Here is a 63,944-nt window from a genome sequence, read left to right as displayed (position 1 = left end):
TAACCACAAACAACATAAATTAAGATTAGTTTAATTAGAATTTTATATCAAATTTATATAAAATTCTTGACCTTATCATCACCTACAACTGTACTTCCAAATCCCTTCTGACCTATTTTTTTTTTTTTTTTAGAAATCCCTAAAACCAAAGTTACAACTTGTTTTCATACATCTTCACTTTAGGAATTGTAAATGATTGCTTTAATTAAAATGTTATAATTCTCTTAGAAGAAAAGAGAAAGTTGTAAAACTTAAAGGAAATTTAGCAAAACACAAACAACAAAAATTGAGAAAACAGTGAGTTTATTAAGCCTCCCTCTATCAGCCAGTAGATGGCAGCAGTCTGTACAAAGATAAACACTAACCAGCACTATCTCACTGTCTGTCCCTTGATAGCGGAGCCAAGAACCAGCATGGGAATATCTGTCATGTCCAATTAGTTTCTTACTGCCTTCCAGCTCTCTGTTTGTGGTCTGGTTGTGTGTGTGCATGTGTGTGTACTTGAGTTTTACTGTACCCCTGGTGTTTTAACACTTGGCTACAGGCTTGATATTTATGGACATATTTGACTTTAATATCTCACCTAAAGATCCGGTGAACTGTGTGTTTCTCTGTGATGTTTGCTCGTGTTTGCAGTGCCCCCTCACATCCCTTTTTGTGTGTATTTAAAGCATCCTCTTCATCCTCAGGTAAAGACAGAGTTGGGTGGAGAGGGAGGGAGAAGGGTGGTGGAGGCGGGTTGAAAACGACAAGCAGACGGACAGCGTCTTTGAACCCCATCCCTTCCTCCTCGCCTTCGCCTCCTCCACGCCCCCCTCTTCGCTCTCGTCGCAAATCCAAGTCGCCGTCATCCCGCTACAATCACACAGGCCCGAAACAAGCCTTGGACGTGGACAGAATTGGAGGCGGCTCAAAGTCGGAAGACCTCAGGAATACTCGTAACGGGTCCCGAGACTTGCGGGGCCTGCACTTTTCAGAGCTGGACAGGAAGTGGGAGGGTGTTGCCCTGGAGCTGCAGGGTCGTGGCAGCAGGATGAGGTCAGCGGTGTACCAGACCTCAAATCTTCCCTCCATGGTGAAAGCCAAGAAACAGCTGGACCAGGGTTATAGCAGAGGGCAGATAGACCGCAGCAAACTGAAAGCCACTTTTGTCTAAAGACCCTGATGTTGGTCTGACTCACAGACTGTGACTCTGACGACACTGATGGGCTGACTCACTGACAGCTGATGTATTGCCTTGATTTAAAGCTGGAGCAAAGAGCTCAGCAATAACAACTGTGCAGCTGGTTGCAGACTCCCCACTGAAAGCTGCTATTAGCGGGCAACAGGAAGAGATTAATCAAAACCTTTGCTCCACTTTCGGATATGGTCAAACTTATTGCTCGAAGGTGGAAATGAATTTGAACTAAAACACAATTTTTTTTTACAAAACTTTTCTACCTTGTAACACTTTCCTCTGCAGAACTATAAAGAAACATACTTAATCAGACAAGTACAGAATTAGCATGCAGTCATCCTTTTAGAAGATGCTTGGCTTCAACTTGATGTTATGAAGAGTTTATTTGGCGACTTGGTCTGAAAAATGAAACAAATTGTTTCTAAGAAAAACAACAACTTTGACTTAAATGTGATTTAAGCAACGAAGCATCATTATTTTTAATCAAGTACCATTATAGAAGCTGGTTTTCCTCATGAGGATTCACAGTTGATCTATAGCTTATAACATGTATGTATATTGTATAAGCTATGTCTACTATGTTGCTTACAGTATCAGTGTAGTTTGTGGTATTTGCACAGAGAAAACATCTTGTTTATCATTAGTTAGTCTACCATTAAAAGAGTTGGCCTTCTAAAGTAACTCTTTAAGAAATTATATGTTAGTCTGGTAATTGGTTAAAATCTTTTTGGTAATATTGTACCAAATATATGGTATGTTTTCATATTTTTTTAGAGCCAGATGGCAAAAAGAAAATAAATGAGAAATTAGACCAGCCACCAAGAACCAGTTGTAAGCTAGCTGACGTTTCTTTAGCTGTTATGCTAATTGAAGTTAGCTTTTGCTGCATACCAAGGTGATGTCTTTTTAAATAATAAAAAAAACAACAACATGGTTTAATATTATGGTGATATTAATTAAGCCATTAAAGTGAGTTTTAGCATCAGCTATCTCATTCCTTTATATTACTGATAAGGTAAGATATTTATTGGTTTTTAAAATAAATTAAAAAATATGCATCATTTTTGAACAAACTTATTGAGAAAAAGGGTAAAAATGATCATGGGATTTTTAATCAAGTCACCAAGAGCTCGTATAAGTAAACAAGGGCACTGCACTTTCTGGTTGTGTTACTTCCTAAATTACTTGTAAATCTTCTCACTTAAAATGACTTAAAACAGAAAATCGCCCAACTTGTCTAAAACTGTCAAAATTTCAACATATTTTTCAAGGTTGAATTAAAACCAACTAGTGGGTAACCTTAAACAGCAGTGAAAAGAGATGTCTGTACAAGTCTTGGGACACTTTGTCTAAAACATTACTTTCAAAAATATCTTTAGTTCTACATTGTTTTTTTCCCCCACACCTATCAACAAACATAGAAATGTAGAATTCTGTCTTAATAAAAATATTTTTTAGAAAATATTTTGCTGAGGGACCCAAAAACATATCTGAGACGGGACATTTTCAGTGCTCTTATTCACTACACGTATTCTCGTTTCTTTTCTCATTTAGGGCTTGGCCAAGAGCTGTGAAAGGAACAATGATTTGCAGCGAGGCCATGTTGTTTTTATTTTTGTCACTTGAGGAATAAATACGAAATGCAGAAGCAGATGGTCAAATGAATGGTTATTTTAATAAAACATTTCACTAAATGTTCTAATGATTTACCTGGTTATCTCTGTATCTTCTTCCAGCTTTTCACAAGTTAACCTTCATTCTCACAGACAGAGCTGAGGCTAAGAAGATCAGCACTGAGCCGACACGAATCCCCATCTAACACCCGGCTGAGAAAATGTTGCAGGACTTAAGTGAATGGTGCGCAAGTTATGCGCTTTTAATCAAATTAGCTACATTGCAGACAATAAGCACTTGAAGCGGGTTGACAACTGTACTAAGTTGGCAGTGGGCTGGTGGCTCCCCCCGCCCCAGGGTCTTACTGACGGGGAGGGAAAGTGTCTGCTGTCTGGATCCTGGGCTCTAAAGGCTATTTTGAAAAGTTACCCCTTCTCTTTCTCACTCTCTCTTGCACACACACACACACATGCCCACACACACAGCTGCTAGAAACCATGACAGAAGATGACGGATACAGTTGTCACAGAGGGACAAGTCAAGTTTAGAGATGGAAAAAAGGTTAATTCTACAGCTTTTCTTATCTTTTTTGTTTTGAAATATGCTCTCCTTCCTCCCTGCCCAACAGAGGACAATGTTGTGTGATTTATTGTGTCTTACCAAACTTCTCCACAGTGGAAGACTCGTTGGGTTGTTCTCCAGAAGCCCTCCCCGGTCGCAGGTAGGAGTTAACACTTTCTATTTATGCATCACAAGCACAGATCTTCTCATTTGCTTCACCCAGCACCGATCTCAAAACTTTTCTGTTGTTAAATTAAGCACAACTTGCCAGTTGTCTGTTGGCTGCATGCCGCAGGGTTTAACACATGAGGACGTTGTTTAAGCTAAGCCTGAACAAGAAAATAAACAGAATTCATTTTTGGTTGTGGTCCTTCCAGTTTCATATAAAATGTGTTCCTCAGTGATGGATTCAGATATTAAATGGCAGCTGGCTTTGAAGTGTTGCTAAAAGACTTGTGCTGAAAGCTGGGTAGTACTCTACTGTAAATTGCATTCTTTTCAGTTGAGAATAATTTGAGATGCTATGACAGGCAGCAAATGTTTCAGCACAGATACCCGCTGCCCTGCCTGCGTCCTTGAAGAAACTGGCAAGAGTAGTGGGAATAATCTGAGCTCCTCTGCTATGCTCTAAGTGTGCATTGCACCATGTGAGCTTACTTGTAGCTCAACTTTTATTTTCGGCAGTGCAAGTGGATCAATTCGTTATTTTGGGGGTTTCTTATGACAGATGTGCTGTGGGTAGACATGGGGACATTGGGTATCTCTCAACAAGCCCAATTATCACACAGTAAATGCAAAAAAATCTGTGTTTCCCTTAGATGGCTTGACTTTGCTTGTGTGCAAAGAGAAGAAGAAGAAAGGGAAAAGCAGCGGACACAAGGAGAGGCTGAATGTAACACTGGAGGTATGTTCAGCAGCGGATCAAAGCCTTGCTCCATCTGATCCCTGGTCCAACATTTCCTTCAGCTCTTTTTTAGTATTTCATACACAGCATGTTTGCTGCCTCAAAAAACATGAGTTCAGTATTCAGATTGAAGAAATATGAAGCTATACCTCACAGATGGTTTATAGCACGGTGCAAGGAAGCAGGGTTAGGGATAGGGTTACATTAACCCTAACTGAGCAGAAACATGAGGGAGGAGTAAAGTGAACCCACATAAGTATTTCAAATATAGTTCTACCTAATGACAGCAGAAAGTATATAATGAAACACCACAAGATTTGTGGAACAGATCATAAGCAGCATCGGTTTTAATTCTAAGCTTACAGACAAATATCTGTACATTTATTGAACCTGGGTGTCACAGATGAGCTCTGTTTCCTTCACACTGAGTTCTTACTCATTTACACACCCTTGGAAAAGTATTCACACCCTCAAATCTAAAAACAAAACAAAAAACTCATGTCACATAGACCGACCAGCACAATGCGATATTTTCTTTTTTTTTTCTTTTGCAAATAAAGTGTTAGAAGGACGATTTGAATTAGGATTGGGAACCCTCACAGGTAGTGGGTCAGTGTAGTTCAATTTCTTAGCGACCAGAGGAACTCTGAGCATATTGCGAGCAAACACTTGATCGATTTCATGGAATCTGTAAAAGATATAAAAAAGTTGAAATGAACAGAAGTAGTTTAAAGACATGATTACATTTTAATGTTTGAATTGTGTTGCTAGCTGAAAGTAAGTTAACGCTCTTTCACAGTTACCGTAAATTTATTTTAACTGTTTTTTCTGAACTGATTGGGTGTTCCATTCATTTCAATGGGGCCCAAGGTGATCACAAAATGCTGAATATTTCATAAAATGTAGAATGAGTCAATACCAAAAGCTTTAGCTGGAATGTCCTAAATGTGCAGAATGTGGAAAAAGTTGAATGGTTCAAAGAGCAGAAAATATGCAAGAGTAATTAAGTGGGAAAAAAGTGGAGAAACTGGCAGAGTTCACACTAATTTATTGTGACTTCAATAGATTCATTAGCCAACCAAAACAAATACAGATCAGGGGACGTTGTGTGTTGTCTGGTCTGAAGGTTTAGTATCATTTTCTCCTTCTTTCAGGGGATTTGTGGTGTGGAGCCAGGAACCGGGTATGACGGCGTGCCCTACACTCTGTCCATCCTCTGCCTGGCAAGAACCCTTATCCTGGGTTTTAAGAACAGAGACGCCCTGCTGAGCTGGGATGCTCGGATCCGCCACAGCCTGGGTGAAGGTCAGTGGCTTGGCCTCATGCCGAAAGCACAGTCTTGCCTTGTTACTCTAGGAAATTAAGAATATGTTGCTTTTAGGTTGAGAATTTGTAAAATTTTCAATTTTACAAATTGAAAATTGATAAAGAAAACCATATAGTGTTGCAAGTATACCATATTTTGTTTCTTGTGGCACACAGGAAAAAAATCACTCTCAGATGCTATGTTAAAATGTTTTTGTTTTTTTTAAACTAATAAAAGGGGATTGAATAGTCATTATTTACTGACGTAAGCATACAAAAATGGAAGAACACCGAGTCAATAATTTACTGACGGTAAAGCAGATATGTTTCAGGGAGAAAATGTGCCGGATCCATGTTCAGTTTTCTTTCACTGCTGTTTACTGTCAGGAAAGCCTCTCATGTCTTTTCCAACACCCCAGCAGTTTGATTTTTGAAGCAAAAATAAACTCCTAGTGGACCAAGAGAAGCACATTTGCTATCCATCGCTTTTGTTTGCAGATGCTGCTTGTGTGTCAGATTTATGGACATACCAGAAATGCATCAATACAAAGATTCCAGATGGGACTCTTCAGTGTAAAAAAAAAAATAAAATATGTGATTAATTGCATTAAAATGTTTAATGTGTTGAAATTTCTGTAATTAATTAATCAAAATTAACACGTTAAAGTCCTGACCCTTGTCGAATAATCTCAAAGTGGCTTTTTGAACATTACATCAAGTTCTATACTCTAATGTCCTCCACAATCACCAGATCACCAGATAAAATCAGAGACTATGACTTTGGACCAAGATCTCCAGACACCTTGTTCAATCTACGTCTAGGGTGGAAGCTCATCCTAGCAAGGTGCACCTAATAAAGAGCCTTTGAGAGTATGGATGCATTTGAGTGGTGGTGTGTTTGTGTGTGTTAAATGTAGTGTAACGTCTGCATAAACAGGACTGTGACAAATTAAGGCCAGTGGAGCCCAGAGACCTGCTGAATCATCACCATCACTTCTTTACATTCAAACTTTAGGATCTGTTTTTAGCTCCACCACGGTTATTATGTGGTTCCTGTTCTTTGTGATTAATGACTTCAGTTACCCAGCAGCCATTATGACTTAATGAGAATAAAAACAACTCAGGGTTGGGCTTTTCAAAATATAAATGTTCTTCTGTCTCTTCAGCTCACAGGTTCTTTGTCAGCGTGGAACCAGGCACCAAACTGGAAAGTGGGCCTGCCTCCCTTCATCTGTGCAACAACTTGTTGGTCCTCAGCAGAGGCCTGCCTCCGGTGGTGATTGGTCACTGGAAACTGTCGGCGCTGCGTCGATATGGTGCCGTGCCTCATGGCTTTGTGTTTGAGGGAGGGACTCGCTGTGGATTCTGTAAGTAAATACTAACTCTAAGGATGAGAGAGGCAAGTCAAATCAGCTAGCAAAGTAGGTTTAAAACCTGGTTACTGAGAGGAATTTGTTTGATTTAAACATGCAAAACCACTGAGTGTTTCTCAAAACAACATAAGTTCTTTTTATGCTTGGATGAACTAAAACTAATTTAAAAACGCTGGTAAAATTTGTTAAAGAAGACAGAGAAAAGAAAGCATGGTGAGCAAAAGAAGGAATTGAAATCTCTTCCCTTAAGGTCCACTGATTAAGACTTAGCTCTACGGTTTTCAGATGCAGTCTGATGACAATATTGTAGTAGTTAGAGCTCCGGTGATGGGTCCAGTAAGGATGCAGGGAGGTCAAACACGTCGCAACATTTACAGATCTCAAAGCACTTGTCGTTGTCCAGTAGCTGTCTATCTGTTACCGTGTTTGTACATTTTTCTTGGGAAAAAAAAGGCCATAGATCTTACATTTTGGGCCATTTAGGACTCAAAATTTTTTTTGAAAGAATGATCATGTATTTTTTTTTATATCAACATTAACATTTTAACTATTTTGTTGTCTCTTGTAAAAGAGATCATTGAATGAAAAATAGCTGAATACTACTGGAACTTGAAGTAAATCCTACTCATGTTGTCTGTTGTGTGTTTAGGCGATGGGCCACTTTGGTCCTTGAGGGGATGTTTTAGATGTGTAAGTGATGCACTCATGTAAATAAGGTGTGTTCAAGCAGGGAGACATCCCTGGTGGGAAACTGGCCCTATCGGGGTGAAGTTGAACAAAAATGATACTGTTTTTGTGGACTTCAAGCCTCAGCTGAAGCAGTGAAGTGACCTCTGTCGCCTTTATTTGATGAGGTTGAAAATCACTTTGTTGCTTTTCTGGTGACCCAATCCATCTTTGTTGGCATTTATTGTTCCACTTTTCAAAGTTGTGCAGCATTTGCTGATAAACATGCTGCGTCTGCTGAGTTTTAGAGGTATTTTAATTGACTAGTTTCTTCATTGTACTGAGCAAAAAGAAAACATATTTGTGTCTTTATCATTAGTAGATTGTCTAACCCACTGCTGGGATTTTATCTTTGTGAAGCTACGGCTGCACTATGTCAACGATCTGCAGACTTTTCTCATAGCTTCAATCCTTCTTAAAAATTGTTCTGTAGACTTTGCCATTGTACTTCATTTAAATCAGCTCCTTCTGTATACAAAACTTACCTAGTTGGCATTAAAGTGCAATGGTTCACATTTAATTTCAATTTGAAACGGCTGATTTGAAACATTTGCGCAGTACCAGTGAGCCTTTTTAGCAGCTGATGAGTCTTTTGCTTTTATTAACATGACACTTAAGCTCCGTGGAAAAGAAAATGTGAAAAGCAGCTGTTCACTTCGTTTTCTAGAAATTATGAGTGCTACACATTTTCTGACTTCAGTTCAAAATGACAATTGTATTCACAATCCTGAGAAAGAAATATGACAACCAATTAATGTTCTGTTCTTTTTGTGTCTTTTTTCATGCATCTCAACATAAGAAAGTGATTTATTAAGATATAAACACCAAAAAAAAGATGTTCACTCATTAAAGAAAAGATATCAACTTAAATATGTATTCTAAAGGAAAGTTTGACCATCGTCTCCCCTAAAACTGGATGTTTACTTGAATAATCGTCAGCAAGACGCTTCTTGTAGCATCCTCCAGTCTCTGACATCATCTGAGGAAAGTTTGCCCAACTCGTCACTTTCAGCTGTGAAATGTTTGACGGGTTCCTTCGCATATACGGTCTGCTTTAAATAATCAGTCCACAACATCACCAAAATCCAAGCTTTGGCTCAGCCCAGGACTTTCCATTCCTTAATTCTCAGCCACTCACTGGTGGATGCACTGGTATGTTTTGGGTCACTACGCAGAGTCACTACGCATTTTCCTCAAACACCCTCTGATACTTCATAGAACTGTGGGTGGTTTCCATGATGGTGAGCAAAACATCCCCAAGCCACTCGTTATTTTTTACGTCAACCTTGTTTAGAGTAAAACTCTAATACCAGAATTTTTAGACTTACACACGTCTTTTTGTTTTTATGATGTAGAAATTACTGAAGTACAACTATCAGAATAAAAGCTCTATCATGGGTAAACAGATTGACATTCGGATATCTGAATAGCTCTCAGACCTGTGACACCAGTGCCAATAGATTGTAAAACCAGTAATTTACTGCAGTCATATTCATAGCTACACGTTGCATGTCAGAAATGTATTTCCGAGTCCACCAAAGCCTGCTGCGGATGTTGTTTTTGTCAGGGTTCGAGAATCTTCTGAATGTCAAACTGATGGTGGTCATGAATGTGAAGAATGTCAACCGGCTTACCGCATTTTAAATGACTGTACTGTACTATGGTTGAAGTTTCAAATTATTGAGTTTTACTTTTCATGGTTTCTTGATGAAATAGGAATGTTTCTCCTCGCTGTCGGATTTTTCTAGAGATTTAGAAAGCGTTTGCATTTTTGCAATGCCCATCTTTTCCAGTGAGGGAGTTTAAGTGTGAGTGAATACGAGAATAACCATGAGGTTTTCAGTCTCTGGTTACAATGTTCTCATGAGAGACATCTATAAATACCAGTGCTGGACTCTCAGCCAATCACAAACAGCTTTGTGGTCGCATGTGCACCCGCAGAGTCCTTCTTCTTTTCATCAGAATATTACCCAGCAGACACGGGGGCTGAGGTCCTCTTGCCATGGTGGCAGAAGTGGAGAGGGACAGATGAAGAAATGTGTCAGTTGAGTCTAAAAGTGACATTCCTTGCATGATAGCTTGCAAGGAAGGTGTGGTGTTAGCTGACATTTTGCTTTGCATATCTTCAATAACGGCATCACGTTTTGAAAGTAATAAGGTGCTAGGGTGCAAAATGACTTTCTGTAAAAGCCAAATAGCAAATTTGCATAGCAAGACGCAAGTCCTTGTTTTGCGCTTTGCAAGTCATAAAAAATTAACAGAGTGTATGCTGTGGTTCTGTACAACCAATTCATCATATTTAGCCTGGGAGGTCGAGCAGAAAATCATTTTTCTCAACTTTGCCTTGATGTTCATGTAAATTATTTGATAAATCAGTGTATTCTGGTCCAGTTTCACCTTGTTTATTTACACACCAATTGATCCAAAAAGTGAGAACTAAACTAACTTAAAGTTCTTTATTATTGAGCATTTTATTTCACAGCTGTTTAATTTCCCTTGAGGCCTCATTTGCTCCAACAAAGTAAGCAAGTCTCTGTGTCGTTGCTGTACTTTGTGTTGCAGCTGGTCTTTATAAAAAAAATAGCTGCCCCTCTGTTCCTTCATCAGAGATGAAGACGATGCCAACGTAACATCACTATCACTTTTGTTGCTGTGGAGACATGCAAACACATACAAAAACTTCCTGACAGCGATTCAGCCGGCCCTGTGGGACAGAAGGCTGCTATGTTGTAAAATAAACAAACACAGGAGTTCAGGGTCATAATGTAAGTTTGCCCTTCTGGTAGTGCAATCATGTCCAAACACTCTTCATCAGTAGAGTGCAGTCAGAAGTATCCACACACCCTGAGGTGGACTGGCCAGCCGATGTGCTGGGCAATGCCAGGCAGGTCAGCCAGGGGCTAATTTAACCAAGAAAAGTAAAATTAATTTTTGGCGGACATTTGGTTAATCCGGTGAAATCTCTGATTTCATGTGTAATTAACAATGAAGGTGTTTTTGGGATGTGCGTCATAATAACGCATAAAAGTTTCATTTCAGTTTATGTAGCCACAGTTTACAACAGGTGTCATCTCAAGGTACTTCACAGTTTACCTGAGAATGGGTCGACACAGTAAAACGATGGACGGCTCCAAATGACACTTTCCTGCATCCAAAGCCAACAAAGCCATTACCTCGTCAGAAGAAATACGGCTTTTTGACAAATTAGCTAGAGACCAGCACTAAATTTCGAATAAAATCTAACAAATATTGCCACATTTTTAAAAAATTATAATCACATTATATTACACATATTTATTAATTGAATTCTATAGATTATATTGTAAATCAGATTAATGGTAGGGTTTTCTATTAAAGTTTGTATTCTCAACATCACCTAAACCCCAGTAGGTGCAGATTGTGATCAGCTCCTCTTTAGAAGTTTTCAGGTTCTACTGTAACGACCCGATGAAGGTTTTCCGGGTTATGGGGTCCACATGTGCTCGTTTCAACCCCCTAACGCATAAACGCTTTTAGCGCACACATGCTGACCCAGTAATAAACAATCATCCACAGAATCTGGACAGCCATCCAGCTCCTTGCCCCAGATAAAAGCCATTCAAAGCTTCCATGCAAAGTTGGCAGCCTTTGTGTGTCCCTCAGCAGGTGTAAACACACATGCCTCCTCTGGTCGTACGTTGTTGCACGTGTGAGATAGTTCCTCCTGTGTGTTGTATATTTAGCGTCATTTAGATGGTATCTGCAAGTTAAGTCCAACTAAGCCCGGCTCTTGCCAGGTTATATTAAAGTGTGAGTGACCCACAAAGATTGTAATGTCTGACTGTCCACCTGGCGCTAGCTTGAGTGGGGAAGCATGCTGAACACAAACCTGACTTTAACAGATCCTAAATGCTAATTAATTCAAACTAAATTGCAGGAGATGGATGTTATAGCATCTGTGGGTGAAAAGAAATGCAACTTGAATGCATTTTGGAAAAAAGAAAAAATGGAAGTAATCTTTTTTAAGTGCTTGGCAAGGATTTTAGTTTTAGGCAATTTATGCTTGCATTCCAACACTTTTCAGAGAGAAATGTTTTATTTTTACTCCACTGTGCTGCTGTGAAGTTGTGCTAACTGCAAAAAGCAGAAGATGCAAAAAAACTTAAAGCTTCTGAGGATTCTTGAAAAGTATTTTATGCCGTCTTTAAAATGTCTGAGTTCTCAGTGGCTCCACAAGCTGTAGCTTTCTTGTGTCATCCATTTCTAATAAAGGTTTAAATTATTCAGGATCACAGCAAATATGAAATATTCTTGGTTTAAAACTGCATTTAAATCCTTCTTTTACTTTCAAAGTGCACAAGTATTTTGTTGTTCCTGATAAATCCTGATTTTCAGCAAAGCAACACATTATTTCTAAATTAAAGACACCATGCTGCCATTCTGGTTATTGTTTCTATCTCCCTCTGCAGCTGAAGCGACCTCCTTCCATCTGCACACAGTAATTTACTGTTTGTAGTTTCCATGGTTTTAATGGTTGTATCATGACCATGATATTGTTTTTATTGTTTCTTTACATTTTAAAGCGACAAGGAGAGACAAACAAAGCAACAACTGGTTCCAATAAAGTTCACTCAAAATGTGAAGCACAACACACATAAAAGGAAATCACAAGAGTATCCTAAATATTTTATGTTTGCAGCAGCCGATCACTGTTGGAGATGATGTTTGCTCTCATGTAAAACATTTTATAAAACGGCTCAAGAAACTTTTCCGCACTACTAAAGTGTGGTTTACTGAATGTTGGTCTGGTGCTTGAGACACAAGTGGCCCGTGCTTGAACTGTGTGGTATCTGTGTCTCTCAGTTTCATGTTGTTCTTCCCCTTGAAGCCGAGGCTGCAACTTGTTACATGGTCTCCCAGCAGGAAGTGTTTGGAACCAATAAAGCTATTTGTGGGGGGTGAGGAGAAGTCTCTTCTTCTCAGTTTCATGAATCTCACTAAACAGCACAACTGGGACAGATGAAAGGGTGAATGCTCACTCCATCCATTAATATGGCAACACAAAATGCAGCTTTACATCAATTAGGCTTATTCAAAATAGAAGATACTGTTTATTTGATTTAGAAAACAGACTGTGTCTGAACAGCATTGATGATGACTCCAGATGAAATGTCATCATCCATATTTGGTGCTCGCTATTTTTTTAAAGAGAAAATTAGCTATTAAAATTATGTTTATTGTCAAGAAACAGTTGTTAAAATTACTCGTATTCTTTCAAAAAACAATACAACAGCTAATTATGATTTGCTAGTGTTTATATATTTAACGACTCCAAAATATATTTCCTTCTTCAACCAGTTCCCACGTCAAGGAGTCAGATAAATATATTAGTTCTGTTAAGACTTACTGTTATGTCTTGAATGTTGTATTAATTAACTGTTTTAAAAATATTCTAATAAGGTCAAGTAAATAATTCAAGAATAATTCCCAGTAAATCAATTTTTTTGGTTGGTTTTTGGAGTGGAATGGGCAAAACGCTAAATCCTCCCACTCAATGTGCTTCTTACTTGTAGCTTTTCCTCTATTGTAGGCTGCTTGGCTTTAAAAAAGGAAATCTGCTGGGTGCCAAAAATATTACGCACAGTGCCCTCCACATTTATTGGAACCCTCGGTAAAGATGAAAAGCCATGAAGTAGATTCATCTTTTGTTGCAGAGGCAAAACCTCAGAATAAAAGCTCCACAGAGGGAGGAAACTATACAGTCTTATAAAATATTTGAGCCTACAAACTTGGCTCTGTCCTGAATTGTGGCACATCCAAAGATTTCTGTAGTCTGGAAAAAATTAAGAGATCACTTAAAACGATCAGTTTCTCTGATTTTACTTTTGTAGGAATTTGTTTGAGTAAAATGAACATTGTTCTTATGAACTACTGATATATCTCTGAAATTCCAAGCAAAGATTTAGTATTTATTTGCAGAAAATAAGAAATGGTCAGAATGATATAAAATATGCTGTGTTTTCAGACATCAAATAAGGCAAAGAAAACAAGTTCATATTTATTTAGAAACAAGAATACTAATGAGTTCAGAAATCAATATTTAGTGCACTAGCGGAACAAGTCGGCGTCGGGCCGGGGGGCGGGGCTAATGACCGGACCCTTTATACCCAAATAATAAACTCATGATAATTTAACTTTACAACATAGACATGCCCGCAACAACGGAGCTTACAAGTTTCACTGCCACAAAGAGCGACTATGTCATTCTGAAATCCATCTGACATGAAGTATATATACTGTATATATATATATATATATATATATATGTGTGTGTGGAGGTGTGGGGATGGGCGTGTGTGTGTGTGTGTGGTGACACTGAAGCACATTTCTCTTAGCCACTCTTCAAAATAGAAAAGACAAGAAAACATGCCATTCAAATAAGTCCGATGTTTGATGTTCTTCAGCCTCTAAACTAGAGCTCATCTTCAGATGAATCTTTGACAAATGACACAAAATCTCTTAGCATCCTGGTTAGAAAAATTCCCAAACTCCCTGATTAATATAAGATTATTCTACTGTAAAAAAAATTGCTGATTTATTTGAAGGGTTTGTATCGATAAGCGTGGAGGCCACAGACAACAATAAACCTCACAGAAAAAATATTAAACCTTTAACTTTAACATTGTTGCAGGCTCATATTGTTGGAATTAATTCTGTTTTTCTTTTTGTATTTTCTTTTCGTTTTATGACCATTTTATGTCTTCCTCACTTGATGTATTCGTGAGAATAAATCTGTAACCTTGTTGGACGAAAAAGCAGAAAACAGACTTTTCCATTGGATACACTTATTTTTTTCTTTCAGATGTCTTATGATGCTTTTGTTTAAAATGTCTCAATGACATTACCTAAAAATTATTCAGAGTTGGAGCATTGTGTAATATTAACAAAAGCTATGGTAATCAGATGACAGCTGCTTCACAGAGAGTCATTACTGGATTGTCTGTTTTGCATTTGCTATGTTTCATTTCTTTCAGGATTCATGTGATTGTCACAGGGTCTCGCATCATAGATACGTCTCTTTCATTACAGCTAAAACCGGATGTCACTCTAAATCACTGAGCCTTTTGCTCATGCTGAGCAGTTTCAACATCTCAATAAACTGAACAACTAATGAATCAGATACACTTTCACCGCATTAAAGCTGAGCGACGATTCAAGTGAGAAACTCAATTATTGAACTCTGACCTTTGAAAACATATTTCGGTTGGCTTTGATGCTATTTCAATCTAAAGTTTACAGCGTGAGTTGCTGACTGTAACAGCAGCACTGAAGCATGACGGAGATGTTATTTAAAAAAACGATTCCCATCTGAGATTCTTTTTTCCATTATAAGCAGCTTTACAAAAACAATGTTTTATGGATATATATTTATCTTTAACTAATCTACAGAGTAAGAGCTGACTCTGACTCACTCTCTGGTTTCTTTGATGCACTACTTCCACGCGTCATGATTTTTATTTTACTTTTGCTCTGTTTATTGTTCGTTTTTGTTGCAGTTTTCCTAGACAGTTTGTGCTGCGTGGGCTTCAGCAGACACCCTGTGAGCTCAACCTTTCTGAGGAAGGGTTGTTGCTGTCTCAAAACACAACCTAACCTTCACAAAAACTCCTTTTTATTCATCATGCGTGTACCTCTACCTCTGTGTCCCAGGGGCCGGGGTTTTCTTCCTGTCTTGCTCAGAAGGAGAGCAGATCAGTTTCTTATTTGACTGCATCGTCAGAGGAATCGCCCCCAGCCGAGCCTTGCATGGCGTGTCGACTAACCAGCCAGGTGAGCATTGAATTATCTCCTACACAGATAAAACACAAATTACTAAGGATGAAAATAAAGTGGTCCAAAATTTACGAGTAAATCCTTGCAGGTGAAATTTCCAGCAAGAACTGTTAGCAATAGATCTCAAAAGTGGTTCTTCCACATTTAATTCATTGTACAATTACATAGAGAATTAAACAAATCTATTATGGGGAAGTTGTAAACACACACACACAAACACAAAAATGTTGCAGAAGCATGTACACCCAATGCTGGCCAAACTGCGTATGAGGCCTTTAGAGGTTCTTCCTTTGGGAGCTCACTTCCAGGAACACCCATCATCATAATTATACATTTAGGAGAGTCAAGCAAAATAAACCAAACAAACAAAAGCTGTTCAAAAGCAAACAACAGGAACAGTGGTGCTAACTTGTAAACCATAGGTCAGGCACAAGCAATGGAAGTGATTCAGTTAGTAATACCTTTGGATTCTGGTGATATAACTTCAAATTATAAAATAAATGCTGAAGGAAATAAATTTCTTCCAAAAAAAAACAAAACAAAAACAGGCTTTTAACAGGGAAACATACATTTTCTTACTAAAAACCTTCAGTTACTTCGATATGTGACCTCATGTGTCCTGTGACGGAGGTTTACTGCCTGTTCAGCTGCATGCATGTAGCATTTGTGTCGAGGCGCCATGCAAACGGAAACACAACATGCCTCTACCCCCGGCGTGTCAGCAGGGAGATTAAGGGGTTGTGTTTCTGCGCGTGAATGATGTGCAATTGAAACATATTGTTGATTTCACAGGAGGGAGACTCAGGAGCTGATTGACACACTAAGGAGCTCCATGGTGACACCAGCACAGATTTAGCACTATGTGTTACAATCCACCTTCCTGGGTTTAAGCATTTATAGTGTTTTTGGTGCTAAACTTGCTCTGAGCATCTTAAGGAGAAATAAACACACAGATGGTTCAATTTGCTCACAAGGTCTGAGGAGGTATTTAGAGTCGTTTTGTTGTCACCCACAAAAACTAAATAGCAACAGAGGAGGTGTTTTTACTTCTTCTGATAACTATTCTTTTTTCCTTTATTAAAGAAAAGTCAAAAAGTAAAATTTTCATCTTTCAATCCAAAATGAGTGCTGACTGTGCTCCATGTATTTTAACATGTATTTTATTCTGCGTGTAATATATCAACACAGCATCAAACTGCTGCAAACTGATTGTTCTCCCTTCAGCCAAACAAACAACATGCAGACTTTGCAGGGTGATTTAGAAATATTCAGGTGCCTTTCAAATTATTGGAAACGTCATTAGAAAATTCCATATTTTTTATACTTATTTCTGAAAGTGAAACTATATTTACAGATTCATTACACAATGAGTGAAAAATTTCAAATTGCCAGCATTTGCATCTAGTCTCAAGTATTTATTTATTCCTTATATTGATTTTTGATAAGTATAACTGAGAGATAAATGAAACCATAAAATTAATTATCTCAGCAATTTTGAATATTGTAAAAAAAAAAAAAAAGCTGAGCAAACTTCCAAAAAGAGTTAATATTTTACTCTAATTCTACATTTATTTTAGTGTTAACCCACCAATCAGTGTTCTCTGAATCCTACATCACGCGGTGCTGAGAATAACCTATAATTAGCGATACGCAGCGAAGTTAGCAGATGTTACCCGACCCCGCGCATAGCGTAGTGAAGAAACCTGGCATCTGATCTGCAGCAGTAGCTGCCGTGCAGGGGCACCGATCCAGGAGGCTGATGACACGTACGCTCTGTGACCTGCAGCAGCATGAGCTCACAGCCACACCTCAGCATGTGTGTGTGTGTGTCAGGGCTTAGTTGTCTAATTAGTTGGGTTTTACTTCAAGTTTTAGTCTAAGTTAGATGGTTATTAGTTGGGACAACTGGTAGATGTCACATTTACACACAGTGGACCAATATTTTAAAAGAATGGTGTCATCAACACAATAAACAACTCAACTTCAGGCTTAACTTTATTGAAACACTTGATATGTTGGGAAAAAAATCATTGATTTTCTCAAAGAAGGTAAAAATACATGGTCTTGTGGAATCATAGTGATAAAGAGGTGAGGGTTAGATTTAACCCTAACCTCTCTCCAGTCGAAGTACAAAGTCAGGGAATATTTCTTCACATTTACTGTCTATTTGTGGCCACATATTGTTGTAATACAGACTGCAGTGGTAACATTTCATTCTAGTCACTTAAGTTTTTTTAAATTCAGCAAAGTGCTAAATATCCTTTCAATTTTGCTTTAGTGTGGTTCATATGGTGCTTTGCAAGAACCTGCATTAAACATTTTGCTATGCTACATTCATTTTTTTTTTTATTTATATTTTATGTGAGAGACCAAGATGAACTAGTGTATAACTGTGATGTGAAAGAAGAAGACTCCATGGTTTTCAAAAAATGTAATCCAGTCGTTTTCTGCTCCCCTGAGTCAACACTTATCTAGCAGCTTTGCATATCTAGAGACTGAACTTTCTCCCATCCTGGCATGCCGCCTTATTCCAGCTCTTGAGTGGACTTGAAGTTTCCCATCTCGCCACAGACTGTGGAATTGTGCTTTGATTTCAATCATTCCTTTGTGTTTGGTGAAGTTAACTTTCCAGAAGGTGAACTTTGAACCCAGTGTAACCAACTAGTGTAACTTACGAATAGATAAGTTGAGAAACTTAGATTTCAATGTTGAAGTTACAGTTAGTCTATCTTTCTAAGTTCAAAAAGGAGGATAATAAGTACAAACAACCATATTATCAAGAATGAACAGATTATTTAATACAACTTGAAACAGAATATTACGGTACAGTTTTTTTTTGTTCCAACATAAAGTGTCCACCTTTTTTATCAGGCAGTGTATTTTCTTTTGGTTCAGATTCCTTATAGTTCAGTTCGTCCTTTGGAAGTTTTGTTTTCTTAGTTCAGTAATTTAAGTCAGTCAGTCAAGTCTTTGTTAAATGGCCATGTGTTTCTTTGGATCCAAAATCTTATCTTATCCAGTGCAAAGTAGGCAGCGGATCCAGCAGTCCCAGGTCTTGGGTTGAACCCTGGAGCTCAGCAATCCAATCCAGGCCTGCGATGCTATGCAGCTGCACAGTCTTCAAAGTTGCATGGGGTTCAGAGAAAATCACAGTAAAAATGTGTTTTACTGCCAGGGATCAGGTCACGGATCTTCTTTTCTCTTAACCGTTACCGGAATTAATCAAGAATTTATCTTATAGCATGCAGTAATTCGCACAACGTGCTACAGCCAGCTACGGTTTTCTTCTTCTTTTTCTAATAGTTTCCTGCTGTCTAAACCAGAGTGTAACTCACAAGCCACCTGCTGGCGGTTTCTGGTATGACAAGAAAACTCAAAATGAAAATATAACTAAATTGCTGGGAACATTAAATAACAAAACAAAATCCTACAGAAATAAAATACCACTAACAGTACCACACATATACATGTGGGTTACACCAGTCCCAGACTTTTTAGCAGCTTCTAACCCAGCAGCTACCAATTGTGGTCTTACTGCCTCTTTTTGATGAATCCCCGCCCCAACACGTGAATCAAATGGCTTAATTACCTCCTCTGCATGTACTGTATTCTTGTTGTGCAGAGGTCTGGTGATGAGCTGTTCAATTGCTTCAGGTGTGCAGAAAAGCATCTAAAAAAACCAATAGCACCCAAAGACCAGAGTCCTGTATTAGTTGGACCTTTCTTCTCATCAGTGTTGTTTCTTTTTTCTTTTACTGTATAAACAGCAGGTCGGGATGCAGACCCCGCCTCTGCAGAGAAACGGATCAGCCAGGAGACCTGCGAGCTGGAGAAGAGACTCAGCATGTTGTCTCAGTGCAGTCTGGCCAGTAGCTCATGTGAGTCCTGCTATAAACCTTCCCTTTGGGTTTCAAACCAACAGTGTACCACTCATGATGCTGTTCTACATATCGCTAATCCATTTATCATCTGTCCAGCCACAGACTGTGGAGATATTTTTGTCTGAATTATGTGTGTGTTAGCCAGAAATCTGAAGAGGTCCTACAATTAATTTGCACTGATTGTCTCTGGAGACGCAGTGAGAGTTTAGTGGGTAAATTATAAGTCACTGCAGCAAATGACGGCAGTTCTAGTTTTTTTTTCTTTTTCTAACATATCCTGTCTGGCATTGTGGTACTTTGTTTTTGTGTCAAGGTGAGGCCCAACAGATTTACTTTCACAAGCGGAGCGTTACGGCTTTTGCTATGATGGTCTGCTTGATAAAACTTAAAATAGAAATTTCTTTGAGTTTATCTGAAATGTAATGGACAAAGTTTGCTTCTAAACCTGCAGAAAGAGAACAAAACGAGAAACCACAACTACAAACATATGTACTGTATATATTAAGATATTGGTACGTGGTAATGCAAAATGTATTTAGCGGCAACTGCAGCCCAACTCGGTGTGTATCTGACAAACACCTGAATCTAAACACCGGTGTGTGTGTGTGTGGGGCTGTCAAATGACTGATCCTGCAGGATCAGTCATTTGAACAGCATAGATGTTCTGTTGACTTTTCTCTCAGTCGGTGTGGTTACTCACCTTTTCATCAAAACCTGTTGGCTTTCTTCCCCTCTCCAGCCTCCACTTACAGCTGCAGCACATCTGTTGCCGGGGACGACCACAGCTTCTCCAGCTCCTCATCCAGTCAGTCGGATGCAAGTTACGGAAACAGGTTTCCGTTTTGGGTGGAGCCCTCGGTCAGATCGCACCTTTCCAATGAGATGTCGTCTAGCTCCTCCACGCTGAAGGCTTTGACCCGGTCAGACGACAGACTATACGGCGCTGCCAGGGACAGCTCAGGGAGCCATCAGTCTTCTGCACAGCGCCAACCTCGAGGGCTTAATGACTGCGACCGCCAGAGCTCCTTAGACAGTGGGATTGGAATAGCGACAGGCAGTCAGTCATCGTATTCTGGGAGCTATTCTTCATGCAACGGGAGTCTGGACATGGCCAGCCAACAAGGAGGAGGAGGAGAGGACGATGAGTCAGTGGTCAGCCCTCCTGCTCCTTTCAATCCCCCTTCTTCACCTCCTCCAATGCCTCCTTCATCACCTTTTCACCCCATGGTTGTTCCGGAGCACAAATGCCCATCCAGGTGCGCCTCCCAAGCATCTCAGAGACGCAGCGCGGAGTACCAGATCCCCAGCCTGCTCAGACGGTGGTATGACACCCCCAGGAGTCTTCTTCAGGCCCTGACGCTGAGGGAATCGTCCGCCCAGAAAGCCCCACCAGACCTGAGAGGCAAGGCCTTTACCGGCGGAGGCGGTGGTCAGGAACAGAGGTTAGATGTGAGAGGTCCCAGAAAACTGAGGGCTCAGTGTCAGTGGATGATGCAGCGCTCAAACTCCTGGGGTAGTGAGAGAGCGCCCCCTGTGGACAGTGAAGGAGAGTCCATACCCTCGGCTCAGGTGGCCTCAAGCAGCTCGGTTCCAGCAGAGTCGCAGGTACCAAACTTTCTCATCTTCTCTTTCTGAGATCCGCTTTACTCTCGCATTGCCGCTAAACAATAAAACAAAACCAGCCGTTTATTTCTTAGGATGTTGATAAAAAAGGAGAACCTGGTAGATGAGCCGGAGATTGCTTCTCACGAGACACTGCAAAACTAATATGAGTAAGCCAGGATAGAAAAAGAAAATCATAAAAAGCCATTTAAACTACTTCTATATATTGTATTCATTTGCATTCACCATTGTCCTTACACATCACAATAATACAGGGCCTTCTACAATAATTGAACTTTTTCACATTTTGTCACATTGCAATCACAAATTTTAGTGCATTTAATTGGATTATTTATATGATGGTTGAATTAAATGCATTCATTTGAAAGACAAATATGTTACATATTTTTAAAAGTGTTTGACTAACCACAGTCTGAAGCGTGTAGTGCATTTGTATTCAACCCCTCTAACTCGTTGGTCTGGTCTCTACCTATTTTACACATTTAGAGGCTGAAGTTTTTCTTCTTTCTTCTCTGGATCACACATCGAGCTCAGTGAGTCAGACTGGATGGAATCAGTGAACATCTACATTCAAGTGTTGCAACAGATTTACTTTTGGACTTTGACCATGCCATTGTTTAGGGTCTATTTTCTGCTGGAGGGTGGACCTCTTCCCCAGTCTTAAGTCTTCTGCAGCCTCTAACCAGGATTATGCTGCATTTAGCTCCATTGATCTCTGATCAGCTTCCCTTTTATTGCAAAAAAATCCCCCTCACTCCCGTTGCACTAAATGGGTGCTTGAAGTCTCACGAGTCAAAGACATGTGAGATTCGGGTCTAGTAACCAGAACTGAAGAAGCCTTTGATATGAGAGAAGAAAATCTTTGAGTAACAAGACATAACAGGCAACTGGTTTCTGTTCTATCATTCAAGATAACAAAACGTCAGTCATTTGTTTACATTCAACAAGCTCCTTGAATTGAACAATAGTGACCTTTCTTGTTATTTTAACGGAATCGTTTGATACAAGTAGGAATGAAAGCTAAAATGCAATAATCACTAAAGATGACCATCACCTATGTTCCCTGCAGCCAGCTCAATATCAGATTCAATACGTTCAAACATCAGATCAGCTGTAAGAAATTCAGAGGAGTAAACATGACCTGAAACATCTTGTAGGTGGTGGAGTGCATGTTTTAGCAGCGTGGGCAGCATTTAGTTAGATATTGAAGTAGTCCTAATGCTCCACCCCCCCCCCCAAAAAACAGAAACACAGATTACATGTTATCTGCTGTGAGAAAACAGGGGCGACTCTTTAGTGTCACTCTGCTGTCTGATTTCAGGTCGGGATAAGAAATACATGAGAAAAGAGACGGGAACTGGCAAATATTTGTGTTTCCTGATTGATAGCCTGTCTCTTTGTCTACATGTTATGTCTGTCCTTTCATCCATCTCTTGGTTTCCTTTTCCATCTGTCTCAGTCTCTGTCCATTCCTCTGTCAGTCTATCATTTCACCACTTCATTCATCCACCTGTCAGTCAGTCTTTTCTGAAATTATGACATGATCCCTGTGTAGGGATCCTGTTTAGAGATAATACACAACAGGTTACTGTTCATATAGTACAAGGACGATGTTGATGCTAATATTCTTTAAGCTGTTTCTACAGATTTTGATTCTCACACTAAAAGTTTGGACGTACAACTATCTGGTCCGAATGACTTTGGATGTCTTTGGTCACAGAACCACGGGTAGAGAGACATGCAGAGTAGATCCAAGCTCTGCACAGAGGTGACAGTAAAACAAAGCCAAGTATTTTTAAAGCTCTGAGGTAACTGAGCTGGAGCACAGAAGTAAGAGGCCTATTATTATTATTATAGGTGTCCATCACCAGCCCGCCTGCTGGTCCGTATTGTTTTCTCTTTGATATGTTTGTCTGAAACCTGAAAAAGCCCCTAGACGACATCCCCCGCTCTGCGGCTAATTAATTCTCCGCTGGGTTTGTGAACAGAGGCTTCTTCTTGTTGCTGGGAAAACTCATCGGAGCAGCGAGTTTTTAAATTAATTAATTTTTTTGCTAATCACTTGTATGAGCGTGCGTTAAACTGAACATGTGTGAGGAGAAGCAAAAGGTGACTGATGGAGTAAATGACAGGTGATGAAACTGCCAGAAAGTCCTGCTGAATGAAACACAGATGACCTTTGTTTCAGAACTTTGTCAGAATGAAACAAACCATGGCATCCTGACTCCATAAGCAGCGTAACGTCTCTAAAGATAAACTGTGTCACATGATGTCACTGAAGACCTGGCTGGTTGCCTTATTACAGGCTGTGGGGAGGAGAAAATGGTGAAATTGGCTCGCTGTCAGACACTTCTCCAGGAGGAGGCCGCCACCCTTTTGTCTCCTGTCTGCCACCTCTGAAGATGTCAGCGATGCCTCTCAACTCCGTAGCATCCTCTTTTCTTTGCCTCCTCTTCCTCACTGTTGCTCCTCTATTAATTCATTTTGAAGCCTCTTTGTCTACAGCAGCTGTCTCCCTCCTACTGTCCGTCTAGCCGACTGAGTATGAGGAAAAAACAATTTACTGTCTTGACTTAAGTGCTTGTCTGTCTGCTCTGTTTGGTTTATATTACATTACACCACAGCTTCAAAGAGTGTAAAAAATGCTCTTATAAGTAATCGCCCTAGATGATGATGAAAGATGCTCTTGCACATTTTGCAGCCTGTACTTCAGGCCTCTGACTTGTCAGCATTATTTACTTTCTTTCAGACAGAATATGTGAGCCATATAAAAACAAAAGAACACAAAGTCAAAAAGCTTTTCTGCAGAGGCCCAAACACCATTGAGTCCATCAAGTAGAAAAGTATCGCACAGAGCTTAGTCCAGTTTTTTTTTTAATGTTTTCTGAATGGTATCATACCCTGAGACAAAACTAATATAGATCTACATTCTGACTCTTCTTCTGGAAAGTGAAAGTTTCACCTTCTCTTGTTTGGAAAATAGCTCAACCTTGGCGAGATTGAATGGAGAGCATCTGTGAACATCAGCCTTCAAGTCTCCTCACCAATTCTCAATTGGATTTAGTTCTGGACTTTGATTAGACCATTCAAAGGAATAAATATGTTCTGATTTATAACATGGAGTTGTCCTTTGCTCTCCCATCTTCCTAATCACTACTGAAGGAAGGTTGTTTGGTGGGGTTTGCAAATGGATCCCTGGGCAGAAGCCAATGATATTTAGGGGCCAAGGCGTGGAAAAGTTTGGGAACCTTGTATCTAACAAACTTTGGAAGCCTTCAAAGAACAACTGGATCCATTCACTCAGATTCAATTATTCAAAACAAGTATACTCTGTCTACTGAAGAGATTACTTCAAATGGCATCTGGGGTCTGTGGATTTTAATTTGGGGCATCAGAGTAAAGGGGTTGAATACAGCTGCACACTTTTCAGATTATCTGTAATAATATTTTGAAAGTGACATGTTGTTGAATTTCCCTTAGGGTAATCAGGGGGAAAAAGGCGTAATGAAAGTGTATGCCACACTTTTGAGATTTTTATTTGTAAAACAGTGGGACCTGCTGTTGAGGGCATAATGCATATTTCTCCTAATTTCTTCTAACATGTTTTTCTTTTCATCTCGATCTATTCCGTCTAGGAACATGGCTCTTTATTAACAGATCTTTCTTCTGTCTTTTCTACCAAGACACAAGGTACGTAGTATGAAGTGTAAGACTAATTGTTTCCTGTTTATGTACTCTAACATATTTACTAGTTTTTGATTATATTAAGAGAAAATATTTTTTAAAAGCTGCACTTCATTTTAATAAAAACCTTTTATTATTTCATGGTTGTGTTCAATGACCTCAATGCAAATGAATGTCATAAACTGTTGCCAAACTCTTGTGCAGGAGAGAAACTCGGAGACAGTGAGAGTGTTAAGGTCAAAGGTCTGAATAGGAAGTTGTCTGGTTCACCACCTTCAGTTCCTCCTCCGCCTCCTCCCCTGACGCTTAGTACGCTCAGAACCATATCAGCATGTGGTAAGTAAAAAGTCATTTTTTGGTTAAATGAAAATTATATTTTTTGTGTTAATTTTCTGACATAAAATGCTCTCTGAACTCGATGTGAGACCGAAAATCTCCAGGGACGAACATCAGGGTCTGGTGCAATATGACCTGCACCAGACAGAGCCCTAATGCCAAGTCCTGCTGCTTTGGTCAGTTTTAGGAAATGGAGCATTTCCTAAAGGAAGCCTTTGCGGTTTGGTTTTCCTTTCCTCACAAAACAGCAGAAAAATACTACATGACTGGAAGAACTGTAGCGACTGTGGTTGAAGAAGCAAAGGCTCGAGTATGGGAGGAATTCAGAGATTCTATGGAATGTTTGTATAGCCCAAAAGAAGTCCTAGAAAACTGTTTTAATGACCCAGAAAGAGAAAGGAGGGACCATCCCAGGCTGTGTTTCAATTGGTTGATCATCCAGATGGAGGATATTATTTGTAACCCTTGCTGAGGGAGTCATAGGAGTCAGGTCAATATGCGTTTTGTAGGACTCGAGAGGTGTTATGACAATCTTCCCTGATTTATTTTATGGGGTGCTATAGGACTACAGAGGGGCTGGGTTACCTTTAAGAACTATCTGGCATACGCAAAGAAATATATCTGGATTATTGGCACCAAGATGACTTTGTTTCCAATGTTGGTTCATTCCCTCAGCAACTGTCTCCTGTCCTTCATCCATTTCGTGGTGTTCGTGGTAAATATTGAGTTTTCTCAGTTTTTGGTACATGTGGTTCTCTTTGGTGTCGTCAAGCCATAACCTAGGATGAATTGGATCTATTCAGTGCAGCATGTTGTGTGGTTTAAATGACATCAGCTGGTCTGGTATACTGGAAAAAGGGTAATTGCTCTGTCTGGTTAGGGGTGAGACTTTGCGTCAAGCAGAGGGGTTGAGATGTCGTGCTGTTTTGGTCATGAGTGATGGTAGGATGGAGATGTTATAGTTTTCTCTGCAGTAACCCAGTCTGGGTTCAGCATCAGAGACAGCTTGAGGAGCTGCTGCTTCCCTGCATTGAAGGGAGTCAGTTAATGTGATTCGGACATCTGACCAGGATTGATCAGAGGTTACTCTGGGAACTCCCAGAGGAAGTTGGAGAGCGTGCCTGGGTTTCCCTCCTGACTTACTACATCTACAACCCAATATTTAGTAAGTTAATTATTGACGCAAACTTTGTTGTGTTTTTTTTCAGCTATGTTCCCGTCCATCCGAGAATCTCATCCGTCTCCATCCACTGGCCTTCACAGAGACTACGGTAGCAACTACGTTAATATCCCCACTACTGCCCTTCAGGCCACGACCACAGAGCTGCTGTACTCACAGCTGAACCTGCACAGCTCAAGTCATGAGTCCAGTCCATACAGAGCTGTGAGACGGGATCTCCTGCAGCTCTATAGGCACAGTAAGAACAAATCACTGTTTTTTCCCCCCTTTTTCTGGATGCACAATTTTGCTCCTGCCTTTTCCTGCAAAACATAACCGCATGTGGATGTTAACTGATTATTGATTTGTTAGGAAATGTCAGCTATAGTAAAACAGAGCAACAACTGCATTGTGCCCCCACTATTTTCTACACTTGTTTATAAAAGGACCCTAAACTTCATTTATATCAATATCTCATTGACTAAAAGTCAATACATGTTAAATAAATTTTTTGGTACATGTTGAAAAGATGATTAAGTCAAATTAGCAAGGAACACAAAAAGAAATTCAATACTGTTTTAATAGCAAAAGAAAAGTATTTAAAGGGAAACATTTTTTTTCACAACAGGTGAAACTAGATGCAATAATTCAGAAGTTATTTCAAAAATCAACACAGAAATGGAAACATTTATTTCCTAAGTACCAGAACAGAAGTCCAGCCTAATGAATCATGAATCAAGTGTGAAGAAACAAATGCATGTTTCTCTAAATTTGTCTGTCAATAAGTTAAAAGATGTTGTGAAATGACATCCAAATATTCCCCCCCAGAAGATGATGCCATCAGGTACGCCCACCTCGACATCGCTGCCATGGAAACAGCTCAGAGAGTGGGGGCGGAGCATGTTCAGGGCAGAGAGGACAGGCTGACTCAGCTGGAGAGCAGGTGGCGAGGGCCACCGAACTGACTCTGCGACGCCCAACTCCAGAAGCACTTCAGAGTGGTTTTCCACCGCAGCCCCCTCTGAATATCTCAGTAAGCTGGAAGGCCTGCTCCCAGTCGGCCGTACCGATCGCTGCTGCACTTACACACACCCACAGGTTCACCAGCGCAGTCATTTCCACAAGCAATTCATTCCACTAAAAGTAAGAAAATGTGTGGGAGGTTTTTCTGCTGTTGTCATCTTGTAAAGTGCAACTTGTTTTTAAATTAGTGTTTGACACAAATTACACTGCATGACACTAAACGTAAGGTATTGAGTTTTGTTTTGTTTTTTTACACAATGTCGGCGCACTAGTAAAAACGTACTTAATTAGGAAGGAATGACGCCAAAGTCATGATTGATTTAGACAGAAAAAAGAAAGCAGGGTGCCATGATGTGTTGAGCTGAAATGACATTTATAAACAGCCGCCGTTTGAGTTTGCAGCAGGATGTGATCTCACAATGAGATCAAGCCCTCCTCGTTGCACTGAAACCAACAATCGACTGTAAAGAGTCCCAATTCGCCGAGCTATCATTCCCCATCAAAGTGGCGAAGCGCTCGATTGAAATAAGCGGCTTAAAGTTGGATCCCCGGTGCAAATGACATTAATCCGAGCCCATGTGGCCCGAGCAGGACACGGCTGAGTAATCAGCTGGTCGCTGACATTATTCATCACGGCAATCAATGATTCTGCTGCAGTGGCTCTCGGAGGGGAGCCGCTGCTAAAGTGGAAAAGCACCATTTGGGTTTCAGCTGCTCTGCTTTCTAACATAAGAAGCGATTCAATATTTAGCAAATTCTTTTTACAGCTACAGTTTTCTACCTAATGTCTCTGTGGAAGAAAATACAAGACGATTTATCATGAACATATAATAATGTTACTTCTGTAGGTCTTGTAAATATTAGCTGCTTCCTTGTTTACCAAGAAAAAAAAAACCTTTACTAGAGATTATATATTTTTAAAACCTCAGTTGTGTATATTGGCATGTTTTTGTGAAAATTAAAGATTAACTGCTTGTTCTCTACATTTTTGATTGATCATTTTAACACTTTTGTATCATTTCAATAAACCGACGTACAACTGCCAACAGTGGCAGCAGCACAAATACCAGTCTAAATATTTAATTTTCACAATTAATTACAGACAAATGCAGAAAAACAACATTGTTGCCCTTATTTCACCAACCAGATCTGGCAGAAGTAAAGGAGTAGTGCCACATTTTCAGCTTTAGGTACTAAAACTGGTTTTCCACATTTGCTTGATTTATCATACAATTACAACAGAACATTTAAGTAATTAAATTATTTCATTAACTCATTTCATTTGATCAGTTTACTAAAAAAGTTAAAGTTTGTCCGTCCGATCTGCAAACTTTGTATAAATCATTCAGCCAGTCACACAGTAAAAAAGAAAACCTTCCATATCATATTTTTCAGTAGCTGACAGGATTGATTCCCACAGTTCAAGCAGGGTGCAGTTTCATGATCCTCCAGTGGTGGCGATCAGGAGCTGAACCTCACAGCTCGTTGTGCTGCAGACCCTGACGAGAGATCTTATTGGACAAGTCCTGCATGTGTTTCTTCATCTGAAATCAGAAGCACACATTTTGCAACATGCTTCACGTCTGCAGCACTCAAGTTTACAAGTAGATAAAAATCTAACTTCTCTTTTTATTGTGTTATTACCACATACTGTACAGACCAAAAGTTTGGACACACCTTTAATTCAATGGGTTTTCTTTATTTTCAAGACTATTTATAAGGCAAGAAATCCCACTTATTAACCTGACAGGGCAACACCTATGAAGTGAAAACCATTTCAGGTGACTACCTCTTCAAGCTCATCAAGAAAATGCAGAGTGTGTGCAAAGCAGTAATCACAGCAAAAGGTTGCTACTTTGAAGAAACTAGAATATAAGGGGTATTTTCAGTTTTTGTTTAGTGCATATTTCCACATGTGTTATTCATAGTTTTGATGCCTTCAGTGTGAATCTACAATGTCAATAGTCATGAAAATAAAGGAAACTCATTGGATTAAAAGGTGTGTCCAAACTTTTGGTCTGTACTATAGTTACTTGTGACTATGTCCAAATCAGACTGTCCAGCTCCAAGAAAGATTGAGGTAACTTTTCATTTTTTTTAGAATTTAGAAGAAGATAAAACAACAAATAAAAATTAAATTTTTTAGGGAACAAAAGCTTTTATAAAGCCATCAGTTTTGTTATTGATAGAGAAAAAATTTTAGGGACCATTTTTCTGCTTTGTCATCTAGACCTTACAAAACTGGGTCTGTCTTTTTTTTTTTTTTTTACTTTTGCAAGCCGAATTGAAGGTATTAAATTCAGGAATCTTGAGTGAATAATTTATCATAATAAGTTTGCTTGAAACATGTTATAAAGTAAACATCAGATACAACAAAACAGAAAACTGCTTTGTTTAAACGGATCTGACTGCAGAGGTTCAAGAGCATCTCTTTATTTTATAGAAGTTCCTGTCTTACCTTGTAACCCATCTCTCTGGTCTTCTCAGAGAGTGTGTTGTACTTCTCCTGGTTCCTCTTGATGTGCTCAGTGTCTCCCAGAGACTCAACATGTCGCAGCTTCTGGTGAGACAGCTCCAGCTGCTCCTGGTAGTGGTGGTGCTTCTCCACCTTGGTCTCAAAGTGATGCAGCTCCTCCTGAAAGAGCGGAGAGAAGATGGCTATGAACTGAGCAGAGCAGAATGAGTTCGCCTTCAATAACATGAACAGTGGATCCGATAAACACTTGAAGCAGCAGATAAAGCAGAAATGTCACTGCAAACTCAAGCTGAATGTAGCCCTGTGATCCATCTGATCTTGGCTTCGATACAAAGTGAAGGGCAAAGTAATGCATCTAATCCTGCTTCTACCAAAGCAGCACTTGAGTTAAAAGTTGAACCTCTTGAGTTAAAACGAACGGGGCAAAAAAAAAAAAAGGTTTCTAAGAGGCAGACTGACAAAATCCTCACAAAGCAACCTCGGTAAGTGCTGTGAGCCTCACCTTGAGAGACTCCAGCTCATCTTTGCTGAGGTTTGCCCTCTTCGCAGCCTCCCACAGTTCAATCACACGCGGCTCCCGAAACACTGCAGAGCAACGACACACACAGAAAGGGGAAGAGACAAACTAAGGAGACGGTTTGGAGCTACAATGGCTCTGAAACAGAGACAAATGCCGTTTTAATATGACAAACAGCATAGCCCACTTCTCACTTGTTCTTCACATAAACAATGAACGAACAATGTTTCCAAATGCTTTCCAATTCACAAATTTAGACATTACCTGAAAAAAATAAAAAGAAGTAAAATTTCTATCCATTCTCCATTGCAAATATCAACATTTACTGTTAATTTACAATGCTGGGATAAAACCGTCATCTCAAATGATCAAAATTAACATCTTGTTAATGGGGAAATAAAAATGAATGGGAAAAGATGTTGCCATTTTACTAGTTCATTCTGTCTCTGTAGTATATGGAGATGAATCGATCAGGTAAACTCAACTCTTATTGATCAGAAATTATAATTTAGGTTGTAAAAATCCTTCACGTAATATATCAGGCTTCCTGCTGATGAAAGGATTAACATTTCCCTCAATATCACCTCCAGATACTCCGGGACAATGAAGCTCAAGTTACTGCTGGTGGCTGTACAAAGTGTAAAGTTCTTTATTATCCTAAATGTATTTTTAATGTTCTATACAACTTCAACTATTGAGAATATATTGCAAGCAGCCATTTATTCTTCTCAGCCCCAAAACATAAACAGATTTTATTTTACTAGAGATGAAACTGATCAATCAACATCAGAATCTGATGAGTTTTCCCTTTATCAGTTCTGATCAATGACTGGTAGGTCAAATTTAATGAATTACAACTAAGAACTTGTGCCAGTTTTAGCAAATAAATATATCAGAATGTACTTCAGTGCACTCTGTTTTCAGTTTAATAGAAAGGCCGATAAAGGTTAGTGATGAATGCCTCGGTTTATAAATGGAGATCATTTCTTCAATTTATGCGAGATCCAAACTGCTGCCAAGCTACCTGCCGGACATATTTACTACAACAGTAACAGAAAATAGTAAATAAATTTAGTTGTTGAATTAAAAGTGTATTGGAAATGTATCCACTGTGGTGCTAAGGAAAAAAAACGCTCATAATTAATTATAAACTAATTATTAAACAGCGCTGCGTAAATTATGTAGCGCCCTCTCACTTGCTCCCCACCTTCCTCCGTCTCTCCACGCACTCCTCATAAACATGCTGTTGCAGTAAAATGGAGAATATATTAAAAAAAATTTCAGAAGGAAATAGAGTCTCGTCTGTGTTTATTTGGATACAGAGTAGGATCCATGTGGTCACTCAGGACGCATTTAAATACCAGGTCTGAATGAGGCATTTCGAGCAGGACGCTTCAAATCCAACAACTCAATACTGATGTTGACGCCTGGCCTGAACGAACCTTTGTTATACCAGACATTGTTATATTGTGTTTTTTGTTTACCATGGTGTTGGTGGCTTGTATACTTGTAACATCATAAAGTGGATTAAACTGAAGTCACTCTGAAGGCCCAGGCACCAAATGCGCAGCCCAAAACTGCATAAATGTTGCAACAGTTTTACGGTAATTCTTTAATCACAACTTTTCTCACATGCTGCTATATGCCAGTGTTTTTATATCATTAGGTTCATTATGGCCTCTAGCTTCTGCTTTCAAACAACATTTTTCCTGATATGCTTCTCCTAACAAAGTGCCATATAAATCTTTACCTCATTACTGTAGAGACACTTTGCTATTTGTAACCTTTTAAAAAGGCACATTGTGTTCCGTATTGATGTCGGAGAACGGGAACCGTGGGCTACATTCTTGACTGCTTTGTGCTCAGTCTGTTTCTTTGATGCTTTTTTACATATTTTCCCCATCTTTGGGCTGAAACCCCAAACGACTGAAAAGGAAAACTTTCAAGCTTTTATATATGATGTTAATAAAACAACAAAAAATAAATAAACAGCATTTTGATGGTTTAAAGCAATAAACTTGAGACCAGATGGAGGAACTAAAGAGGGCATCATTGTGACAATGTCCTTGTTTTGTATATATTACCAATCTTATTAGGTTTTTATCTCTTTAATAAGCTAGAACAGAGAAAAAGAGAATATGATTATACAGGAAGCTTAGTGCTTATCGCTCAGTATCATAATAAAAGTTTTATAACTAAGATAAGACCAACCTGCATCCTAGTTGGTCTTCAAAACTCATTAGAAATCCAGGAGTATCTAAGAATTACACCATAGAAAAGTAAGACCTTTATTTTAAAACGTAGCAGAGCTTTTGTTTTGAAAAACCAACAGAATCACTCTTTTTCACACGTGGTTTAGGTAAATTAGTAATGTGGAATCTGGTTTTATAAATACAAAATAATGAAAGACAGAACAGCCTTATTTCCAAAGGAAACACTAGTCTACTGCAGAAATTTAACTGCTGACATACACAAAATGTTTTTGGTGAAACCAGTCTTGAAGGTCTAACATGACTCTTTTGTTGATCACTGGTTTAGAAATTTTAAATCTACTTAAGCAATAATCCATGAAGACCTGAACTCCTATTTAGTCACATTTTTAAAGCCTCGCATAATCACTGATTTAGGCTCATTAGGGATTTGGATCCTTATTTAGTTGTAATAACATTAAAATAGGAAGAGACTTTCTCCATGTCCCTGGTTGTCATGGCGATTCTCACTTTTTCCCCGTAAGGGATCGGAGGGAGAATGGTTTACCTCAGTTCATCTCGCAAAGACAAACAAAAATCACACAAGATGCAAAGACTCAAACCCTGAGTGACAACAAGGTCACATGTTAATGGCAATGTTTATACTTACACACTCATTTTTTCTGTAAAAGATATAAATCCACACTTCAAAAGAGGATTCTCACTGAAAATAAACCAGATTATATTGGCTGAACCAAGTGAAACTCCCTGTGCACGGGAGGGAGCTGACATAAAACTAAGTCCTAAAACACTGACCAACATTTCCTGAAAGTCGACTGACGTTCTTATTAAAGTCACACTAATGATTTTTGCAGGTTGTAGTATGGGACAAATTAACAGTCCTCATCAAAGCTGCATCAATAAATTTGTGCACATGACTCTCTTCAAAGGCTGCCCATTCATTTCTTTGGCAAACATCAATAAAGATCATAAAAGAAACTTTTTCATTTTATTATGGATTTATGCAGAAGTGATTTCCAAGGCTACTTAGTCACCTTGGATCAAAGGCTTGGATTGAGTTTTCTGTGCACACTTCTTCGCTTTAACAAAACAAGAGGAGAAGAAAGAAAATACTGACCAATGTCGAAGGGGACACGAGACCAGAACTACAACAGCAAAGACCCAAACTATCCGTCAGGCAACTGAAGCTTGCAAAGAAAAACACTACAATGGATTCTGTGAGAAGAGGATGGATGAAAAAGCTGCAAATCTTAAGGAAAAAAAAGAAAAGAAAACGCTAACTGGAACAAGGACAAACTGATTTACGTCAACGCTAGAACTTAGCTCTGAAAGCAGTTTTAAAAAACCTCAATCGTTTCCTATTGAAAACCAAATTGAATTTCAACTAAAAGCCAAAAGAAACATTTGTGTGACGCCTGTAGCGTGTTACCTTTACAGAAGAGCGTTACTATGATTACAAGTCTTTGTGAATAAAGAGTCGGGGTAAACGAGAAGCGAGATGTGTTTTTCTTCCTCCTCACCGCTGTCTTGAGAGAAACCCTCGTGGCTGATTTTGCGGAGGCGCTGGAAGCCGTGGTTCAGGTCTCTCATTTTCTCCTTCAGCTCCGTGTGCTTCTGCTGCAGCAGGTGCTCTTTGGTGTCGCCCTCCATGGGGGAGATCACATTCTTGTGAATTTCTAAAGGAGACAAGTGGGGGAGAGAAGGTGTTTGGGAGTGAGGCCAAGAAGAGACGAGTCAAAAGACGAAGAAATGACAAAGGGATAGAAATTAAAGCAAACAAGCGTTTGATGAGAGTTTTGCAGAAGCTCTGACATAGCCTTGAAAGACAATTGGTCTGATCTTGTGATATTAAAATCAATTCTTCTATAAGAGCCGTGAATCACCTATAAGTCTGGACTTAACTACCGCCATCAGGCTATGAGATTCCCGTCTGTCTCATCTTGAAGGAGGAAAAACGCAAACAAAGGCCATAATAATAATACCAGCTGACATTTGGATCAAAAAGAGAAAAAAAGGGCAAACAAAAATGAAAATCAAGAAACAGACAGACGGTGAGCAGACAAAGTGGTGAGATAGAGCCTCAGGCCCTGCAGGCAACATATGATTGGCTCAATATTTAAATGCATCAGACAAGCAGAAAAAAACCCTCCGGCTTGTCTCGCAGCGACATAGATGCTGTGGAGATTTAAAAAAAAAAAAAAGGAAACGGCAGCAAAGTGTCAGTCCAGCCCAAAAGAGATGCGCCCATCCACTCTCCACGTCTAGATGAAACACTGTGGGGGATTGCCAGCTCTGCTTAAATCTCTCAGCTTGACATGATGAGCAGTGACAGAGTAAAGAGCGGTGGACGGGAACCTGCCCTGCCTGATACCTGCCACCGGACCAAAGAACTCAACGAGAAGCTTAGAACTCTAAAGGTCGATAAAATCAGTGCTATGTAGCAAAACCAGGGTCCAAATAAATTTGAGTTTACAGCAACTACCACTCACTATCAAACAGGTTCGATGGGTTAACGTGGTTCTGATCAGCTGGCTGAAAAAAGGCTACTGCACTAATCATTTACTTACACAATAAATAAATCTGTTAATTGGAAATAACACTGATTGCAAAAAAAGACACACAAAGAGCTGGTTTGGAAAGTGTTGTTAGTTTGACATTTTACAATTACCAGTGATAAGCTATTAGAAACATGTCTGCCATGTAGCCTATTACGGCTGAAAAGAAAGCCAACAGCCCAACTTATTATCCAGATAATATCAAAAAGGCTCCACCTTCTATGCAAAGTATACATAAAAACTACTTTTTGCTGAAGTCTGCAAATCAAAATAAATACATTTTATAATACTACTATCATTTCATCAATATATTTTCTCAATTTTAAATTTGTGTGTAAATATTGTAATACTGTAGTATTTTTAATCAAGGTTGTCTTGTTATGACAATCTCAAACCGGCCCCAAAAATGGTGAGCACAGATGAAGTGTCAATAAGTGCAGAATGGACTGCAGTTTGTTTCAGTAGAAACATTTAGCTCACCCTCTGTCCTGCTGACTGTATCCATCAGGATGTTGTACTCATGGATCTTGTCTTTGTGATGCTGGAATTCCCTCTTTAAGCTCTGCAGCTCTTCGTTAGAGAACTTCCCAGAGGTCTTGGCCTGTTGGTAAAAGAGAACAAAGAGGAGTGTGCTTCAAAAGTTACCAAGAACAGTTTTCCGTGTCGCCTTTCCTCTCTCCTTTGCATCGGAGCACAAACCTTGTTCCAGAGTTTGTCCAGTTTGGGATCATCGAACATATCTCCGTCTTTGGCCTCGTGGTCTTTCAGGGAGTTGGTCTCCATCGGCCTCATGTCCCGTTTCCCATCCATGCCATACTTGGCCAGGATCACTGCATAACAAAACCAGGATGGTATAATTACAATCTGTGGTCCACAGCCACGCCATTTGCTTTGTAAAAATGGCGGCAGCAGAGTTTGCTGTTGGTAGCAGCATAAAATGAATCTGATTTGCATGTCCATTAATTAACCTTTTGACCCCTCCCGACCCCACTAGGGACAAGAGTGTTAGAAAATGGATGGATGGATTAATGAACCTTTTGAGATAAAGTCATTTAGTCCAAACAAAGACAGCGAACATTTTAAAATAACAGCAAGGAAGAATCAGTAGTAATGAAGGCAGATGAAGCATAATAAACTTTTGTCATTATATTGACAATGCCTTTAGGTGGGCGTTTAAAAAAAAAGCTTGCGTTTCATGGAACATTAAATAAAAACAACTTAAAATTCAACATGATGGAGAGAAAGAAAACCCATTTACTTGAATATTCACGATCAAAACCTTACTTACAAACTAATAATCCATAAAAAATCTAATCATGGAACATTCTGTTTTCTTTTGCTCTGAATGTAACAAATAGTGTTGCCACCAATTTTATACTCCTGCAGTGTATAAAGTTGAACTTTAGTCCCTCAGAAAGTCTGTGCTCACTTTTTTATTCCAGTAAAATGGGTTTCAGCAGCTTATTCAGCAACATATTCGCAACAATATGTGACATATTAACCCATAATGCATCAAGCTGGGACACAGGGTTGTTTTATCTTTTCAATAAACAGAATAGAAGCAGTAGTATAATATTTTATGGCGCTGATGGACTTCTGTACTTCTTTGAGATGCTGTTTTTGACTCAATCGACAAGTTCAGCAAGATTTTATTCTTGCAGTGAGTTTTACGAGAGGTGTTGCATAATGAGACAAATAAATATTTTTAAATTTAAAAAAGAGCTAAAGAAGATTAGATTTTTATTGAAGCTTAGATGAATGTTTACAGGAACTCCTTGTTAAAAAAAAAAAGTTGGCCAGAAAGAACAGAGAGTTGGTGGCTGGAGCTGGTGCAGAAATGCTACTCTATCACTGAGAGTAATGAGGAGCTTAGATAACAATCTTTAGACATTTTGATCTATAATAGTTGTATAAAATGTGGAGAAATTAAAGTGCTTACACAATAAAAATAAGAATGTATTGCACAAACTGACAAAACCTGTAATATTTGCATTTCATGTATAAGCAAAAGACTCTTACAATTAAAAGTAGTTGGAAAAAAAGTGTGGATGAGAAAGGGAGGCCAGAGAGAGGTTCACAGAGGAAAGGAAAAGAGAGATCATCCACAAAAAAAGAGACAAAATCAACTTTATATGAAGGGACAATGTACTGCACTAATCAAGTCCTAAAACACAGAGATGCTGAGACTGAGAGTTTAATCAAATCTCAGCAGAAATACAGAAATCCCCATCAACAATATTTGCATTGCACACAATTATGTACATTATTATAAAACAATATTGTGATGAGGATATTTTTGCTTTACACTGCGAAGCTCTGTTTTTCTTTCTATTAGTGAACAGCTACCTTTTACCCTGTCTTAACATTTCACAGCAGATCCCGTTTTTTTTTTTGTTTTATGTGGGTTCAATGAAGCCAAGGTGGATGGGATGCAAAATTAGCTTAGGAACAAATAGCAGTGATTCTAAACAGGATTTTGACCAACAATGCTTGTCGACCGACTGAAATTCAAACCCAGCCCAAGGAGTCACTGATTAACCTTAATCAGATTTCCCTCTCAACACAGGCCAAATTCCTTACAAAAATGAAAAATTAATCTCTAAATTTTGTATGTTTTTTGGTCTCTAATGCTCCGAAGATCAACATTTATAGCAAGAGTGTTTCAGTGATTTGTTGCGTGTGAAAATCGAGTTAAATGGGATCACTGGAGAGGGTACGGCGTCTTGTTTCTGAGCTGCTGCCAGAGGTGCTACAGGGAAGAGGGCGTCCACCTGCTGCTTGTGGCAGAAAGCATCAGATACTTATGTGGGCGGCTGCTTCATCACCTGCAGTTTAGCAGGAGAACATCCTTTCATGCGCTTGTATATCAGCTCCTGTTTCCATCCTAACTTGATTAAGCATTTCTTGGTAAATTTAAATCTGCCCTACGCTCAACTCCCCTGCACAGGATTATGTCAGCTTGAACTGTCCATATTTATTATTGGTGTTAAATACTGTCAATGGTGTTGAACTATAAATACACATTTAAATTTCTTAAAACCAAAATAAAAAAAGAACAGACTTATTTTCTCACTTTAGGCTGTTCTCACCGTTAAAGTTGCGCCTGAGCTGGGCTTCTTTCTCCCCGTTCTCATCCAAGCCTTCCACCTTCATTTTTTTCCACTGCAGCTCATCTTTTTCCTGAATCTTTAGGTCGCTGTGCAGCTCGGCCTGTCGCACTGGTGTCAGCTGCATCTGTAAACACAAAAGGAGCAGAAAATGAAGGATTACTCTGATAGGAAGAGGAGAAGTGTGTTTGCTTGGTTACTACTTTTAATGTTCCATCAGTCCAGAAAGAAACTGTGAAAGTAGCAATAAAAAAAAACAGACGAAGTGTATACAGTTTGGTTCTATTGTCCTTCCTGCTAAATACACATTGCCTTTAGAACCAATTAGTAAACAAACTACGCCATCATCCCACTTCTGGATCTGTTTCACTGCAGCTTTGAGAATATGAACAACAGGCTTGGAAAGCTGTGCAATCTTCCCTCCCCAACAGGATGCCGTACTTTCCCACCGGAAGACGTCAGCCCAGACTGCGTCTCCAGCACAATGAGAACTGGAGCGCCTCATGGTTGTGTACTCGGTCTACTGCTGATCATGACCATACACTGCTTAAACCTGGTGATGCTTAAACCGCATCACCAGGGTCGCTGATGACGACACACTACGGCGGATCTCATCCGTAAGATTGACAGATCAGCATACAGAGAGGAAGTGCAGGTGATAAGTCTGATGCAAAGTCAACAACAGTCTGTCTGTGAACGATGTAAAACAGATGACAGTCAACTTTATTAACACCACTGAACAGTACAACTCCTCTGTGGATGCTCCTTAAACATTTAACACCATGTCAGTGTCAAACTAAGACGTTTATGACGATTAAAAGGCCTAAAATTAAAGATTGTGCTAATTTGGCTGAGAATGTCATTCTGATCCCCCCCTTTGTCACAACGCTAAAATTAGCGTTGAAGTCTTTTCACTATTAATTATTATTAAAGAGTTTGTGATTCTTGAGACCGTTACACTCTCAGCTATGAGATCTACGGGCAAAAATAACACGTCAGGTTAAAGCCCTTTCAATATTTATTAATTTCCACCAGAGCGCAGAAAGTTGTTGCTTTATCATGACTGCAGATAGCGACATATTATTCTGTCTTGCGGTACCTACCCGTTTAGCTTTCTCCCACACCTGGTTGAGTTTAGCTATCCTGAACTCCGCTGTCTGCCCACCGCCATCACTCTGCGTGGGCTCATTCACCTCCCGAGAGTATTTCCCTGCCATGACACCCACGCCGAGCCAAAGCGCCGCCACCAAACACTGCAGCCTCATTTTTAAGAGCAGCTACGCGCCAAAAAAAGAACAGCAAATGAGGCTAAACCTGGAAGCACAACAGAGTGTTATTGTAGCTCACTCCAGCACACAGTCACGTGTTCAAACAGGGGTGGGATTTGTCTTGAACAGTAGAACTCTGGGATATGTAGTTTTATCTTTCCCGCTTCCTGGGACTGGCAAAACGGACCAAACCCTGAATTAACTACAACTTCCAAGATGCCGCGGGGTCCAGTTGCCAAGCAACGACGCAGCTTAAATCCTGTGAGCGAATAGTAAGCCTCCACGCGTTTACACCGCTGGATGCTGTTCGCATCTTCCAAGAAACTACTAAATGACAGTTTTTCATTATTTTTAAAAGAGAAGTAAACTATGAAGTCTAACTGAGTGCACAAAGCAATGTTGCAAAGCAATACAACTTTTATGTTGTATTGCTTTGTAACATTGATGAACATCGTTTCCAGATATAACTTGTGAAAGAGTAAGGGTGATGATTAATTAATATAATTTATTTAGCATTTTTATTACGTAAATTACGTACTATTTGTTGTCTATTGTATTTTTTTTAATGTACTTGTTTTAAATTTCCATACCTTCCTCATAAATATAAACACCACCACCAACAACAACAACAAACAGGGTTTAGTGGTCATTCCTGTTGAACTATCATATTAATTTTTTAATCTAATATCTGTTTAAGTGCATAATTTTCCTCCATATTGTAACAGATGTAATTTTAAATGGAGCAAAATGGTTTTCCATTTGCATTATGAGCACTATTCATCTCTTGTCTTTAAATATTTTATCGTTGTCACATTAAAAAGACTTTGGAGCGCTGAAACAAAGATGAGCTAGGATGAAGAAATGCTAAGCCATCATAAATCTGGAAAGGCCACATGGAGTAGATAATGCAATACTCTCACTTATGATTGATATCATTCATTTCACATCTGAAAACCAGGGTAATTACATTTTCTTAGACACAAAACAGGAGAAATATTTATATATATTTATAATATTTAATCCGACGGAGTTGTTTGTGCAGCATCCATGCGAATACACCACAAGACTCAACCTAAACCCAGTTAAACCTAACATTAAATTTGAAAAAATGAGAGTAGGGATAAGAAAAAGGCTGAGGAAAAGATGTTATATTGTTATTCTCTGTCTCAATGAAATTGTTTTGGATTGTAATACCAATAAATTAGATTCAGCTCAAGCTGAATCGAACTGAAGTGTGTGCGAGGAAGAACAAAGTAGAAGGCGATCAGTGGATTGGTGGGATTCTATGTTGCACAAATTCACATAAATCACTTATAGGACCAAAACAAATCACATCATCTTCTTTAGTAATTTTAAATCAGCAGTCCATCATTTATCATAAAGCTTTTTTCTCAAGATCTACTTGATATAAAAGATTTAATGACTTTGTTGAAAAGAAAGTCACCTTAACATGGGCTGTTTACAGATATTACTGTCAATACAGAAAGACGACATCAAATTTGCGACTTCATAAAAAGAGGGCGCAAAGACAAACAGCAGCCAGGGCTATAAAATAGTATAAGGATTTTATTTTAGAAAAAAAGTTTCCTCGTGTTCAGCCCTGGCCCTGTCGGTTTTTATCACCCAGGTTTAATAGCGATGTTCAATTCAATGTGCAAACAGCTCCAGATGCTATCTCAGCTTTCTTGATCTTTCTAACCCCACATCCTTCCTACCAGCCTTTGTCTTTGTTCCGTCTCTGTTTATGGCTCCTTCGTGAAAGCAGCTTTCTGCTTTAATGAGCAGCAGCGTCGGCCAGAGATCTGCGGCTGATGGAGCCGTGCCTAATGAATGTGTCTGTCTGCCAACGAGGACAGCAGGCGAGCATTAAAGGTCAACGTAACCTCGTCAAAAACACTGAGATTTGGTCAGAAGAAACAAGGAAGTGTCCCTGGTTCTGGCACACATATAATTTATATGTACATATACACTGGCCTTTAGTTTTTATTTTTATTTTTTATTAATCCCCTGCTCAGCTGTCTTAATGGCAAAATAAATTACAAACAGCCAACAGTCAGGGGAAGAAATTTTCAGGTTAGTTTTGACACTATTATATAATTAATTTGATTAACAATTAATACAGATGAAACAACACATCAGTATGTTTAAAATAAACGTATGGTCATTCATATAAAACTATCGTATTAATTTTTTAATCTAATGTCTAAGTACATTTATTGATTGAAGAAGAAATTCCCACATTACTCACTCTTTGTGTGTCTGAAGACTATCCAGAGTCTTGTTCGTTTTCCTGCATCCCTTTGTATTGAGCTCAACCTAAAAGTTTCTGTAGTGTGAGGATTTGTGCTGTCCATTAAAGAAGAGTTGATGTTGGGTCTTGTGGACCATTTCCTTATTAATTTAGCCTTATATTTTGAATCGTTGTCTTGCTAAATGACCTAATATTGACTGCTGATGTTTATAGTCAGGTTTGTGTCAGAGGACACTAGGTTTTAATTTAAAATGTTCTGGTATTTAAAGACCGTGGTGTGCAATTGATCCTTCTACTTGAGGTGTGGATATCTGCAGCTCACCCAGAGCTACCAATGCCTGCTTTTCTGATGAAGACTCTGCTTGCCCACCCTGTCAGTTTAGATGGACAGCCATGTCTCTGTAGGTCTGAAATTGTCCCACACTTTTTCTACTTTTGGAAGACAGACAGGACAGTGCTCCATAGTTGGTCCCTGAGATGTTCAAATTTTGGGTTATATTTTTGTACCCTAACTTTGCTTTAAAACTCTATAAAAACTTTATCTTAGACCTGTCTCCTGTGCTGTTTGGTATCCATGATGCAGTTTGTTTAATAAAATTCTCTTACAAACTTCTGCATTTGAAGAAATGCATTTTGTTTTAAATTATGATTAGATTACATTCAAATGGAGATTATTTAAAGAGATAAATATGCTTCTTCTGAAGGCAATTGGTTGTTGGATATTATTTACAAATGTATACCTCTCTTTTGAGATTTTATTGTAATTAAAAATATAATTTTTCTTTTTCCGTCCACTTCATATTAACACACTACCTTGGGTTGGACCATTACATAAAATCCCAATAAAATGCATCCAAGTCTGTGTTTGTAATTTGATAAAATTGGAAAAGTTCAAGGGGCAAAAATACTTTGGGATGTCTGGTCTAATATGCTGGTAAATCTAAGGGCTTATTATATTTCCACTGCAGTTATACTTCAAATAGTTGTTTTTCATAAAAGGCTTTCAGGACAGTGTATGGGCACAGTAATTATGATAGGAACAAAGAAAAAAGCAAAATAATGTCATTACAGAGCATGGTTATATAAAGGAAAATGACATTGTATGGACATTTTTGTCCCAATACTCAATTGCAGCAGAACATAACCAACCAAACGGAGCCATTAAGGTTTCCTCTAAAGAAATGGGAAATGATTCCCTCTTATCTGACTCTTATCAGCTCTTACTAGACAATGACTGTGCAGAAGGTGTTGCAGGGAGTGGAAGCAATGGTAGCAGGGTGAAAATTAACCCAGCTTGGACCCATACTGACTGGTTAAGGAGACCAGTCAGTATAAGCTTTTGACATATAAGCTTTTAATATTATCGAGTACATCTCTCATATCCAGGGGGTGGATTTTTTTTTTCTTCTGTGTTTGTATTTTTAATTGATGCTCAGTCTTGATCTCATTAGTTCAGACTGTTATTTTCTGCTTGTTTATTAGTTATACTTTGTTTAGCTATTCTTGCACTTCCTGCTAGATCAGTGCTTTTTAAGTGTTTATGCCTTATCTGGTCCTTTTGTGTCACTACTCTCTCCCCCTCAGTCTGCCTGCCTGGTCTCCATTCTCAGCTGTTCATCAGCCACCTGTGATCAAATACATAAGCTCCTCACTTGCATTAGCTTCCTTCTGGATTCTCCTGTTTGCTTCTGTTTTTGTACCTTTCTCTATATTTTTTTATTAAAATGCTATTATTCTTTCATCCTGCCTCCAATGTCCTGCATTTTGGTTCCAGCTGCAGACACTGTAATCGTATTACTATCAATATCGAAATGGTAAAAATGTTGTTTTTTTCCCAAAATTGTTAATGTTTCAATGACAATCTCTAATCACATCATTTCAGAATGTAGCAAAAAGCATCAATTTATTTATTTATTTATTTATTTACTTTTCATGAATCTAAAACTGAATAAGGAAAGTAGCTTATTTTCTTTTCTTTCTTTTTTTTTATTATCAGAGAGCTTGTGTAATTTAATCCTATCAATGCCTCCTAAGTAAGGTTGTAGGGACTTTTAACTCGAGATGTTTTGTTTATTCAGTCCTGGAAAATAGTGAAGCCTGCTGAATGTGGACTTACAGGGACATACAGTATGTTAAGCAATTTAGACTTGCTTTTTGGCTCAAATCCTTGAGCAAAGCAAGCCTAACGTCTTGAAAGTCGACCATCATGATTGGCGGCTCAGAGGTGTCAAATTGGCAAGAAGGGATTTCAATTCAAGTGTTTCTGGAAATGTACACTTCCAGAAACACCTAATTTCAATAACAATGAATTAGGTTGTTAACAATAACAACCTAATTTCATATGAGATTATGTTGTTATTAGGTTGTTTTGTGTCATTTTACTGATTAAAAAGACACAAATGAAGACAAATGTCTCAAATTTTACTCAATGATTCTATCACAGTTGGGTCTTTGTTTCTTTTTTGTTTCTATTCTCTTCAATTTTTTTCCTCATAGCAATTGATAAAGACCTTTTGGGAGGATGAAAAGGAACAAAAGTTTGGACAGTTGACACGTTTACAAAAGTTTATACAAAATCTATAACGTGTAAAGTGAATTGCAATTGATTAATTCCTGGAAGATGGACCTATTTGTGTCCAATGTTCTGCCAGTTAAATGTCACACTGCAGCTTGCTGTGAGTTTCTTCTCTTTCATTAAACCTAATGAGATCCTGGTGAGACAAGTTGTGCTTCGCACATTAACCCTGGAACAGTGTGAGGATATTATGTAGAATGAAATGTAAAGAAATTACCCTTCAGAGATTTTTCTGTTAATTATGTATCTGGACTTTTAGCTGTAATTTCTGAACCAAACAACAGAACAAAGCTTTAACTCCCTCATATTGTTACTTTTGATTTTTAATGTAATTACTTCAGGCTGTATGAGTGAATGCAAGTGTCCAAACCGATCCGACCACCCACTGATCCTCTTGCTGTGTCAGCTGATAAATGTAAACAGCAGTTTATTTCTTATGAATCTTGCTGCAGGAAACCATTATGATAAATTATACATTTACTTCTTTTTATTTTCTGCTTGTCTCTCATTGATTCTGCAGAGACTACTAAATCGACTTCTTAATAGAAGAGAAACCCTGCAATACATTCAACACTATGAAAAATGTAAAGAAATAGGTACAGAACTTTTCAATTTCAGTATGTTAAACTAAATTCTTTGTTTGGAGGAAACCTAGGACTCTGGAGAGACAATAGAGATTATGCTAAGAAAAATGTGCAAAGATTCATCTTTCTGTATGCACCAATTTAGTGAAATGCTCTAAGAGGAGATTTAAGCGCGTGTCATGCTGTTTCATATCTTGTATGTATGCTATCATTTTGAAAAACATGTCATGTGGATCTAATCATGAGCAAAAAAGAAAAAAGGGGATTATGGAACATCAAGTCCTGCTGTGTCTTTAAGCTGTGTGTTGCTTTTGATGAGCTACAATTTTGAAAAACTTGTAAATACTAAAAAAATACCTATGTGCGTAGGTTTTGCAGGAATGTCTTCCAGTGGTGCAGAAACAAAATGCTAATATGAGTGTGAGGTGGGTAAAAGTGTGATCCTAGTGGCAAAACTGAGTGGGATACAGACCTTGTAGCCAATAATCTGTGGGATTCATCATTAAGTAAAAAATTTTATTATACAATAAAAATGTACTCGCATGAATAGGATTTATAAAAAAAAGATGGCGTGAGGCAGTTTACATTAGTAAATTGAAGGATGAATTAATTTTAAACTATTCACAGTAGCAGACCTGCTATTTTATACCCGTTTAACAATAAGTTGCAAACTATTATGTGATTTTTTCTAAAGATTACATATTTAACAGTTCAAAATGTATTAAATCTGAAAACAAAAGTAAAATACTTGTTCTCTTACTTTAAAAATAAATGTAGGCATCATAAAAACAAGCTATTTTGTTTCGAAGTGTTGTGTTGATTTTGTGGCTCTAAAAGATTTTTGTTTAGCGGGACCAAATGCAAAGATGGCACTTGGGTTTTATAAAAGTTACTGAGCCCTGGTGTAAGAGGAGTACTTTTCAAAAACTGATTAAATGAATAATTGCTTCCAATATGCTGGAATAAACAGTCGCTCATTTAACAAAAATCGCAGAAAACACACAGAAACATTACCATTCATATTTAGTTAGTTCTGTTTGCACGTAGGGCTCTGATGTTGTTTTTGTCTCTTTAGTTTAACCCTTTTCTTAATCCTTTCCTTGGGAGAAACGTTTCTCTGCTCAAAGCTGAAGAGTGATCGTCAAGCAGGAGCTTTGTCCCTTGTTGTGGCAAGGAACAATTTTCTCACCCACACCATAGAAATGGTTTCCATGGTATGCTAAGAACTTGTGCACATGAATTTAGCACTAATTGTATTCCTGCAGGGACAAGGAAATAATGACGGCTGTTTCAGCACTGAGTGGCACTTCTTGTTCTTCTTGTAATGTTCTGTGAAGTATCAAAATCAACCATTGGCTAGAATAAAGCATTTATGTTCACATCTTCATGATTTCATGTATATATTCAGCCTTCATATGAGATTAGGTTGTTATTCACTGATTAAACCATTTGCTAGGCTCATCGGGGCTGTTTGTGTAAAATGAAGACAAAATTATGTATTAAACTTTTGTTAAATGTTATCAGTCTGCTGACCTTTTCCTTCCAGTCTCCCAGAGTCCATGCTTCATTGGATTCAATAAGACACATTAATTTTTTAAAGCAAACCTCGGTTTAGAGATTTATTTCTTGCCGGTGCTGGAGGAGTAACTGAGGATCAACTGGGAAGTGATGGATGATGCTGACAAGAAAAAGCAGGTTTATAAATTGTCAAGAAAATCCGAGCTCATCCCACTTCCCCATGCTGGAGATTTTAGTTTAACAGTAATAATAAATAAAGTTATCTTTAAAATGAATCACTCAAGTGACATCAAGGCCCAACAGTAGACTTAAGTGTCAATAAAGTTAGTTTAACAGTAATAATAAATAAAGTTATCTTTAAAATGAATCACTCAAGTGATATCTAGGCCCAACAGTAGACTTAAGTGTCAATAAAATAAATCTGGTTGTGTGTGTTGTTTTTGTCTCATGCAAACTTTGCTTTAATTTTACTTTTTTCTATCTAATCATAAGAAATCATAGTCAGACAGAGAGAGTCATGAAGCAAGAAAAGCAGGTTTCCTGGAAAAAGAGGAAGTAAGTTCCAGCCTGCAGATTTATAAAAAATAGCTGAGACTATTTCTTATTTTAAATCATGAAAGTTTTAAAGAATGAAATCTAAAACATTTTGAGTAATTTGATAAGATTCAAAGTAAAATACTTATATTAATATTGGTTTACTTGTAATAATATTTACACGAACATTTGTGGGAACACTTACAAGAAAAACAAGTAACTGTAACTTTAGTATTAAATAATTAGAATCATGTATTATTCTTGGTTTCTTTTCAGAAAAACATCTGTAATAACTCACATTAAGATTATAATAAGTATAATTAATAAGTTATGGTTATAAAATCATAAATGAATGCTAAATCAGAGAAGCTAAAGAAAATAAATGTGATTTTGACATTGAACTTGAAATGGTGTAAAAGGTGTAACTGCAATTAAACATCACTGATATGTTGGAGGTAGAGAGTAGGTGAAAGGTGAAAGGCAAGGAACTAACAGGAGAGCAGAGATGATCAACGCCTTATTTAGAGAGTAGGTGAAAGGTTGTGCAGGCAATGGACATAGGAGGTTGAGCAACCCTGAGACATTAGCACAGACATCAGGAAATGTCTGTAAGACAGTGATGGATATGAGATCATCTGTCTAAGCAGTCAGAAACCCTATAAAAGGTGAGTGCAAAAGAGGAACCGTTCGTTGGATCCTCCGGGCAGCTTCGAGCCAAGATCGAGATGGACAAAGAACTCTGCAGCTGAAGAAGAGCCGGGGCCACGGAGCCGAAGACTGTCCTGCTCATGCATGGGGACCAACCCGTCTGGCCCACAACCTGTGGCTTCGAATCGCACTTCTCTCATCGGCTGGGTTCAGACCCCAAAGACAAAGATGAAGACAAAGGCAAAGACAAAGAAGAAGAACTGGTGCCTTCCTTCCTGCCAGCACCAAGTCCTGTGTGACCTCACCATCCATGCGGAGAGGAGGCTCATCAGACCTACAGAGATCCCTGCCTTCATCGATCGGCGTCTTCCTCCTGCTGCAACACCTTCTTCATCATCAGACCTGCGGAGATCCTGGCCTTCATCGATCGGCGTCTTCCTCCTGCTGCAACACCTTCTTCATCATCAGACCTGCGGAGATCCTGGCCTTCATCGATCGGCGTCTTCCTCCTGCTGCAGCACCTTCTTCGTCGTCGTGCCAGGTCTGGGGTTCGAGGCGCCAGGCTCCGTCCGTCTCTCTCAAAGGTTCCTTTTTTAGTTTTCAGTGTCAGCAGTAGGGAAAGATAGACTAGATGATTGATTTTACTTATTTGATTATTTCTGCTACTGAATTAAGCTGTACTGACCCTTGCAAAAATGCCTTACTAATAAAATATTTAGCATACAGAAAATCTAAAAGATGTTGTGGACATTCAGTTAATGAGTCACCTTAAAGTTCTTTGATGGTTGTAAAATAGCTGTGATGTTTGATTCTGGAGAGGAAGAGGTGGAAAATGTTTTATAGGTTGCTGGTAGCCCAAATTTAAAACGTCATCCTTGGGACTCGCCCGAGTCACTAAAACCTACCTGGTTCAATAACAAATGCAAGTTGTAAAATAGAGAACGAGCGACCGTTAACAGGTGTGCTCTGTGAAACTAGTTGGCTGTAGGCTGCTCAGTCTGGCTAATTCACAGGGGGAAGAAGGGTGGGACACCTGGATGTTGGCCGTCAGAAACCAGGCGAATCGTTTCTCGAAACCAGCTTAAACAGAGTTTACTTCAGTTCTGGGCAGGGTAAATCCCAGCAGATTTAGGAAACTCAATTAACCCGTTAGATGGAGAGCTGGTAGCACATCTCCCCTCTCAGAAGAGGAAGCAGAGAGTGAGAGAGTAGAGACAGGAAGGAGGGGGGGGGTGTTGCGCAACAACAAGTGGCGCCCAACGTGGGGCACGACTAACGAAGTAGGAGGGCCCTACCTGCCAAGTCAGTGAAAACAGATGTGAGGATCTGAATAGCTCACTTGGTTTGTTAACTCTTAGGGAATAGAGTTAATGGTGACTGATAAGGCCGTCAGTCACAACCCTTGCATTAACTGTATGGCATACAGGTGAGGGAAAGCTTCTACTGAGGATAAATGACCGGATCCAGACAGTGAAGCTAGTAGCCAACATAGTCTAGACCCATCCCTGCTCAAGAGCGCAAAGAGAGGCTTTGGGGGATAGACAACTCGAACCGACAGAGAGACGGAGTGATGGATGATCACTTCGAGGAGGAAAATCTGGGGAAGAAACCGGAGGAAGCCGGCCGTCCAGATCGTTTGGAAAAGGAGGAGACCTCAACAGAACTGCATCAACTTTCTGCACAGCTACCCAGGGCACCCAGGACAGCGGATGGAAGGTTTGTTCATCAAGAGCACAGTCCCATGGGGTTCAGTCTGCATGGACGTAGCAGAGCCAATGGGGACAACAGGAAAGAGAGGTGAGAAGTACCTCTTGGTGCTGATGGACACAGTGACAACTGCTAGAAGAGCAGGTCTTCCCCTGCAGAGGAACTCCGTTCACGTCACAGAAAGCAGGGAGGCGAAGACACTTCTCCTTTTTGCTCAGAGAAGAAAAAGGGAAGTTGCAGCTCAAAGTGTCACTGAAAGCAGGGCAGAGAGTTTGGATTAAAGCTCAAGATCGGCCTGCAACTACGGTGATCAAGCTGAGATTCAACGCCCAAGATTTTGTAAAGTAAGTACTGAACTTCAACACAGTACTACTGATGAAGAAAGGGGTCCATGAGGAAGCAGTGCTCAAGCCAGTTCTTAGCTACAGCGAACCAGAACATTACGAGAAGATGGCCAGAGAATCAAGCACCATGCCATCCTACAGTAGACTGGCCACTATTACGGGAAGGTTGCCGTTCAGAGAACACCTTCAAGGCTTTGGACTGGGAGGGCCGTGAAGAAATTGGATTATGCTAAAGAAGAACTCCTGTCACAACCTGATGGATTAAAATGGAAAAGGATCATGATTACGGATAAAGCGTCATGATGCTTATGCTTTTTGCTTTGCTCTGCTGAACAGCCAGAATTTTTTTTTTTTGTTTGAGGCCTTCTGTCTCAGCCCATCTTCCCTAAAGAACCATCCCACATCCTGAAGAACTGACAGTTCATCCAGCGAAGGTTCCTGTAGAAGAATCAGAGCGATCCAAGTTTTCTTCGACATTCATCACCTCATGGGGGAAATCAAAACTCCAAGGAGGGGGTGTCAAGAGAAGTGGAGTTTTGATGACTACACTGAGCCCTCTGTGACAACTGAGGATGAAGAATCTGCATCTTCACATCCCAGACGAACATCTTCTCTTTCCAGGGGATGAGGACGGCGAACTGCAGGAGGGTGATGGACTCCCAGCATGTGAAAGGTCTGACCTCGTGGAGGGGGTGTCAAGAAAATCCGAGCTCATCCCACTTCCCCATGCTGGAGATTTTAGTTTAACAGTAATAATAAATAAAGTTATCTTTAAAATGAATCACTCAAGTGACATCAAGGCCCAACAGTAGACTTAAGTGTCAATAAAGTTAGTTTAACAGTAATAATAAATAAAGTTATCTTTAAAATGAATCACTCAAGTGATATCTAGGCCCAACAGTAGACTTAAGTGTCAATAAAATAAATCTGGTTGTGTGTGTTGTTTTTGTCTCATGCAAACTTTGCTTTAATTTTACTTTTTTCTATCTAATCATAAGAAATCATAGTCAGACAGAGAGAGTCATGAAGCAAGAAAAGCAGGTTTCCTGGAAAAAGAGGAAGTAAGTTCCAGCCTGCAGATTTATAAAAAATAGCTGAGACTATTTCTTATTTTAAATCATGAAAGTTTTAAAGAATGAAATCTAAAACATTTTGAGTAATTTGATAAGATTCAAAGTAAAATACTTATATTAATATTGGTTTACTTGTAATAATATTTACACGAACATTTGTGGGAACACTTACAAGAAAAACAAGTAACTGTAACTTTAGTATTAAATAATTAGAATCATGTATTATTCTTGGTTTCTTTTCAGAAAAACATCTGTAATAACTCACATTAAGATTATAATAAGTATAATTAATAAGTTATGGTTATAAAATCATAAATGAATGCTAAATCAGAGAAGCTAAAGAAAATAAATGTGATTTTGACATTGAACTTGAAATGGTGTAAAAGGTGTAACTGCAATTAAACATCACTGATATGTTGGAGGTAGAGAGTAGGTGAAAGGTGAAAGGCAAGGAACTAACAGGAGAGCAGAGATGATCAACGCCTTATTTAGAGAGTAGGTGAAAGGTTGTGCAGGCAATGGACATAGGAGGTTGAGCAACCCTGAGACATTAGCACAGACATCAGGAAATGTCTGTAAGACAGTGATGGATATGAGATCATCTGTCTAAGCAGTCAGAAACCCTATAAAAGGTGAGTGCAAAAGAGGAACCGTTCGTTGGATCCTCCGGGCAGCTTCGAGCCAAGATCGAGATGGACAAAGAACTCTGCAGCTGAAGAAGAGCCGGGGCCACGGAGCCGAAGACTGTCCTGCTCATGCATGGGGACCAACCCGTCTGGCCCACAACCTGTGGCTTCGAATCGCACTTCTCTCATCGGCTGGGTTCAGACCCCAAAGACAAAGATGAAGACAAAGGCAAAGACAAAGAAGAAGAACTGGTGCCTTCCTTCCTGCCAGCACCAAGTCCTGTGTGACCTCACCATCCATGCGGAGAGGAGGCTCATCAGACCTACAGAGATCCCTGCCTTCATCGATCGGCGTCTTCCTCCTGCTGCAACACCTTCTTCATCATCAGACCTGCGGAGATCCTGGCCTTCATCGATCGGCGTCTTCCTCCTGCTGCAACACCTTCTTCATCATCAGACCTGCGGAGATCCTGGCCTTCATCGATCGGCGTCTTCCTCCTGCTGCAGCACCTTCTTCGTCGTCGTGCCAGGTCTGGGGTTCGAGGCGCCAGGCTCCGTCCGTCTCTCTCAAAGGTTCCTTTTTTAGTTTTCAGTGTCAGCAGTAGGGAAAGATAGACTAGATGATTGATTTTACTTATTTGATTATTTCTGCTACTGAATTAAGCTGTACTGACCCTTGCAAAAATGCCTTACTAATAAAATATTTAGCATACAGAAAATCTAAAAGATGTTGTGGACATTCAGTTAATGAGTCACCTTAAAGTTCTTTGATGGTTGTAAAATAGCTGTGATGTTTGATTCTGGAGAGGAAGAGGTGGAAAATGTTTTATAGGTTGCTGGTAGCCCAAATTTAAAACGTCATCCTTGGGACTCGCCCGAGTCACTAAAACCTACCTGGTTCAATAACAAATGCAAGTTGTAAAATAGAGAACGAGCGACCGTTAACAGGTGTGCTCTGTGAAACTAGTTGGCTGTAGGCTGCTCAGTCTGGCTAATTCACAGGGGGAAGAAGGGTGGGACACCTGGATGTTGGCCGTCAGAAACCAGGCGAATCGTTTCTCGAAACCAGCTTAAACAGAGTTTACTTCAGTTCTGGGCAGGGTAAATCCCAGCAGATTTAGGAAACTCAATTAACCCGTTAGATGGAGAGCTGGTAGCACATCTCCCCTCTCAGAAGAGGAAGCAGAGAGTGAGAGAGTAGAGACAGGAAGGAGGGGGGGGGTGTTGCGCAACAACAAAATAACATGTTCCCTTTATGGCTCATTTTCTAGGTTGGAAATTATAATAATTTGTTGAGAAAGCTTGGCGCTTTGTGTAATTTTGTAGCTTAGGCCACTAACATGTAGCCAAATAGCTTTACTGCTGTGGGTAGAATAGAATATAATCACTCTTCACTCTTTTAAATCCCCTAGGGGCAAGTGAGTGGGCAAAGAACAGACACAATAAGAAAGAAAAAACAGGGATGTAAAAGCAAGCAGATAAAAAACAGCAGCCTACTACAGATCTGAAGACAGCATTGTGATAATGCACATGGGAAAACACAGCAAAAAACACAAGTTAAAAAAAGATTAAAAGGTTAGAATCAGAGTTACCACAGCAGAGCAAACAGGAACCGACAAATGTAGTGTCCCTCTAGCCTCTAAGGAGCATCTTTGTCCAGAAATATTTATTTTCTGAATCCTGTGGGGCAGTCTGCACAAACCTGGTAGTTAGAGTCTTGTTTCTCTTGCTACATTGTGGATCCTGCTGCTTGTGTTGGACTGAAAGCCAAACAGACTCATCCAGAAAGTTCGGATTCATAAGAAGAAAGCTCTTTGTTGGGAAGAATGCGCTCCACAGTAACAATCGACTTAATAAAAACCTGTCATATCACAATCAAAACAAATGGAATAAATAAAAACGGTGGCAGAGAGGTGGTGAAAAATGAGGGATGTTTGCAAGTTTGATCCACAAATTTCTCTGTCACTTTCAATTTTTTCTTTAATTTACATTAAAAATAAATGTGCTGTCCAATCTGTTCAATATGATCTTTTTCACAACTTCTCAAGTTCTACAGAACATATTTACATCCATCGCTTGGACTTTAATTATGGAAACAAAATTGAGGAAAAAAAACAAAAACAAAGAAAAACTGTGAATACTCTGGTCCGTAACCTCTTCTTTACCTGTACCATTTGTGTGGTCAAACAAATTATTACAAAGCAAAGATTTCAGCACTAATTGTTTTTTACAACAACAAAAAAACACATTTTGTTTAGCACTATTCCCTTCTACTAAGAAGGTCTTGAGTGTAAACCCCAGCCATATTCTGTATATATTTTGAATGTTCTCCCTGTGCATGCGTTCGGTCATCCATGTATTCCATCTTCCCAACACAATCTAAGAATACGCTTGTTTGGTTAATTCATCCCTGCAAAATTCCCTCTACATGGGATTTACATTCTGTAAAAACATTGTGCTTTTTCTGAACAGAAAGGGATCTATGAATAAAATTTGACTGACTGAGTGTTCATTTGAATTGCTGTGAGTCTGTTTCCCTGTGGCTGAATGGTGGCCTGTAAAAGAGGTACCTTATCTCTCGCCCAAGAAGTGTTGCAGACAGGACACCAGATAAAAAATTTAATAAATACGAATAAAATCACTCACAAAAATAGTGAACAAAGGTAAACTAGTAAAGTAACACTAAGGACTACATACTGTATGTATGTTGAAGAATAATGGAAACTTTAATACCACTTTTTTAAAAATCCCTTCCATGACTGCAGTCATCTGGAACTTCTGCTACATCTCTTTCCAATCGTACTCAAGTCCTTTTCTCATTTTCTGCCTTTCATTCAATTTTTCCCTGTCTCACATACATTTACAGTCACCCTGACTCCACTTTCAAGTGTCTGTCATGTGCAAACTCAGATGTCCTCTGGCAGACTGCTCTGTCAGGAAGTGAACTCGACTAAGTCACAAAGTCCAGAGGCCACAATCTGCATTCCATATGAGTAATGGTAATCATGTATGTGTGTGAGCCTTATGTTAATCAGCTTTATGTTAATATATCTGTGCATAAAAACATAGTGAACATTTCCATAGACCTCACGCACAATCTTAACTAAACATCACAACACATAATGAGAGTTACCTTAAGAGTGTCCTGTGGATATTGTTCTTTGATGGCATTTAAACATAATTAAGCATGAAAGTTAATTTATGAAAAGTCAAAGGGCTACCATATAAAAATCTCAGATTAATATAAAATGCCAACAAACAGCTGATTTTCACTTTAATTTTCATTAAATTATTTCCTTATATTCTATAGTCTAGACTGCTTTCCACATTTTAATGTTATCAAGCAGTTACAATATTTGCTTAGTGATAGTTTTTCAAATTACCCTGAAATAATGTCATTTTTTGTGTTTTATATTATGAACCAATAACAAAAAATACTATCAATTAAGACCAAATCAAGTATATATAATCATAGCAATAAATAAATCATGTAAGGAAGCGTTCTGATCTTCGACTGCTTGAGGCACGTGTGAAATGTTTCTCTATTAAAATAGTCAGCAAGTTATTGATTCAGTGTATAGAGCTGCACAAAAAAGATAAATAAATAAAATTAATGAACCCTTTGCTTTGTTTTTGAATTGGTGGCTGTTTTACCAAATAAAAGACCAGGCATCCGGGGAGAAATGAAACGGTGCCACCTTTGTTCCACTGCACATGAACGACCTTTTGTGTCTTTGTGACGGCAAAATCCTGAGGTATTATGATAAAACCATAAAGTCACGTGGAACAGCTAGTGAGAGTATTCACCCAAAATAGTGCATGTGAATGAATGCAGACTGTGCCCTTGGAATCTGAAAGGAGGAGAATGCAAAATAAAAGCCCCTGGGGGTCCAGACAGACCGCCTGGTTCAAGATAAACAAAAGACAGGAGCTGTGAAGAGTTTCTCAGGAGGATCTGTCACTGAGAGGCGAAGACAGTGACCCCCAGGCATGGAAACAAATTTTACACTTCCGTACAAAGTACAGGTGAAACCAGATGTTGACATATGATTTCGAAATAAACATTTAATCTAATTTCCTTACTGTCAGACATTAAGTGACACTTAAGATCAGATAGCATTGCAAACATTATGTACAAATGCCAAAATGAAAACAATAGATTGATTATGTTTCCCTAGTTTTTGGAGAAAGCGTTCTTTGAACAGTGTGACATTTTGAGTTTCTTCCAGAAGCTTTTCTGTACAGGTTGATAGAATTTCGTCCCATTCTTCCCGACAGGTGTTAACAATTCAGGTTTATTAGTCAGCTTGCTTCCACTCAGCTTTTCACCTCTGCCCTCGAAGTTTGTGATGGAACATCTAAAAACATTGGCATTAAGCCACTTTATAACTAATTTGGCTATAGAGACTAACACGCTTCCTGTCGATTCCTGTTCATGTGTCAACTTAAAAGTGTAAAATCTAAATTTACATGGAAATTCAAAATTTTCTAGCTTTTATCAAGCAGGAATAAATTCAGCATTTTTAAGTGGCCTTAAAAATGCTGGGAAAAAATAGTTTGATGTGAATTCAGTCTGTATGAAAAGAGTGGTAGCTAATGAGTCTTTTTATGAAAGTAAAAATTATGCAGATATCTGGTTTCAGCTTCTGCCAGAAGGTGCCTTGTTAATTCTGCATGCTCCCTGCACAGGTTGAGCTTCCCAGTCCATTACAAACATGACATAAAGCATAATGCTTAAACGCACAGAGCAAAATATTGCTTGTAAAACAAAGCTTGAAAAAAACCAGATGTCAGAAGACAAATACAACGTAGTAACTTTAGAATGAATCTATATTCAGGTAGCACAAGGCTTCGATCTCACTTCCATTGATTTGTTGGCTTCACTGTTTTCAAATTGTACCAGGAAAAAAATCCAAACATTTTTTTTCAAAAGTTTATCTCATAGATATCATATTGAAGAAAATTAGATGGAATTTCATTACATCTACAGGCTGTGGCTGATGAAATTCTACTTTGGATGCACACATATAGAGAAAATTACATTTTTATTAGATGGATATGTATTTTTGAGAGTCAAAGACACATTGAAAAACCTCATTTTTAATTCATAAGCAGGAATGCGGTGGGGGGAATCTCTGAACATAACAATGTTGAAAAGATAAAGAGCTCCAGAGGGAAAATAACTGGAGAAAAGGGAAACAAGGACAATCTCAGCACTGGGTGACCTTGCAGGCTTCCTACCAGCAGCATTTGTGCCGGTAGAGTCAATTTGTAAACCACAGAGTGAGCTTTAATAATTTTAAGTGGCAATTGGATCTTTTTCAAAGATCCCGTAATAAAAAAGTACATTTACTCAGAACTTCAGCTCCAAGGATTAGAGCAACGAGGACTTTGAGAATGGTAAAGAAACGTTTGCTATGAACATTTATGCAATGAAATGTATGGATGGCACTAGACAAGCTGATAAAAGCATCTTAATGCAAAAAGAAATGGGGATTGTAGTATTTGATGTGTGGATTTCTTTTCTTTTTAAGCAGTTTTTTATGCTTTATATTTGTTGTGCGTTTTCTGTATTTACTCATTAATTTTGAATCACTAATTAACCATTTTGGCATCCAGAAAATGGAAACAAGCCAAAAATGTTACTTACTTGATGTCCAACTGAAAAACTCCCTTTCAATGACATTTACATTTTTATGGCGGCATGTGAGTCACGATGAAGAAAAAGAGAATACCATTGAGAGAAAAAGACGATTTCTTTTATCAGAAGTTCATCCCCTCACACCGTGGGATGACATCTCATGCCTGTTTAAAAATGCAGCAGACATTGTCATAGCATTGCTGCCAGAGAGATGAAACTCTGGGCCTACTGTGCTCATGTTTCATTATATTAATATAATAAGTTCTCAAACAGCTACCTACTATAAAGCAACACAAAAATCTATCTATATTCACCGTACCTTGCAGCACCTCTGCTGTTAATTTATGAGTACGGCGACATCCTGAAATCAACAGAAATTTGATTTAAATTATGTTATACCGCATGTAATGTTAAGTTTGAGAGGTAATGTTTTCATTAAGTCCATAAAAAATCGGTAATCAGTAGCATGCTAGTTTATATCTTAGGTTCAATACTAATTAACTGATTTGTGCCACAATAAGTGCAGTAGCTATTCTAACGCTGGCTCGACCAAAACTGTCAAACTAGAAACAAGGAGCTCGGACAAAATTGCCAAAGAATTATCAAATTAATTAAAACGAGCATTTATTTACCAAAAATTTATCTAGCCATAAGATTGACTAAGATTGATTTTGATTAGTTGTTTGTTTTTTGTAAATTGAACAGAAATAGTGAAATTTAATTGCTTTCTGCACCCAGTGCATACAAGAAAATCTCTAATCTAGCAGTCACTGCACTGAGCAGAGCATTTTTTTGTTCTGTGTCCTTGAGATAAAAATGAACACCATAGAAATCTTGTGATTGCCAAATGCTTGATTTATAATCTACAGGGTCAAGTTGGTTTTTTTTTCCAAAATGAAAAATGTTTGTTTCTTTCAAAATGTATTAGAAAATGTCACTTCCCCCATCTTGTTAAAGTTTAGCAATGTTCTCACAAGAAAACATTTATTTAAAAGAAGAAACTAAGTGAATATTTGTATTTACCAATCCCTCACAATGGGCAAAGTGATTGGAATCAGTTTCTCAAAATTGAGTTAAACAAATAAATAGCCATAACATCCACACAATAGAATTTGTTACTTGTCACCCATTGATTGCTAGTTGGTCAGAAATCTAAACAAATTCATCAATTTGGGTTTCTAATGCTTTTTAGAACATTGCGGTTGCAGGTGGGATAATTATAAACCAAATTAAGCAACTCATTTCACAATTCCTTTATCCAGATTTGCTTCAGAGGAAACAAAAAGTCTAAAATCTCTTCATTGAAGGATTTTTTTTTTTTTTTTTAGCTCATTTAACTTTGGAGCTTTTTTCATCCTTCATGTGCAAATTAAGAGTTTAATAGAAAAACAAACTGCAAAGGTGAAAAGAAAGTCACAAAGCAAACAAGTAGAAAAACATTTCTACTTGTCAACATTTATGAAACAGTGTGAGCTGCACATTTATTTCCCTGTGTCAATTAAAACATATATATTTTTACAAAGGGTTGAATAACTTCTGAATATCTTCTGGTGTTTATGTTATAGATCAAAGTTAACAAGATTGAATAATACAATACGTACAAACCTATTAAGGGCAGACTGAAGAATCATAACAGAGAAAATAAGCATTGTACACATCCATCCATCCATCCATCCATCCATCCATCCATCCATCCATCCATCCATCCATCCATCCATCCATCCATCAATCCATCCATCCATCCATCCATCCATCCATCCATCCATCCATCCATCCATCCATCCATCCATCCATCCATCCATCCATCCATCCATCCATCCATCCAACCAACACGTTTGTCCTTGCAGGATTGCCAGGGGGTCTAGTGGATATGTCTCCTTTTACTGGTCGCCAGTAGCTTCACCATAAGCCAGACATGACCAGCTGCTTCTAACCATTATTATCCTAGAGCCAAACACCGCTAACAGACCACTGGAGAGAAGATTTTGACAAGCCAATATAATACTGGAAAAAAATAGTTTAGTCAGCTGATGTCTTGAGGAGAAAGATCATTGGACATGATGGTCAAAATCACTAAAACAGCAGTGAAGTTTGGAGGTGGGGACATTATGGTGAGCACCTATCTTTCTGGGTATGGTACTGGCAGACTCCAAATAATTTAAAAGAGGAAGAAAGAAAAATATATACTGAGACAATGAGGTAAAACAAAGGGGAAAGCTTTTGATGTCAAACACAAGCCAAGTGAGTCTCCATTGGTTTCAAAGTAAGAAAGTAAAGCTGCTAAAGTTGTACAATCAATCCCCAGTTGTGAATCCAATTGAAAAATGATGCTAAGATCTAAAGATCAAAGTCCATACCTTCCAGACTGGAAGACATTATTTGTGTAAGAATGGACCAAAATCACACCTGAGCTATAAATGCAACCACATGGTGTGTTTTGTTACCACAACAACAAAAACGCTTTTCTGAGTGATGAATTCATTTCAGTAAATATGTTAATAATACTTATTCCCATGTTACTAGATTTTATGACAAATTCTATTAATTTCTCTGGTATTATTTCTTTAATTAATTCTTTTGTTCTGTTTCTTATGTGTTTGAATTTATTATTTTTAGTTTCTTGTTGGGCTTTTTTTCCTTTTTGGTTTCTAAAGGGTTTTGGTTCAGCTTCCTTTATTTAGTCTCCTGCCTGAGTTTCCCTTCTTCCCCCTAAACCAAATTTCCCTTGTCTAGTTCATCTGGTTTTCCTGTCACATTACAAACCAGCTGCCTCAGAGTTTAAGTTCCTGATTTTTCAATATTCAGAACTTTTTACAGCTTAATTATTGTTCTGTTCCTTTGCCTGCATACATGTCCAACCTCCTTGCCTATTTTACCTCATGCAAGACCTGTAAGTTTCTTTTATTACACCTTAAAAAAGTGTCTGTCTGCACATTGGCTCTGTAAATCAAAACATTACAAATAGCCTCATTCAAAACCTTCACTTTGTAAAGCATTGCTGTAGTGTTTATTTTTCCCAGTTTATATAATCATTTTCTTGACTGACTCAGTCATTTAAATGATAGACACAGATGCAAATATGAACATTTTCCTCTTAACATCTTCCTGATCTGCTTATACATGTCATAAGATACACTTATCTGATTGCAGATATGCTCAGATTCATCATGCTGTCCTTCCCCTCGGTGAATGTTTGCAACCCCATGATGACCATATGCTGCCTGGCAGCTTGATGTGATTAATATTCTCAGTAAGCAATGAAACGTAAGCAAGGATCCCAACAGCCTAGTTTTAACACTGAACAAAGGAGATGTTATTACCATCTCATTAAGTTACATAATGTGAGCAGATCTAAGATTTCTAACTAATTCACTGAGCCATTGATTAAATGGTTTAATGGTCACATTTGTAAGTTAATAATCATGACAGTTAGGAGACGAGGGCTTTAGAAAAGCTAATATCATCCAGTTAATGCTCTCACATTATCTGACTGAGACTGCAGAAAGCTCACGTCAGATGACACAAATTACCAAAGACTAAGACTAGATTAAAGGCATTCAACCCCAAATTAAAATACATAACCAATGTCAAGTATCTGTTATGATCACAAGCAGCTTAGTTGCAAAAGTTGCTTTCAAGCTGGAAAAGCTCAACCACAGTTCATATAGTTATGTTTTTCATCCTTACAGGTAAACCAGATTGCATCACAATAAATAATCAAACATTCTCCAGTTCTTGTATTCAGAGCGGCAGCAGGCTGGTATGCCCACTCTACGCTTCACGATTTGATACATTTATTGTACAACTAGCAGCAGCAGTTAGGCAAACTAAAAAACTGAAACTAAAGATATTACATACATAAAATGCCAGAACAAATTAGTTGTTATGCAGATGATGTACTATTTTTCTCTATCATTCACTTACAGACTACGCTCTCTCTTTCTCTCAGGTAATTTATTAACAAGCTGTTATTAAGAGTTCTAGATTATTCTAAAAACTGGTTAAAATCTACAGCTCTTCCAATTAATTGTTCTTTCCACAATTCCCTTATTGCAGGCAAATAATTTGTATATTTGGATTTCAATGTCTCTCCTAGATTTACCAACTCAAATTAAATTGACATATTTAACAAAACTAAACCATAAGCCACTTTTTAAGGAAGTGGAAGATGATCTTGGTACCCATGTCACTCATGGAAAGGGTTGCTTCAATAATAATGAAGGTCTTGCCAAAAACCAATTACTTATTCTCAAAGCAAACAGTCACCTGAGTGTTTCAGAGCCCTGGACACCTCAGATATGCTTAAGCATTTTTAAAATAATAATACCCCAGTGAAGTGGGATATTATAGCAAAAAGCTGCAATGCTCCACTTGTGAGAATAAGTCTGTTGGATTCTTCTTGGTGCTCAGACATCAATTACAATTGCTTGGACATAAAAAAACACAAACTAAATAAATTAAAAAAGAGACAGAAATCCAAAAGTGCAAAAACGTTTGCTACTACTGTTAATTATGCAGCTAAGCATTAAAAACACAAAGTTTCCCTTATCAGGACTGACAGGTCAGAGCCATGATGAAAGAGTGAAAAAAGATGCAAACTGATTAAAGTTAAAGCAGGAGAACCAATGATATTTTCAACACATGCAATTTCAACCCTGTCAAAGCAGGACACATTACTCACAAGGTTTATCAGTCAACTGCTTTGTCAGGGCAATATGCTGGCAGTGGCAGACTGCCACCTCAAATACAGATAAAAATCCTGCTTCAACGATCTGGTAATCTCACTTATCTCCAGCTCCACACCTCAATATCTTTCTTCATTAGTAGCTTCAGACCAGGGTACAGCCTGGAAAAAGTGATCTTACTCCAGGCACTTTAATACGCGTTCAGCTCCACTTGGGCCTAAAAAGAAGGCTTTAAAAATCTTTACTCCAGATGCTTTACAACATTTGTAAAATGAGATACAGCATTGAATGAAGGCCTTGATGGAAATATTTTCAAAGCATTGCAATCTCTTAATGTGCAAAACTAAAGAAGGCTTTTATGCTTTCGTATTTCTTATAACGAAGGTAACTGTACGAAGAAATTATAAATAGGGAAGGTTGCATAATGTGTTTTATTTTTTCAGTCATATTACTTGCTTTGAAACTGGCATCAACGTAGACAAATCCTTTAAAAAACTGAGCTGACTTACGTAATTTCAAAGCATTTGCTGTTAGGGATGTTGAGTCATTCTGGCCACTAATTAAAGTCAGCCTGTAGTGGTACACAGAAAAACATTTTCATTGTTATTTGCAACATAGGTACTACCAAATTACTTGTGATGGAGGAGCCAATGAGCTCCAATTCCTAAAAACATTCATTGTTCAAGATAATGCTACATCAGAAATGTCTCAAAAGAAAAATGGGCTTGGACCATGTGTCAAACTAAATGACATCAGAACCAACATAATAATATTCCAGTTCCACTTTTCAAAATGCCTGGATGCTGCTAGTTGATAAACTCAGTCACCATGTTAACTAGTGCTCCATTTCTCAGAGATATTCTGTCAGCAGTCTCTCTGTCTTATGAACGTCTCACTTACAAAGGCCCTACTGCTGTATGAAAGCTCATTTCTGGTTGGCAATGCTAAACAAGAGACAACTTGACTTTTTTGTAGTTTAGTCAAACCAAAAACTAAACTTTGTCTCTGCTGATATTTAGAAAGTGTTTTTGGCCATTGCACACCCTGCCTTGCAGCCTAGAAGTTTAATGACTTTTGGATTGGTTCTCAAAACTTTGTCCTGAACTACCGTAAATAAAGTGATTCTCTTTTCGAACTCATCAGCAGGTTGTGAGGAGATAATTAAAAGTATTATATTAAGTATTGTGTATTATTAAAGTATTTGAATTTGTTTGGGGCAGGAAAACAACCCATACATCTAGAACACTGACCCCAGATGAGCAGAACTGCCCACCTCTACACCACACACTCAATGAATGGACATTTAAGCCCTTAAGGCAGGGGTGGGCACTCCTGGTCCTCGAGGGCCGGTGTCCTGCAACTTTTAGATGCATCTCTACTTCAACACACCTGAGTCAAATAATGAGGTCGTTAACAGGACTCTGGAGAACTTGACTGTACTTAGGAGGAGATTCAGCTGTTGGATTCAGGTGTGTTGGACCAGGGAGACATCTAAGAGTTGCAGGACACCGGCCCTCGAGGACCAGGAGTGCCCACCCCTGCCTTAAGGGATACACTGTTTTGTAACGCTAAAGGTCTTCTGAGAACTTAATGATCGTCTTCTATTATCTACTTAGTTATAGTGCCATATTACAGTTACATGACTCAGCACATTTTAATTTAATGACTGTCTTTCCCTTTTATTATAATGAACATTTCATGTTTTATCCCAGAAAGCTGTTCTGCACATTGTAGGATTAATAGGGTGTAAGAAACCAAGTACAGTCAAGCTTCTGTTGAAGTCTGTGCTTCATAATTAAATAGTTTGCATAATTATTACCGCTAGTTCTGCTTCCCTGTGATTAATCTAATAATGAAGCAGGAATTTGTAGATTAATTGGGGAAAAAGATTACAGAGTGGAGCTTAAAACTCTCAGTTTGGCTGCATGGATGTGTGTGTGCAAGCAGCATGGTGCCATTCACTCCTACCAGCCATCTGTACCTGCTGTTTAGTTGCTCTAGTTTCTACAGGTAGAACATGGCGATCTGCTTTGTTTTTGCCAAGAGACTGTGGATACCTGGCCGAGCCCATGCAAAAACCTACATGATTAAAAACTGTTTCATGAGCGTTCCAGTCCATCCTGCTTTATGAAAACGATGGGAATGATTCTTTACTGAACAACACATTACACCAGAAGTTTTTGGCAGTCTCATATGCATAACCAACAACACCTCATTTGTAGTTGCACTACTTGTGGTCTGCAACATCTGATTGCAGTTAGTTGCTTTTTGTGTGGCTGGTAATGCTGAGCAGCTAATAATAACCTTTAAAACTTTACTTACCACAATGCCTTGCAAAAATAACCTCCCTCCCCTTATGCTGCTTCATACGAGGAGTAAAACTGTCTACTTTTATTATTTTTGCTAGTGTTTTGGGGAAATGGATGAAACAATGTGAACATTTGTTT

General features: G+C 38.7%; 2 protein-coding genes across 2 annotated transcripts; one reads left to right on the top strand and one right to left on the bottom strand.

The window, feature by feature from the left end:
• The first annotated feature begins 3,261 nt into the window (after window positions 1-3,261).
• On the top strand, window positions 3,262-27,382 carry LOC102231405 (protein Dok-7-like). Its single transcript, XM_014476050.2, has 12 exons — window positions 3,262-3,352; window positions 3,467-3,512; window positions 4,171-4,256; window positions 5,411-5,561; window positions 6,728-6,928; window positions 15,350-15,469; window positions 19,240-19,350; window positions 20,093-20,958; window positions 24,612-24,666; window positions 24,865-24,996; window positions 26,205-26,414; window positions 26,984-27,382. Exons 1-12 carry the CDS (start codon window positions 3,299-3,301, stop codon window positions 27,118-27,120), a joined length of 2,169 nt encoding a protein of 722 aa, XP_014331536.1. The 5' UTR covers window positions 3,262-3,298; the 3' UTR covers window positions 27,121-27,382.
• An 860-nt stretch (window positions 27,383-28,242) lies between these two features.
• On the bottom strand, window positions 28,243-39,427 carry lrpap1 (LDL receptor related protein associated protein 1). Its single transcript, XM_005797241.2, has 8 exons — window positions 39,147-39,427; window positions 38,026-38,170; window positions 35,636-35,766; window positions 35,417-35,537; window positions 33,902-34,057; window positions 30,157-30,239; window positions 29,637-29,813; window positions 28,243-28,722 (listed from the first exon to the last, which is right to left on the bottom strand). Exons 1-8 carry the CDS (start codon window positions 39,306-39,308, stop codon window positions 28,654-28,656), a joined length of 1,044 nt encoding a protein of 347 aa, XP_005797298.1. The 5' UTR covers window positions 39,309-39,427; the 3' UTR covers window positions 28,243-28,653.
• Between the last annotated feature and the right edge of the window lie 24,517 nt (window positions 39,428-63,944).

Source organism: Xiphophorus maculatus, chromosome 5, assembly GCF_002775205.1.
Source record: "Xiphophorus maculatus strain JP 163 A chromosome 5, X_maculatus-5.0-male, whole genome shotgun sequence".
Lineage (NCBI taxonomy): Eukaryota > Metazoa > Chordata > Actinopteri > Cyprinodontiformes > Poeciliidae > Xiphophorus > Xiphophorus maculatus.
This window is presented reverse-complemented; position numbering and strand designations above follow the sequence as displayed.

What these genes read in the sequence shown, in the direction of transcription:
- LOC102231405 (XM_014476050.2), top strand. Translation starts at nt 3,299, where the DNA reads ATGACGGATACAGTTGTCACAGAGGGACAAGTCAAGTTTAGAGATGGA. An exon ending in AGTTTAGAGATGGAAAAAAG is followed by an intron (nt 3,353 to 3,466) that starts GTTAATTCTACA and finishes ACTTCTCCACAG; the next exon opens with TGGAAGACTCGTTGGGTTGT. An exon ending in CTTTTCTACCAAGACACAAG is followed by an intron (nt 24,667 to 24,864) that starts GTACGTAGTATG and finishes ACTCTTGTGCAG; the next exon opens with GAGAGAAACTCGGAGACAGT.
- lrpap1 (XM_005797241.2), bottom strand. Translation starts at nt 39,308, where the DNA reads ATGAGGCTGCAGTGTTTGGTGGCGGCGCTTTGGCTCGGCGTGGGTGTC. An exon ending in GCTCAGGCGCAACTTTAACG is followed by an intron (nt 35,767 to 38,025) that starts GTGAGAACAGCC and finishes TTTGTTATGCAG; the next exon opens with TGATCCTGGCCAAGTATGGC. An exon ending in TACAGTCAGCAGGACAGAGG is followed by an intron (nt 34,058 to 35,416) that starts GTGAGCTAAATG and finishes TGTCTCCTTTAG; the next exon opens with AAATTCACAAGAATGTGATC.